Consider the following 56,927-nt stretch of genomic DNA (forward strand, 5'->3'; position numbering starts at 1 on the left):
TGGTCAGTCATAAACTCTATATACTTTGCCGAGGTCATTTTCACACCTTCAGGGACCCTAAAGGAACCTACCAGCTCTCTCCCCATGATTCTGGCCCAAAACATGACTTTGCCACCTCCTTGCTGACGTCGCAGCCTTGTTGGGACATGGTGGCCATCCACCAACCGTCCACTACTCCATCAGTGTGGACCATCCAGGGTTGTACGGCACTCATCAGTAAACAAGACTGTTTGAAAATGAATCTTGTATGTCTGGGCCCACTGCAACCATTTCTGCTTGTGAGCACTGGTTAGGGGTGGCCGAATAGTAGGTTTATGCACAATTGCAAGCCTCTGGAGGATCCTACACCATGAAGTTTGTGGGACTCCAGAGGGGCCACCAGCTTCAAATACCTGTTTGCTACTTTGTAATGGCATGTTAGCAGCTGCTCTCTTAATCTGATGAATTTGTCTGGCAGAAACCTTACTCATTATGCCTTTATCTGCACGAACCCGTCTGTGCTCTGAATCAGCCACAAATCTCTTCACAATAAGAGGATCACGCTTAATTTTTCATTAAATATCTAATGTTTTCATACCTTGTCCAAGGCAGAGACAAGACAGCAGAGAGAACCTTTTACTTTCCCATATTGCTTGAAACTTGTGGCCTACTTAATAATGTGGAACATCCTTCTTAAGTAGTTTTCCTTTAATTGGGCTCATCTGGCAAACAAATTATCACAGGTGTCTGAGATTGATTTCAGTGACCCTAAGAGCCCCGAGACACAATACCATCCATGAGTTTAATTGAAAAACAAAAAATTTAATTTTTATGACACTTAAATCCAATTTGCATTATATATATATATATATATATATATATATATATATATATATATATATATATATATATATATATATATATATATATATATATATATATAACTTTGAAATCCTAAGGGCAAATGGGAATTATGAGGAGGCCACAAGGAAAGCAGCTACAGCCAAATACCTACAAAGACTGAGGCCAATCCTGAGAAGTCAGCAGAATGAGAAGAACAACTGGGCTAACAACACCTACGCTCTACCAGTCATCAGATACCTTACTGGCATAATAAGCAGGCCAGAGGAGGAGATAGAAGCCACTGACATCAAGACAAGGAAACTCTTCACAATTTCCAGATGGTTTCATCCCAAATCCAGCACTCTGAGACTGTGCATTAAGTGAAAGGAGGGGGGCTGAGGGCTAGTGAGTGTCAGCACCACTATCCAGGATGAAACAACCAAGATCCAGAAGTACACCAGGATAATGGCCCCAAGTGATGAAGTGCTTAGTGAATGGAAAAATCCTACCAATGGCTGGAAAGGGCTGGACTGAAACACAGAGGCACTATTCATAGAAGTACAGGACCAAGCTCTGGTTACGAGGTCAGAGCCTGGGATCTATCACACCAGGCAGGACCACAGATGCAGGCTTAGACTATCCAGTACATAACATCCTGAGACGATCCAATACTTAACAGCAGGATGCAAGATTCTAACAGGCAAAGAATACATGGTATGCCATAACCAAGTGGCTGGCATAGTATACAGAAACAACAATGCTGAGTACAGGCTGGAGGTTCCAAGGTCAAAGTGGGTTAAACACCCGAAGGTGGTGGAAAAGATCCTGTGGGACTTCCAGATACAGATGGACAAAACCAACTAGACTTAGCAGTGATGGATAAACAGCAGAAGAGGACCATAGTGATAGATGTAGCAATCCTGAGTGATAGCAACATCAGGAACAAGGAACATGAAAAGCTCGAGAAATACTTGAGAGAAGAGCTAGAAAAGATGTGGAAGTTGAACGTAATGGTGGTTTCCCATAGTAATCAGAGAACTAGAGGCTGTGGCCCCCAAACTGCAAGAATGGCTCCAGCAGATCCCAGGAACAACATCTGAGATCTCAATCCAAATAAGTGCATTACTGGGAACAGGTAAGATACTACACAGGACTCTCAAGCTCCCAGGCCTCTGGTAGAGAACCCAAGTTTGAAGGAACAAAAGACCTCCCAGAGGAGGGTGAGTGGGGATTTTTTTTTGACATATTGAGAGGTTCAAAATTGTAATGAAGTACACAAGGTTTCCAGAGAAACAGGACATTTCAGGAAAAAGTGTCTGTATATATATAGACACACACACAGTATACACACACACACACACAGTAAGGATTGGGAACATTAAATCTGAGTACGGGACCCAGGAACCCCACCGGAATGCTGCCTTCTCCATCATCCCTCTGCCTTTGCCCCTCCCATACCACTGTGTTGCCAAATCTAATAACACCCAAATCATAAAGTTTGCAGATGATACCACAGAGATCAAGTGATCAAACTCATAAAGGACAATTAGGAATCTGCTTACTGTAAGGATATTCTTGCCATGCCTTCCCTGTGCTGTCAGGCTTTGTGAACAGAGATGGAGTCAAATGGAGTAAAACGAATTCAGTTTAATAGAGGCAATCCAAAACTTAGTCCTAAACAGGCAGAGTTAAATCCAACACAGACACAGGGCAAACAAATCCAATGGGAACAGTCAAGAGAGTAATCCAAAGACAATCAAAGTATCCAGTAATCCAGAATAACAATAACAACAATAAACCAGGGCTCCGAAATGTAAGGCAGGCGAACAAGACAAAAATACACAGACACAAGAGAGCTTATATAAGGAAACACTTTAGGGAGAATGAGTGTTCCAGCAGAAGGTGTGACAGGTGCCACAATAACAGTCTGACTGTAAATGTCAATAAGACAAAAGAGCTTATAGTGGACTTCAGTAAGCACAATGTGAATCATTCTTCTGTCAACACCAGTGCCTCTCCTGTGGAAATGGAAATTATCAATAGCTTCACATTTCTGGATGTTCAACTGACATACTCCCTATTCTTGTTTCAATACATCAGCAGCATTCCCAGAAAAACACAATATTTGTACATTTAAGGAAGCTAAAGACCTTTGAGATGGACACTTCCACATAGGTGAACTTTCACCGTTGCACAGTAGAAAGGGTAATGTCTGGATACATCAAAGTACGGCAACACGGCCACACACAAGCTCAGAGTCTGATAGAGAACCTTCACAACGGCATCCAAGATCATCTGCAGCAATCTTCCCTCACTGCAACTTACATACACCACAAGGAGCAAGACATTGTCTATCACTATGGACACCTCGCATCCAGCCCATGCTCTGCACCTCTTCCATCTGGTTGATGGTATGGAAGCATCTCAATTCATACCACCCACCTTAGGGACAGTTTCCCCAGGCCAACGGTACACGTTGACTGATGGCTGTCTGTCTCTCACACTACCCCATACTGTTATTGATCCTTTTCTTCATTACAAAGTCATCCATCATGTTACAGATCATTCAATACACTCCACGCATTATCACTGTTGCTTAGTATTCATTTAAAGCTGATCCACTAAGTTATCATGTACCTACATACATATTAGAAACAGCAGTTGTATAATTAATATGTTTACTGTTCCCTCATATTTATATTTATACCTAAATGTGTCTTTCTAAGATATACATATTGTAAAGTGCAATAACCCTCTCCACCTCCCCATTTTTAAATTCTATTTGTTTCTATGTTGTCAGCACCTTATTTGCCTGTGAGTATGCTATTGTGCTGCAAGCATTTGATTATAAGTTAACTTTGTATCAAATGCATATGACAATAAAAACTGGATTTGACTTGGCTCACTATGCCACACTATATTTCACCACTTTGTAAATCACAACAAAAAGGGTAATGAGAAGCTTTTTGTACTATAGATATCAATAATCAGCAATCAAAATGTTTAAATCCAATTTCAGCATATAAAACAAGTTTCTCCCACAAACAATTATTTCCAAACTGTTCAACAGAGAAGTAAACAAGCTAAGAATAATACAAAACTGGCCCCTAACATAACCTCAATATTCCTATGATAATAAAAATGCATATTGCTACAAAAGTGTATTCTTGAATGTTCTGATGGCAGATTACTGAAAAAAAAAGAGATTCCATTAGCCATACTGCCAGGGGAAAAATCATTTAAAAATCTATAGTTTAATTAAACGAGGTTTGAAATGACACACTATAAATGAACAGTTACATAATGATACAGGATAACTGTCCTAACATTTTTATGTTAATTTAATAGCAAAGTATTGCACAAAGTTGTCCAAATCTTAACGGTATTGACAGTGTTAATAAGATCAGACAGTATAGACGCATTAGCTGTGCACTGAAAAAGTGCACAAACATTTTAGTGCCAAGTAAAAATCTACATATAAAATATAGATATTTAATTTGTCTACATTTCCAGTACCTAAATGACAAGTCTTGTTGAATTATCAGGCATGCACGTTTGATCCTATATTAGCAGAGAAGACCGAGCTGTGCTGCGCATCACTATAGAAGATTCACTTTCAAAATGAAACAATTAACCTCTTCACAGCATTAAAATACAGTAAGTGCATGTACAATTTAATACATACTAAAGGGTTTACAGTAAGATGATCGGCCAATTGATAGAGAATGAAGGGTGACCCCACAGCTCAAATGCAGTCAAGGTTGTATATACGTCAGCGATTGAAAAACACTTACATTTTGAAGTCAGTTCTTTAAGGCTGACAACTATATAAAACAATAATGTAGGTCCTGTACCTATGTGGATGTTAAGCTGGTAGGTCATCTTCCCCACAGTGTAAAAGCATTTGACTTACCGTTTTACTGTATTAACTTCAAAAGCAGCAGTCTTGCTACAGAATGCCAGTATGCGCAATCTAGTCAAACACATTCGTTTGTAGTTCTGCTATAATGTCTAACAGCATACATATTCAACCTCTTATGTAACATAAGATGGTATGATTACTCTGAATTCCACATTTTTTACTTTGTGTGTGAGAGACACCCACAGTTCACTTTGTCCATATTAGATTAAGATTGCGGGGGATAATACCTTTTTCCGCAAACCTAGCCAATCAAGTAAACGGCATCCACATCATATGTAGAGCATATAACATTGTTTTGAAATTGTTTTAGATGAAACTACAGATCCCTAATGCCATATTTCCCTTTTGAAAATACAATTCTGCTGTAGCTTTCTGTCACATATTTATAGTAAGAAAGAAAAGCATATAACATACATGTTATATTTTAACTCATAAATTCAACTACAAGGTTATATGGACCCAGTATCACAAATGTTGTGGAAAATATATTTTCAAATTAAGGAATATGTGGTCCATTGTAACCACTGTGCTAAAAAGCAATACAAATTGTTCACAAATAAGACATTTAAATTACATTAAAATGTGCTAAAGCATTAAAGTCTAAAACCTAACTTTAAAAAAGTCTAAAACATAACTTTATAAATATTATATATAAAATATTCACATCTTACCATGGTTTTTCAAACCAAGTATATAAAATATACAAATGTTTCTATGTCTTATTAGTTCATTTTCTCATCATTTTAGAAAATGGAAATCTCATGAAGAGTAAAGCCTGAGAGTAGTTTCATTCTAAAATGCAACATATTTGCATATCAGTGGCTTACAGTTTGAGATCAAAATGCCTAATGCATGTAAAAGTTTTACAGGAAGCACATTTTCTGCTAAACACCACAAATATGTAAAACTGGCACTTATGGCATATTATTATTAAAATATCCACTTATGTCAGTCAGACTCTTGTGACACCCATTTGGCCAACAAAACGGCTCCCACGGATTTTACAAAATTCCTGATTTCCCTAATATTGTGATCCTAAGGTGTATGTCACTCAATTCCATCTTTAGCGGATGTTCCCATAGACATGGAACGCAGTTGCATTTTGATAAATTAGGTCCACATTGGTCCCCATTCTGGATTTGATGATATCCACAGCACACTGATTCAGGAACACGTACTGGTCCTGTGAATGGATAATAGCACAATTTGAAAAGTAGCTTACTGTTTATGATCAGCATTCAGCAAAATCTGGAAAAAGAGATGTGTGTAAGCATATCTATTAATCCTATATTGCATATACATTTGTTCATTTGATCTATTGTGCCTCATACCTCTGTCTGCACCATAAGTGGTCGGTGCATGCGCATGTTATGGACAATCCCATAAATGTCTACTATGCTTTCCCTCTCAATCTGGAAGATCAGGTGATCAAGGGCAATAAAAGTCCCAGTCCTGCCCACACCAGCACTATTGAAGATTTAGAAAAGAGTAAATATGATTAAAAACTTAAAAGGTTTTTTAGTTTGTGGTAGGCACTTAAATGAGTATTCTTACTGATTCTGAAAGGACCTTTAAAGAAGCTAGCTAGAACCACACAGTCCTAAAACAATATTTCAATATTTAAAATTATGTTAATTACATGACTACTCCAGACAGCTGCAGTATATACCAATCGCTTAGCATCTCCTTCAAGAAATGTTTTGGTAAAGGTTTAAAACTCACCTGCAGTGCACAATTGTGGGGGAATTGCAGGAGTAGTGGTCCATGTGCTCCCTCACCAGATGTCTGAAGTTAATGAGCACTTCTGTGGTCTCAGGCACGCCATGATCAGGCCAGGCCGTGAAGTGGAAGTGACGCACTTCACGGGACTCAGCTGTCTTCACCTAAGACAGTGCTCAGGTTTAAGACTGACATGCTACTAATAATGAGTAGCACAAGATTAGAAGCATAAGACCACAAGAGAGTGGAACAGAAGAGTCTGGTTTAAATGCTGTCTACATGACAGAAACAAAGAAAAACATGTTACTGATAGAGAAAAATAGCCTTACATTTTTAATGGTAAAGTCTCTTATTGTCCAGTCCTCCAGGGCAATTTCTGATGTGGTTGTCACAATAATGTTATTGTACAGCTTGGTCTCAGATGGCCAGTATTTCTCACATTTAACCTAAAAAATTATTATTAATTATGAAATGTAATCAAAGTTAGAGTCAAACTGTAAGATTTATGGTTAGCCCACTAAAATACTTTTATGCTCAGCCTGCTAACAATACTTTTAAAAAGTATTTTTAAAAGCATTTTTTAAAGCATATTTTTAAAAGCATATTTTAAAAGTATTTATAAAAGCAGCCTGCTACTGGGAAGATCATAAACAAGCAATCTAGGATCAACAGCTTTTCATCACCTTTGTGATAAACAGCACTCGTTAAACACTAAACCAAACTCACACGTCCTTGCTCATTGCACCTTGTCAGCATCACCATGGTTTGGACATGCTTTTCCCAGATCATCCTCCAGAACTCATTCACAGTGACGGGAAGCGGCCCCTGAGCGGCTATGTACTCCTTCTTTGAGTTGTATCCCTGAACAAACGTTCAAATCATATATCCACATATACAGTGATACACATGCAGGAGTATAATTTAATAAATCAGAAGGGCAATGGGACTCTTTTTGTTCATGCTGCTATCACCCTACTTAGACCATCTGGCAAATCCTGAGCATCATTTGAAAACAAAACACTGGCAGTTGAATTCTGAAATTCAGATTATTTCAGAATTACAAAAAGAAAAGAAGAATATATCAAAAAATAAATAATAATAATACCATTGATCACATATGACAAGTGCATCACATATACCACAGTCATGGATCTGTAGAATATGGCTTCTGAGATAATGTCTATTGATGTTAGTGAAATTGACAACTAGCCTAGCTAAGATTAGTGAGCCAGCAAACTAGCTACTTTAAAATGTGTAGGAGTGCCAATTGAATTGCTTTGGGTTGAAAAACTCTGAATCATAATCTTTGGGATTTGAAAGAAGTTCTTCTAATTTGCAAATGAAAATGTAAGACTTAAAAAAGTGGAAATATAGTTGAATAAGATAAGTATTCATTTTCAATTAGATTCAGGTAATTCTTAGATAGTGATACTTATATTGCTTAGGTATTAAACTTACCAACCTTCTACTGCCCTTATTAGTAACATAAGTAAGCATTGGTATAGAAAATAAAGTTAACTATCGGTTAATCCACCATTTGTGTGGCAAACTATAAAGAGATAACAAATATACTATAGACACATACTGACTTCATGCTTGTTGAAAATTTCATGTTTCTGATATTCAATGATCATAAAAAATAAATATCAACTCACTGGAATGTAGTTTGCATTGATGTAGTCATCAAATGTGCTGCCATGTATCGACAACTTGACTCTAGAGATATCATCTAGGAGTAAAATAGAGTCAAACAGATGCCTTTTGTGAGACATACCATATAAAACTTGTAAGTAATAATCAAATCTACTTTAGGATTAAGATCCATACAAAGTTTTTTGTTTTTCTTGGGCTCTAATACAACTGCCTGCTACATTTAATAAATTTACATTTAGCTAATGGTTTTATTCAAAGCGATTTACAATTCTGACTGAACACAGCTCGAGCAACTGAGGGTTAAGGGCCTTGCTCAGGGGCCCAACAGTGGCAACCTGGCTGTGGTGGGATTTGCACTGTCAACCTTCAGATTACCTTAACTACTGAGCAACTACTACTACTACTACTACTACTACTAATGATAATAATAATAATAATAATAATAGTCCTGACCGTGTGGGATTGTAAGGAGTAAGTATGCTTACAGGGTAGAACATTATTGTAGCGATTCTTCACCTTGTTCTCCAAAGCAAGGGCACTAATCTTGGCCTGAGCAGTTCCAACAACTTTGATATTCTATAGATGAAAATAAGTGACACTTTAAAGTGACATGTTCAGAAAAACATCTTTCACATTACTTGATGCTGATGTTTACTTATTGACTATTCACACATATTGCAAACATTGTATTCCAAGGATTCTAAGTGTTATATCCAATGTCTTAATTAGCATAGCTGTATAGAGAGGTCTTTCTTCAAGGCATTTTGTATTGTAATAAAACATTTTCAAGCATGTCATCCTCCTTTTCTCTCTCTCTCTCTCTCTCTCTCTCTCTCTCTCTCTCTCTCTCTCTCTCTTTTGAGGAATAAGGACATTTCTGAGTCAAAAGAAAACTGTGGAATCTCAAATTATAATTGTTACTTTTTGAAACACACAAGGTAGGAGAAAATATCTTAGATCAGCTCCAAGAGATTTACTGCAGTCAGTTTAGTATGAGTTGTCATTTGTTAAAAGTGTAGGAAATAAGCTCACATTCCAAGACATTGCACAGACAACAGAACATCTAATCGGGGTACCGTGTTGCATGTGGAAAGAATGTACACAAAGAAACATCTGGCTATTCTAACACAAAAGAAGCATCCCCCTTGTCCCCAAAGGGCCCCAAATTTTGTAGCTGTTATCATGTCACTAGTTTTGTTTTAAATAATAACTGACAAAAAAGATGTTAGCCTCTTTGTTTTCTTACACAAAATAAATGTAATTATGCAGTAGTTAGAATGTCTTCCACACCTCATACTCTTCAGCAAATCCACAATTGGAATCCGCTTGCTGTTTCTTGAAGTAAGCCTCATAGTCCTCTACTCTCACAGGAATGCTACTTCATGCCAGATAATAAAGAGCAGTGACTCAATTGACTGACATAAGAGTTGGTATAACAGCTGTATGCAGTATTGTGGATTAAGCCAAGATATTGATGTATTTGCAGTGATATCTATTGTACATAAGATTTTGTTAGGGAAGTGTTACTTACACTTTATTCCTATGGAAAAAAAGAGAGAATAAAGATAGTTGTTAATTTGCAATAAAGATTATTATAGCAATGCATACTTGTTTATATTACCTATATATATATTTTTAATGTGCTATTCATATCAAACTATAACACTGAAGGGTTACCTTAAAGTGTTCACAGGAATTTCTGTTTCATTCTTTTTTGTTCTTCTGAGATATAAAGACAAAAATGCATTAGTGCATGAAGTAATGCTCAAAGGACAATGATGCCCTCTTGCTGACAAGTTGTCAGCTGCAGTGATGCTTGGAAGGTAAGAAACCTGCTGAATAAAGACCTATAAACCTTCTTAATAGAATTAAAAGTTCTTAAAAACTTTGTAAGGAGGCCAAACAATGATAATTTTATGATTGTATCCTGTTGTGTTAAAACAGGTTTAGAGGTATGTATGAATCAAATAAATGTATTGTGCCATAGTACAGCTGGGGCATGACATTATGTTGCACATAATCTCAACCATTTATACTCCCATTTCCATCATTTAGCAGACATTCTTATCCAGAGCGATTTGCAAAAGTGGTTTTTCATCTACTCATAGAATGTGTACAATGGGTAAGGCTGAACTATAATACTGCTGAAATAGAGGCATCAATGCTGATACCTACAAGAAGTGAAAAATATACAAAATAAGCGCTATCAGATAACGATAAGTACAGTGTCAAACCACATACCAAACAATAGGTGCTACCTCATCTCTCTTTGTAATTACCTCCCCATCTCCCATTTTCCCTCCCCATGTCACATGACTGCTCACCTCTTCTGAATGATGAAGACCAGGATGATGGTGATGATGATCATCAGAATAATGATGGACAGAACCCCCAAAACAATGGCAACAGTGTTGCTTGGTTCTGTACACAATTCAAATCAAAGATGAGTTATAATCCAAACACTTAGAAGTCTCCTAAAAGAATACCTATTTTTGCCCAAGCACTGCATTTTAAAGAAGATGGTAATGGGGTAGCAGGTCTGACAGGGTAATTAAGGGTGAAACACCCTGACAGCCTGCAACCCTGGTGGACACTCTGGACCTCCTAGTTGGACCCAAATGCAGATGAGATGGAGCAGGGAAAGTGAGTGGAAAAAAAACTGAAAAGGAAACCAGGTCGCAGGGACAGGGTTTGAATTTAAGGAGTCCCCTACTAAGAACACACGGCCCTACTCACTAAATTACAGCGAAAGTGAGGGGGACTTGGGAGTGGAGAGAAGAGAACGTGTGGGGAATGCTTAGTGGAGACGTAGGGGAGGAAGCGAGTGCTCCCAAACAGATAGAATAGAATTAGGGGTGAGCAGCCCCCCTGCCACTTCTAACTACAAAAAGGAATGGAGCAAAGTCCCAATAAAATTGTGTGGTCCAGGTATTAAGCCCAGTCAGGGCCCCATCTCTAGCCACCACTCTGTAACAGCTGTATACTGCTGTTGCACTTAAATCGCTTGTAGATAAGTTTTTGATAAGGAAGTTGACAGAAAAAGAGAGAATAAAGATAATTGTTAATTTACAATAAAGATTACTATGGCAATGGATACTTGTTTATATTATCTATATATATATTTTTAATGTGGGACAGGACAAACAACTGAAAGCGAGGGGAAACTTACCCAGAAGAAACAACTTATGACAAACACAAGGGTAGACTGTCCCTCATAGAACAGGAGAGAAAATACAACTGAAACTCTTGTGGGAAAATTTCCACTAGAGAAATACGGATTACTGCTGAGGTAGGGAACATGTAGCACACACGAAGACTTTGCAAAGATTGAGCTTTGTGAATCTGTTATATTGGATGGGACCACCTGAGGGAGATCAGGCTCATGAACAGTGATTGGATCCCAGCTCATGGCCTCCCTCTGGTGGCAGCCCTCTGGGCATTGTGGGTCACACGTTATAGGAAACCCTCCCACACCTCCATGTCCCCCGAATGGCCCAAGAAGAGCCAGCTTCCTGGTCACATTTGAAGGATGTGATGAACTGCTTGTGCAGGATGTGCTGTGGTGGGATCCAGGAACGTTCCTCAGGCCCATAGCCCTCCCAGTCCACGAGTTACTGGACCTGACAACTGACCCACTGTGAGACCAGAATCCACCAGATGGTGTAAGCTGGAAAGCTTGCAATTATGTATGCAAGTATGGGCTTCTCAGGCCAAGCTCCTGGGACACACAAGTAGGATCTGAGGCATAAGACCCTTGAAGGTAGGGTTTATCCAGAGGGAGCACCAGAGTTGGAGACAAGAAGAATTTGGGTTGATGATTCAGACCACCTTAAAAGGGTCTGATGTATGGTGGGCCAGTTTCTTACTGTCCAACCTGTTGGGAAGGTCCTTGGCTTAAAGCAGCACCTTCTGACCTGGGTAGAAGGAAGGACAGGGCCACCCCTTTTTGACTTTGCATGTTACCACAAATATCAGCACATCTTATGAACTATTGTGTGTGTGTGTGTGTGTGTGTGTGTGTGTGTGTGTGTGTGTGTGTGTGTGTGTGTATGGCCCTTGGGCACTCTGAAAAATGGACTTGTTTACAGAACCATACAGGAACATAAAGACGCCCCAGGGGACCTCCTCCAAGATCCGGCTCGGTTCGGAGGCGAAGTCAAAGCAACTGAAGAACAAAGCCTACTGAGCTTGCCTTGGGTTCAGCTGCTTGGGTTCCTGGATGTATACCAGGTTTTTCTGGTCCATTCAGACTAAGAACAGGTGCTTGGCCCTCTCCACTAAGTGCCTCCACTCTACAAGAAACAATTTAATGGCCAGAAGATCCCAGTCTCCCACATCATAATTCCCGTCAGCAGGAGAGAGCAGCTGGGAATAGTAGGTGCAGGGGTGGAGCTTGGGATCAGGACCTGATGACTGAGAAAGCTCCTATGTCTGTCTCAGAGGCATCAACCTCCACGAGGAACAGGACCTCAAGGTCAGGAAGATGGAGGACTGGTGCCGCAACTAGCTTGGCTTTGAGGGTGTCAAATACCCAGAAACCAAACAGTTGTTAAGTGTAAAGCAGACTTTTCAAGCTTAACATATATGCGGTTCTCCAAGAGCAGTTGGAGAATCCGCCTGATATGAACCACATGATCCTCTAAACTCTTACTATATATGAGGATGTTATCTAGATGAATGAAAGTGTACTGGTGAATGGCCTCCCAGGAGAGAAAAAAACAGTGGTAGCGTTCATCAACTCAAAGGATATCACTAGATATTCATATACAGTGATGTGAAAAAGTGTTTGCCCCCTTCCTGATATATTTTTTTTTGCATGCTTGTCGCACTTAAATGTTTCACATCATCAAACTAATTTAAATATTAGACAAAGATAACAGTTTATAAATGTAGGTTTTTATTATTAAGGGGAAAAAAATCCAAACCTACTTGGACCTTTGTGAAAAAGTGATTGCCCTCCACCCCCCATTAAAACATAAATTAACTGTGGTTTATCACATCTTTGGAAAGCTGAGTTCAATCTCTCTAGCCACACCCAGGTCTGATTACTGTCACACCTGTTCTCAATCAAGAAATCACTTAAATAGGACCTGCCTGTCACGGAGGGTTGGCCTCTCTGCAGGGGGACCACACCCACTTGCCGTGAGAGCCACAGGAAACACCTACCTCATTCCTAATCACCAGTCTACTAACCCAGTGCACCTGTTCTTTGTCTCTCCCATCACCTATTTCAGCCTGCAGGTCGGTAGGGATGAGGCTGTGCATTAACGGACTATTGTGTGAGGAGTTGCCAAGCATTTGTATTTTTGTCTTTCAATTTTGTTGCCAGACATTTGGGCCTTTCCCATGGAGAATAAAGAGCACTTTCTGGCAACCTCACCTCTTGCTCACTCCCACCGTTACACTGCCTGACAAAGTGAAGTAGATCAAAAGATCCTCAAAAGCTAGACATCATGCTGCAATCCAAAGAAATTCAGGAACAAATAAGATACAAAGTAACTGAGATCTATCAGTCTGGAAAAGGTTATTAAGCTATCTCTAAAGCTTTGGGACTCCAGCGAACCCCAGTGAGAACCATTATCCACAAATGGCGAAAACATGGAGCAGTGGTGAACCTTCCCAGGAGTGGCCGGCCAAACAAAATTACCTCAAGAGCACAGCGACGACTCATCCAAGGGGTCACAAAAGACCCCACAACAACATCCAAAGAACTGCAGGCCTCACTTGCCTCAGTTAAGGTCAGTGTTCTTGAAAGAGACTGGGCAAAAATGGCCTGCATGGCAGAGTTTAAAGACAAAAACCACTGCTGAGTAAAAGGAACATAAAGGCTCATCTCAGTTTTGCCAGAAAACATCTTGATGATCCCCAAGACTTTTGGAAAAATACTCTGGACTGACAAGACAAAAGTTGAACTTTTTGGAAGGTGAATGTTGCATTAGATCTGGCATAAAAGTAACACAGCATTTCAGAAAAGGAACGTCATGCCAACAGTAAAATATGGTGGTGGTAATGTGTTGGTCTGGGGCTGTTTTGCTGCTTCAGGACCTGGAAGACTTGCTGTTGTAAATGGAAACATGAATTCTGCTGTCTACCAAAAAATACTGAAGGAGAATGTCTGGTCATGCTGAAGTGCACTTGGGTTCTGCAGTAGGACAATCATCCAAAACACACCAGTAAGTCTACCTCTGAATGTCTTAAGAAAAACAAAATTAAGACTTTGGAGTGGCCTAGTCAAAGTCCGGACCTGAATCCAAATGAGATGCCGTGGTATGACCTTAAAAAGACGGTTCATGATTGAAAACCCGCCAATGTGGCCGAATTACAATTCTGCAAAGATGAGTGGGCCAAAATTCCTCCACAGCGCTGTAAAAGACTCATTGCCAGTTGTCACAAAGGCTTCATTGCAGTTGTTGCTGCTAAGGGTGGCCCAACTAGTTATTAGGTTTAGGAGGCAATCATTTTTTCACACAGGGCCATGTAGGTTTGGATTTTTTTCCCCTTAATAATAAAAACCTTCATTTAAAAACTGCATTTGTGTTTACTTGTGCTATCATTGTCTATTTGTTTGTTTGATGATCTGAAACATTTAAGTGTGACAAACATGCAAAAAAAAGGGGGGCAAACACTTTTTCACATCACTGTATATTAATATCTAGTGATATCCTTTGAGTTGATGAATGCTACCACTTTTTCACACCACTGTAGGTCCATGGTTGTAATGAAGGCTGTCTTCCACTCCTCACCTGGTCGTACTCAGAAGAGGTTGTACGTGCTACACAGGTCCAGGTTTGTAAAAATGGATGCCTGCTACAGCACTTTAAAAGCTGAACTAGAGTAGCTAAAGGTCCTTCACTGTGACCTTATTCAGGCCCCAGCAATCTACACGGGGCCTAAGGCCACCATACTTCTTCCCAATGAAGAAGGACCCCATACCAGAAGGGAATGTAGATGGTCTGATGAACCCCTGCACCAGAACCTCCCAGATGTACTTATCCATGGCCACCTTCTCTGGCCCTGACAGAGAAAAATGTGGCCGCTGAGGAGAGTGGCCCCCAGAAGGAGGTGAATGGTGTAATCAAAAGACCAGTGTGGGGGAAGGACCTCTGTCTGTCAGCTATTGACAACACTGAAAATGTCTCAAAGATCTTAACAAACTAGTAGAGAGTGTATTCAATGATATTCTTAAATACTCTCCACTATTTTGAGGAGCTGATGTCTGTCTGGATACTAAGGATTGTAAAATTATTTACTTGGATTCAACAGTGTGACAAAAGGCGAAATAGAGAAAAATGAATCTGAGATGTCCACAAGTCCTCCAGTGATCTTCAAGTAGGTGAACAGAACAAGTGCTGAACTGCAAAGAGAAAAACATATAGCAAGTAATGGAAAAAAATTAATAATACTTACAAGTAATAATATAATTTCTTTTCACTATCATATACAATTTAGCAAACTATACATTTACAAAGGTGATTCTTCTTTTTTTCTAACCCCCTGAATTACTTTTATTTTGAAATCTTCTGAGTAATCTGCTGACATACCTGTACTTCCTTTGAGCATCCAAAGGTCCATTTATATAATTTGTACCATTGACTGAACCCGTCTTGTTATTTCCTATTTCAATCTCAATGCTGGTATTTACACTGCTTCTGGTATTTTCATTTGTCTTCAGAACTGTGAGATAAGTCATTGTCATGTCTTTCATCCAATCATCATAGTTTTTTGCCAGGAAACCGATGGAGTTATTGGCTGAAATTATACACAAGACATAAGAAAACTTATAAGAAAAATTCAGTTGATCATTTATTCATTCTTCAAAAACAACAAAAAAATGTAAGAAGTCCTACCACTATCAGTTGACAGCAAAACACCGTAGGCTTCAATTGGTCCGTGAGCATCATTCAGAAAATTGGCACTGAATTGAATTGTTACTTTTTTTTTCTGGGCTCCTTCAGGAGATTCATTTATTATTCTTATATTGAATGCAGTAGGAATTGGTGGCTCTTGAAAGGCATAGAAACGTGAATTTAATTAATTTGTACCGTGTTAGATAATACTTTGGGCTTGGGTTCATATTTTTAAAAATCATATTAACTGCATGTTATTGCAAATATGATTTTTATGTAGCATGGAACAAAAATTGGTTATATCACATACCAGTAAAACCTGTTTTGCATGTAAAATTCAATATCCCACTTTGACCACATCCTAGGGTTACAATGCTCAGACTGTAACTTGTGGAGTACTGAAGGCCATGCCAACTTGCGTTGCAAACAGTTCCACATGATTGAACGGAGTGACGGTTTTCTCCACTGAGGGTGATATTAAAGCCCTGGTTGCTGCCCAAGGGATCCTTCCATGTAAGGTTCAGGAAAGTCGTGCGATTTGGTCCTTCACAGTTGTAGTCAAGAACAGGACTTGCATCTTGAATAATCAGATACAATAGTTACTATTGAATGTGTAAGACTATCACACAGTAAAACCACCGGGATGTGGAAGAGAGGATGTGTACTAAGAGGTCCTTTCCTGTGATGCATGCAAAATGTATTTTCTACATATGTAATGTGTTATGGTGCCCTCCTGGTTCACCTTCCAGTTAGAAACAGCCTACGAGTGCTATTGTTTATATTATTGCATGTTATCTGCTCTTAACATAAAAGATCTCACTTACTATTAAATATGACCAAAAACCCAGTTTCCTAATCCAATAAATCATTAATAAAGAATTAGTACAGAATGAAGTCAGGAAGTCTCAGTGTTGGCTGAATCTTATCAATTGAGCTCCTTGTTTTAATTTCACTCTTGTTATAACATTTGCCTTTCAGAATTCTAAAATACTTGAAGATTTTGTAGGTCAGAGCTGTATCATAGAATCTGCTAAAAATAATTAAAGAAAAAATACGAACAGTGAACAAGAAACTGTTCTCATATTTTAATTCTTTGAAACTTACTTGTACACATGGAAAGGTAAACTGGGTTGCCTACTGTTGAGTTATCAGCAGCAACAGCGGAGACATTAAATGAGTAATTTGATCCAGGAATGAGCCCAGTAATATTAGAGAAAGTTGCTGTAACATTAGCTTCATTGAAACTTGTACTGTTCTTATTCCAGAACACTCTGAAGAAAGCTCTCTTTCCTATTGGTTCGATCCAGGTCAGATACACAAATGATGATGTGATTTTGACAGCAGTGAGATTTCTGATGATGTCTGGATCTGAGGGAAGAGGTAAAATTTTGGGGGGCAAATGTGTTAAAGAATTACCTTAGAATAATAATGGGTAGTAAATTATACTCAAACAGTAAACACAGAACAGGAAAAATTAGAAAACAAAATTAGAGAATAAAACAGAAAGCAAAAATAAAATTGATAAATCCCCTCCTCACATAAAAGTAGTACATGAGGTAACCTTCATTTTAAAAACCTACTATCCTTTTGGAAAAAATGTTTTATCTGGAATTAATCGCTAAAACTCTGAAACTGCACTAGATACCATCAATAATGCCATGAGGATAAAAGAATGAAAAGAAAGAGAAGTGTTAAAAATATGTTGTTGCATTCAGAGCTATAGTGTATTAGTTCCAATATATTGTAAAGTAATATCTGTCATATTGGGAACAAAAAATGATTTAAAAGTTCTAATTGTTTCTATTTCTGAGCGCAAAAGATACAAACATGGTAATTGTAAAAAAAAAAAAAAAAAAAAAAAGCCAAAAGCAGTCAAACAAACAAAAACAGTGCAATAACAAAAAAAGATATTGTAACATCAGTACAATTTCTAGCAGCGCATTTTTCTGTGAACTCAAAGGAAGACCTTCAAGGTAATGAACAAGTTAAATAAATTCTAAAACTTACTTGTATAAGATGAAAGTTCAACTGATTGACCCTCTGTTGAGTTATCTGCAGCAATAGCAGTTACCAAGAAAGTGTATCTTTCTCCGGAAATGAGACCAGTGATATTAAAGAATCTTGAATTAGTTGTATTATGAGAAATGGTGCTGTTATTATCAGTGGTACATAGTACTCTAAATAAAGATCTTTGCCCATTTGGTTCAGACCAGTTCAGAAACACTGATGATATTGTGATTTCAGTAGCACTGATGTTTCTGATGACATCTGGCTCTGTGAGTGCAAGAAAGGGGCAAATGAATTAGATTTCCTTAGAACAATGAAGTTCTAAAAAATAATTCAAAAATAAAAAGAAATTATCTAATAAAATGATCTAATTAACATGTACTGATTACTGAAAAAAGAGTTTGTATTTGTGAGTCAGGCAAATGAGTTTAAAACTCATCATTTTAGATTAATAACATGATGTAAAATGATGTAAAAAAATAATAAAAAGTAATAAAATGTCATATATATATGTTATCTAGAGCGGTTTAAGAAAGAATAATTCTCGTCTAAAGGAAAATTAAAGCATCTTCAAAAAATGAAACCTGGGGGAAAATTATTTATAAACTGGATACGGTTTCTGCAATAAAAGAACAAGACTGGCCTTTGGTTGAACTATCTATAGCAAAAGCAGAAACTTAAAATGTACATGACAAGGATTCAGAGCAGTGAGGACTTTGGTCATCACTTTCAATATTAAATTGAAACTGCTCCATTGCACTTTAGAGGCCTTTGTACAATTGGTTCAGTCCAGTTTATACACAAATAAGTTGTATTATTGTAACAATTTTTATCAAACTCAGATTTCTTAAAACATTTGCCATTGTGCATGCACTGTGCATACAAGGTTTGTCAAATTAGTGTATATAATCTCAAATGTAAAAATTACTTGTATAGGTTAAAATACCTACAGAGAAATCTTGCAGATTGCAAGATACCTATATTTGACTCCAGAAGTCAAGCCAGTGATGTTAAAAAAGTATATTTGGTAGTCTCATTTAAAGTAGAAATATTGCTAGTCCACTGTACTTTAAAGAAAGACTTATTCCCAATTGGTTCAGTCCAGTTTATAAACAACGAGGTTGTTTGGATTTCACACAAAGTCAGATTCCTTATAACATCTGGTTCTGTTTCATGCAAGTGAGGGGCAAAATTATCAGAAAATGGTACATATTTAGTAGGAAATGGAACTGAAAAGTGCTAAATTTTCAGATATTTACACAAAGGGTTTTAAGAATTCATTCTAAATTCAAATTATGATAAATATTCCCAATTCTTCAAACATTCTTGTATAAGACAAAATCTCTAGAGATTGCAATTCCCTTTAGTTATCTGCAGGATCTGCAGACAAACAGAAATTATATATGGCTCAAGCAATCAGAATAGCAATGATTTTTTGAAAAGGCTCTTTATTCATCACATTCAAAGGTAAATTATAATGGGTCCATTGTAATCTAAAGAAAGATCTTTGTCCAATTGGTTCAGTCCAGTTCATAAACAATGATTTTTTTTTGTGATTTCCTTCAATATCAGATTATTCATGAAATCTGGTTTAGTGCATGCAAGGAGAGCAGAAGGGAAATGTATTTATATTCCCAAGGTCCAATGTTCCTCAGTTCAATATTTTGTTAAAACTCATTAACCCTCCAAACTCTAAAGCTAATCCTAAACCCTAGGCTTCTTAGAAAGAGAATGATACCACAGTGCTGGGAAAGAGAAAACCCTTTTGCTGAGTTCTGACAATAGCCCCTATCATATTCTGCAAATGCAAAATTGAGCCAAAAAATAATAATTCAGGTTCCCATTATGTAGTATATTGAGATGGGGAATATGGGTCAATGAAGGATCCTGGCAGAGCATATATCTAGAACTGGAACAAAGGACCATTTGTCATGTTCCCATTATGTGCCATGCAAATATTGGATAAATAGGACCACTGGAGCAGAGGACCCTGTGAACATAGATATGGACCTGCATACAAGTTATAAGCAAAGCTGTCAGGAAGTCACAATAGATTATTTGAAAGAAACAGACATAAGCAAACTTCCAAAGTAGTCTCCCAACAGAAAGTGAAGTAAAAATAAAGGATAATGTAAAATTTATGTAAAAAGTCTTCCATTTTATAACTTACTTGTATAGGTTGAAATACCAACAGATTGACCTTCTGTTACGTTATCTGCAGCAATTGCAGATACCTGCAATTTGTATTCGACTCCAGAAATCAACTCAGTGATGTTAAAAAAAGAATTGTTGGTAGTTGCATTTAAAGTACAATTATTGCTGGTCCACTGTACTTTAAAGAAAGACTTATTCCCGATAGGTTCAGTCCAAATTATATACAATGAGGTTGTTTGGATTTCAATCAAAGTCAGATTCCTTATAACATCTGGTTCTGTGCATGCAAGTGAGGGGCAAAATTATCAGAAAATGACAAATTTAACATGAATGGAACTGATAAGTGTTAAATTTTCAGAAAGGTTCAGTAAGACAAAGGGTTTTCAGAATACATTCTGAAATTCAAACTATGATAAACACTTCCAATTCTTCAAACATTCTTGTATAAACTAAAACCTCTACAGACTGCCCTTCTCTTAAGTTATTTGCAGGATCCGCAGAGACAAAGAAATTGTATTTGGCTCAAGCAATCAGAATATGAATGATTTTTTAAAAAGGATCTTTCATCATCTTCATCATATTTAAAGTTACATTATTATGGCTCCATTGTACTTTAAAGAAAGACGTTTGTCCATTTGGTTCAGTCCAGTTCATAAACAATGAATTTGTTGTGATTTCCTTCAAAATCAGGTTATTCATAAAATCTGGTTCTGTGCAAGCAAGGAGAGCATATCTATTTTCCCAGAGTCCAGCATACAACAGTGCAGGGGAACAGAAAACCCTTTTGCAGAGTTCATATTTTGCAAATGTAAAACTGAGCCAAAAAAATAAATCAGGATTCCTTTATGCATTATATTGCGATATGGAATACGGATCACTGGGAATGAAGGACCCTGGCAGAGCATATATCTAGAACTGGGGAGCAAAGGACCCTTTCTCATGTTCCCATTATGTGCCATACAAAAATTGGATAAATAGTACCACTGGAACACAGGACCCTGCGAACATAGATATGGACCTGCATACAAGTTATAAGCAAAGCTGTTAGGAAGTCACAACAGATTATTTGAAAGAAACAGACATAAGCAAATTTCTAAAGTGGTCTCCTAACGGAAAGTAAAGTCAAAATTAAGGATAATGTAAAATGAATGTAAAATGTTGCCCATATTATAACTTACTTGTATAGGTTGAAATACCAACAGATTGACCTTCTGTTACATTATCTGCAGCAATTGCAGATACCTGCAATTTGTATTCGACTCCAGAAATCAACTCAGTGATGTTAAAAAAAGAATTGTTGGTAGTTGCATTTAAAGTACAATTATTGCTGGTCCACTGTACTTTAAAGAAAGGCTTATTCCTGATAGGTTCAGTCCACTTTATATACAATGAGGTTGTTTGGATTTCAATCAAAGTCAGATTCCTTATAACATCTGGTTCTGTGCATGCAAGTGAGGGGCAAAATGATCAGAAAATGACAAATTTAACATGAATGGAACTGATAAGTGTTAAATTTTCAGAAAGGTTCAGTAAGACAAAGGGTTTTCAGAATACATTCTGAAATTCAAACTATGATAAACACTTCCAATTCTTCAAACATTCTTGTATAAACTAAAACCTCTACAGACTGCCCTTCTCTTAAGTTATTTGCAGGAACCGCAGAGACAAAGAAATTGTATTTGGCTCAAGCAATCAGAATATGAATGATTTTTTAAAAAGGATCTTTCATCATCTTCATCATATTTAAAGTTACATTATTATGGCTCCATTGTACTTTAAAGAAAGACGTTTGTCCATTTGGTTCAGTCCAGTTCATAAACAATGAATTTGTTGTGATTTCCTTCAAAATCAGGTTATTCATAAAATCTGGTTCTGTGCAAGCAAGGAGAGCATATCTATTTTCCCAGAGTCCAGCATACAACAGTGCAGGGGAACAGAAAACCCTTTTGCAGAGTTCATATTTTGCAAATGTAAAACAGCCAAAAAAATAAATCAGGATTCCTTTATGCATTATATTGCGATATGGAATACGGATCACTGGGAATGAAGGACCCTGGCAGAGCATATATCTAGAACTGGGGAGCAAAGGACCCTTTCTCATGTTCCCATTATGTGCCATACAAAAATTGGATAAATAGTACCACTGGAACACAGGACCCTGCGAACATAGATATGGACCTGCATACGAGTTATGAGCAAAGCTGTTAGGAAGTCACAACAGATTATTTGTAAGAAACAGACATAAGCAAATTTCTAAAGTGGTCTCCTAACGGAAAGTAAAGTCAAAATTAAGGATAATGTAAAATTTATGTAAAAAGTCTTCCATTTTATAACTTACTTGTATAGGTTGAAATACCAACAGATTGACCTTCTGTTACGTTATCTGCAGCAATTGCAGATACCTGCAATTTGTATTCGACTCCAGAAATCAACTCAGTGATGTTAAAAAAAGAATTGTTGGTAGTTGCATTTAAAGTACAATTATTGCTGGTCCACTGTACTTTAAAGAAAGACTTATTCCCGATAGGTTCAGTCCAATTTATATACAATGAGGTTGTTTGGATTTCAATCAAAGTCAGATTCCTTATAACATCTGGTTCTGTGCATGCAAGTGAGGGGCAAAATGATCAGAAAATGACAAATTTAACATGAATGGAACTGATAAGTGTTAAATTTTCAGAAAGGTTCAGTAAGACAAAGGGTTTTCAGAATACATTCTGAAATTCAAACTATGATAAACACTTCCAATTCTTCAAACATTCTTGTATAAACTAAAACCTCTACAGACTGCCCTTCTCTTAAGTTATTTGCAGGAACCGCAGAGACAAAGAAATTGTATTTGGCTCAAGCAATCAGAATATGAATGATTTTTTAAAAAGGATCTTTCATCATCTTCATCATATTTAAAGTTACATTATTATGGCTCCATTGTACTTTAAAGAAAGACGTTTGTCCATTTGGTTCAGTCCAGTTCATAAACAATGAATTTGTTGTGATTTCCTTCAAAATCAGGTTATTCATAAAATCTGGTTCTGTGCAAGCAAGGAGAGCATATCTATTTTCCCAGAGTCCAGCATACAACAGTGCAGGGGAACAGAAAACCCTTTTGCAGAGTTCATATTTTGCAAATGTAAAACAGCCAAAAAAATAAATCAGGATTCCTTTATGCATTATATTGCGATATGGAATACGGATCACTGGGAATGAAGGACCCTGGCAGAGCATATATCTAGAACTGGGGAGCAAAGGACCCTTTCTCATGTTCCCATTATGTGCCATACAAAAATTGGATAAATAGTACCACTGGAACACAGGACCCTGCGAACATAGATATGGACCTGCATACGAGTTATGAGCAAAGCTGTTAGGAAGTCACAACAGATTATTTGTAAGAAACAGACATAAGCAAATTTCTAAAGTGGTCTCCTAACGGAAAGTAAAGTCAAAATTAAGGATAATGTAAAATTTATGTAAAAAGTCTTCCATTTTATAACTTACTTGTATAGGTTGAAATACCAACAGATTGACCTTCTGTTACGTTATCTGCAGCAATTGCAGATACCTGCAATTTGTATTCGACTCCAGAAATCAACTCAGTGATGTTAAAAAAAGAATTGTTGGTAGTTGCATTTAAAGTACAATTATTGCTGGTCCACTGTACTTTAAAGAAAGACTTATTCCCGATAGGTTCAGTCCAAATTATATACAATGAGGTTGTTTGGATTTCAATCAAAGTCAGATTCCTTATAACATCTGGTTCTGTGCATGCAAGTGAGGGGCAAAATTATCAGAAAATGACAAATTTAACATGAATGGAACTGATAAGTGTTAAATTTTCAGAAAGGTTCAGTAAGACAAAGGGTTTTTAGAATACATTCTGAAATTCAAACTATGATAAACACTTCCAATTCTTCAAACATTCTTGTATAAACTAAAACCTCTACAGACTGCCCTTCTCTTAAGTTATTTGCAGGAACCGCAGAGACAAAGAAATTGTATTTGGCTCAAGCAATCAGAATATGAATGATTTTTTAAAAAGGATCTTTCATCATCTTCATCATATTTAAAGTTACATTATTATGGCTCCATTGTACTTTAAAGAAAGACGTTTGTCCATTTGGTTCAGTCCAGTTCATAAACAATGAATTTGTTGTGATTTCCTTCAAAATCAGGTTATTCATAAAATCTGGTTCTGTGCAAGCAAGGAGAGCATATCTATTTTCCCAGAGTCCAGCATACAACAGTGCAGGGGAACAGAAAACCCTTTTGCAGAGTTCATATTTTGCAAATGTAAAACTGAGCCAAAAAAATAAATCAGGATTCCTTTATGCATTATATTGCGATATGGAATACGGATCACTGGGAATGAAGGACCCTGGCAGAGCATATATCTAGAACTGGGGAGCAAAGGACCCTTTCTCATGTTCCCATTATGTGCCATACAAAAATTGGATAAATAGTACCACTGGAACACAGGACCCTGCGAACATAGATATGGACCTGCATACAAGTTATAAGCAAAGCTGTTAGGAAGTCACAACAGATTATTTGAAAGAAACAGACATAAGCAAATTTCTAAAGTGGTCTCCTAACGGAAAGTAAAGTCAAAATTAAGGATAATGTAAAATGAATGTAAAATGTTGCCCATATTATAACTTACTTGTATAGGTTGAAATACCAACAGATTGACCTTCTGTTACATTATCTGCAGCAATTGCAGATACCTGCAATTTGTATTCGACTCCAGAAATCAACTCAGTGATGTTAAAAAAAGAATTGTTGGTAGTTGCATTTAAAGTACAATTATTGCTGGTCCACTGTACTTTAAAGAAAGGCTTATTCCTGATAGGTTCAGTCCACTTTATATACAATGAGGTTGTTTGGATTTCAATCAAAGTCAGATTCCTTATAACATCTGGTTCTGTGCATGCAAGTGAGGGGCAAAATGATCAGAAAATGACAAATTTAACATGAATGGAACTGATAAGTGTTAAATTTTCAGAAAGGTTCAGTAAGACAAAGGGTTTTCAGAATACATTCTGAAATTCAAACTATGATAAACACTTCCAATTCTTCAAACATTCTTGTATAAACTAAAACCTCTACAGACTGCCCTTCTCTTAAGTTATTTGCAGGAACCGCAGAGACAAAGAAATTGTATTTGGCTCAAGCAATCAGAATATGAATGATTTTTTTAAAAAGGATCTTTCATCATCTTCATCATATTTAAAGTTACATTATTATGGCTCCATTGTACTTTAAAGAAAGACGTTTGTCCATTTGGTTCAGTCCAGGTCATAAACAATGAATTTGTTGTGATTTCCTTCAAAATCAGGTTATTCATAAAATCTGGTTCTGTGCAAGCAAGGAGAGCATATCTATTTTCCCAGAGTCCAGCATACAACAGTGCAGGGGAACAGAAAACCCTTTTGCAGAGTTCATATTTTGCAAATGTAAAACAGCCAAAAAAATAAATCAGGATTCCTTTATGCATTATATTGCGATATGGAATACGGATCACTGGGAATGAAGGACCCTGGCAGAGCATATATCTAGAACTGGGGAGCAAAGGACCCTTTCTCATGTTCCCATTATGTGCCATACAAAAATTGGATAAATAGTACCACTGGAACACAGGACCCTGCGAACATAGATATGGACCTGCATACAAGTTATAAGCAAAGCTGTTAGGAAGTCACAACAGATTATTTGAAAGAAACAGACATAAGCAAATTTCTAAAGTGGTCTCCTAACGGAAAGTAAAGTCAAAATTAAGGATAATGTAAAATGAATGTAAAATGTTGCCCATATTATGACTTACTTGTATAGGTTGAAATACCAACAGATTGACCTTCTGTTACATTATCTGCAGCAATTGCAGATACCTGCAATTTGTATTCGACTCCAGAAATCAACTCAGTGATGTTAAAAAAAGAATTGTTGGTAGTTGCATTTAAAGTACAATTATTGCTGGTCCACTGTACTTTAAAGAAAGACTTATTCCCGATAGGTTCAGTCCACTTTATATACAATGAGGTTGTTTGGATTTCAATCAAAGTCAGATTCCTTATAACATCTGGTTCTGTGCATGCAAGTGAGGGGCAAAATGATCAGAAAATGACAAATTTAACATGAATGGAACTGATAAGTGTTAAATTTTCAGAAAGGTTCAGTAAGACAAAGGGTTTTCAGAATACATTCTGAAATTCAAACTATGATAAACACTTCCAATTCTTCAAACATTCTTGTATAAACTAAAACCTCTACAGACTGCCCTTCTCTTAAGTTATTTGCAGGAACCGCAGAGACAAAGAAATTGTATTTGGCTCAAGCAATCAGAATATGAATGATTTTTTAAAAAGGATCTTTCATCATCTTCATCATATTTAAAGTTACATTATTATGGCTCCATTGTACTTTAAAGAAAGACGTTTGTCCATTTGGTTCAGTCCAGTTCATAAACAATGAATTTGTTGTGATTTCCTTCAAAATCAGGTTATTCATAAAATCTGGTTCTGTGCAAGCAAGGAGAGCATATCTATTTTCCCAGAGTCCAGCATACAACAGTGCAGGGGAACAGAAAACCCTTTTGCAGAGTTCATATTTTGCAAATGTAAAACTGAGCCAAAAAAATAAATCAGGATTCCTTTATGCATTATATTGCGATATGGAATACGGATCACTGGGAATGAAGGACCCTGGCAGAGCATATATCTAGAACTGGGGAGCAAAGGACCCTTTCTCATGTTCCCATTATGTGCCATACAAAAATTGGATAAATAGTACCACTGGAACACAGGACCCTGCGAACATAGATATGGACCTGCATACAAGTTATAAGCAAAGCTGTTAGGAAGTCACAACAGATTATTTGAAAGAAACAGACATAAGCAAATTTCTAAAGTGGTCTCCTAACGGAAAGTAAAGTCAAAATTAAGGATAATGTAAAATGAATGTAAAATGTTGCCCATATTATAACTTACTTGTATAGGTTGAAATACCAACAGATTGACCTTCTGTTACATTATCTGCAGCAATTGCAGATACCTGCAATTTGTATTCGACTCCAGAAATCAACTCAGTGATGTTAAAAAAAGAATTGTTGGTAGTTGCATTTAAAGTACAATTATTGCTGGTCCACTGTACTTTAAAGAAAGGCTTATTCCTGATAGGTTCAGTCCACTTTATATACAATGAGGTTGTTTGGATTTCAATCAAAGTCAGATTCCTTATAACATCTGGTTCTGTGCATGCAAGTGAGGGGCAAAATGATCAGAAAATGACAAATTTAACATGAATGGAACTGATAAGTGTTAAATTTTCAGAAAGGTTCAGTAAGACAAAGGGTTTTCAGAATACATTCTGAAATTCAAACTATGATAAACACTTCCAATTCTTCAAACATTCTTGTATAAACTAAAACCTCTACAGACTGCCCTTCTCTTAAGTTATTTGCAGGAACCGCAGAGACAAAGAAATTGTATTTGGCTCAAGCAATCAGAATATGAATGATTTTTTAAAAAGGATCTTTCATCATCTTCATCATATTTAAAGTTACATTATTATGGCTCCATTGTACTTTAAAGAAAGACGTTTGTCCATTTGGTTCAGTCCAGGTCATAAACAATGAATTTGTTGTGATTTCCTTCAAAATCAGGTTATTCATAAAATCTGGTTCTGTGCAAGCAAGGAGAGCATATCTATTTTCCCAGAGTCCAGCATACAACAGTGCAGGGGAACAGAAAACCCTTTTGCAGAGTTCATATTTTGCAAATGTAAAACAGCCAAAAAAATAAATCAGGATTCCTTTATGCATTATATTGCGATATGGAATACGGATCACTGGGAATGAAGGACCCTGGCAGAGCATATATCTAGAACTGGGGAGCAAAGGACCCTTTCTCATGTTCCCATTATGTGCCATACAAAAATTGGATAAATAGGACCACTGGAACACAGGACCCTGCGAACATAGATATGGACCTGCATACAAGTTATAAGCAAAGCTGTTAGGAAGTCACAACAGATTATTTGAAAGAAACAGACATAAGCAAATTTCTAAAGTGGTCTCCTAACGGAAAGTAAAGTCAAAATTAAGGATAATGTAAAATGAATGTAAAATGTTGCCCATATTATAACTTACTTGTATAGGTTGAAATACCAACAGATTGACCTTCTGTTACGTTATCTGCAGCAATTGCAGATACCTGCAATTTGTATTCAACTCCAGAAATCAACTCAGTGATGTTAAAAAAGAATTGTTGGTAGTTGCATTTAAAGTACAATTATTGCTGGTCCACTGTACTTTAAAGAAAGGCTTATTCCCGATAGGTTCAGTCCACTTTATATACAATGAGGTTGTTTGGATTTCAATCAAAGTCAGATTCCTTATAACATCTGGTTCTGTGCATGCAAGTGAGGGGCAAAATGATCAGAAAATGACAAATTTAACATGAATGGAACTGATAAGTGTTAAATTTTCAGAAAGGTTCAGTAAGACAAAGGGTTTTCAGAATACATTCTGAAATTCAAACTATGATAAACACTTCCAATTCTTCAAACATTCTTGTATAAACTAAAACCTCTACAGACTGCCCTTCTCTTAAGTTATTTGCAGGAACCGCAGAGACAAAGAAATTGTATTTGGCTCAAGCAATCAGAATATGAATGATTTTTTAAAAAGGATCTTTCATCATCTTCATCATATTTAAAGTTACATTATTATGGCTCCATTGTACTTTAAAGAAAGACGTTTGTCCATTTGGTTCAGTCCAGTTCATAAACAATGAATTTGTTGTGATTTCCTTCAAAATCAGGTTATTCATAAAATCTGGTTCTGTGCAAGCAAGGAGAGCATATCTATTTTCCCAGAGTCCAGCATACAACAGTGCAGGGGAACAGAAAACCCCTTTGCTGAGATCTCAAAATAGCTCCTGTCATATTAAGCAAACACAAAACTGAGGCAAAAAATAGCACGTTCCCATTATGTACTATATATATATATATATATATATATATATATATATATATATATATATATATATATATATATATGGGGAATATGGAACGTTTAATGTCAAATTAGCGTAAATAATCTCAAATTTAAATTACTTGTATAGTTTGAAATATACAAAATTATATTCTGAAATTTAAACTATGATAAAAATTCCCAATTCTTCAACCTTTCCTGTATAAGCCAAAACATCTATAGATTGCCCTTTTCTTAAGTTATCTGCAGTAACTGCAGACACACAGAAATTTGATTTAGCTCAAGAAATAAGAATAGTAATCTTTTTTTTAAAAAGGGTCTTGCATCATCACATTTAATTTGTGTCAGGTTTCTTAGAACAGCTGGCTCTGTGTATGCAAGTGAAGATCAACGTTGGTAGAATTTTTTTTAAAAATTGATATGAAAGAACTAGCAAGTGGAAAGTTTCCAAATAATTAAAAAATGGCAAAGGATCCTTAGAATTTCTTCTAAAATTGAAATTCAAACAAATTGTTCAACTTATTGAAACTTGTTATGCACAGTAACTGCAGATAACTTTTAAATCCATTTGACCCCAGGAAGGAGACTAGTGATGTTTAAAAAAATGACTTTTGTAAACTGAAATTTAAATGATTTCATGTTGAACTATAAAGAAAGACCTATTCCTCCTTTTTCAGTGCAGTTTCTAAATTAAGAGTTCCAATAATGGGTTGTCATTTCAATCAACAAGAATTTCCATTTAAGAAACATCTTGTGATAAACTTGCAAATACATCCACTTAATTATAGCCTGTTCAGAAGTTCCTCTAGGATTCACATTCTGATACAAAAAGTCATATTTTGAAATTCAATTGTATGGTATGAAAGTTGAACATATTTATATAACAAGCAGATAGATCCACATAGGGAAGAATTTTCTCAGCACATCAAATGATGATAAATGGTTTCTGTAACAGCCCCCTCCTCCTACATCTCGTCTTCATTATGAAGAACACCATGTGGCTTCGTGTTGTTTTTTTTTGACGTGTCACTGTGTGTGTATTTACTTTCTCCAATATATTGCAATGTCGTCCTTGCTAACCTGTTCTTCGCTTCATCTGTCCCTTCTTCCATGCCCACGTAATGTGAGGATTTATATCGCCAGTGTTTGTTCAGACCTTTGTAAGTTATTACAGTAATGTAGTGATCGTCTGTAGTGACTAATGTATTTGGCTTTTGCTTGTAAATTGTCCTTCCTTTTGTTTGCTGTGCTTCATGCTTTGCTTTGTTTAGTTTTGTTCTGTGTATCAATAAACGCCTAAAGTTTTGGAGACTCGGGTTTGCATTCTGCCATTTTCACCACTCACCAAACGTCACAGAATAACTGACCATTTCAAGAATGCTGGGAGTCTCTCTGCATGGACTGATTACGGGAGCCAGGTATTTGCTGAAGATGGCCAAGCACACTGAGTAGGTGCATGAGGAGAAGAAGTGTGCTGCTCATTGTTTGGCCGATATTATCCCCAGATGCTCAGGAGGAACTCCACAGGTTGGGGAGACAGCCAGCTGGTCTGTCTGACTACGGACTTGTCTGCGCTCTTGAACAAGTTTGAAGTGGGTTTGAAGTGGCCCTCAGACTCTTCCATGTGTTGGTGGACTGGGGGGAGGATACAGTAACAGCCCCTTATCCCTCGTCCGCATGGCGAAGATTGCCATGTGGCTTTGTGTTTTTGTTTTATTTGTTTGTTGTGCGTATGTTTACTTTCCCCCACATGCTGCTATGCCATATCCTGGTCCTTGCTTCACCTGTCCCTTATTCCATGCCCAAGTAGTGTGAGGATTTAAATCCCCAGTGGTTGTTCCAACGTTTGTCAGTTATTGGAGTGATATAGCATGTGTTCCTCTTTTATTTGTAAGTTGTTTTTCATTGTGCCTGTTGTGCTTTGCTTTGTTTAGTTTCATTCTGTGTATCAATAAACGTCTAACGTTTTGGAGACTCAGGTTTGCATTCTGCCCTTTTTGTTCTTCACCAAACATGAGTTACATTTTTTTAAACTTGATTGCATAAGGTTGAAATACCAACAGATTGGTTTCACATGACATCCACACATTCTCTTCAAGTTCATTGTATAGTAAAATTATCCATACTTTTCTCATTCCAATGTGATACTGGTCAGTGCTCAAAGTGGGCCGGTACTCACAAGTATGCAGTACTGACACTTTTATATTTTACTCTTTGGTGTACCATGACTTTTTTTTTTTTTTGCATACAGGCACTTCTTACAAGCTCACAACCTTTGGGTACTACTGAATAACCAACTATCATTTTCTCCTTGTATTGCTAATTTGACATGTTCATGCAGGTTCTCTTTAACATCATGTAAATCTGACCATTTCTCTCCATGGAAGTCATTCAGGTGCTTGTTCAGCCCCTTGTCATCTCAAGATTGGATTCTACAACTCGCTCCTGGCAGACTTTCCCCTCTCTGCCATCAGACCCCAACAACTCATCCAGAACACAGATGCATGGCTTGTTATCAACCTTCCTAAATTCGCCCATGGCACCCCTTGCTGCGTTCGTTCCACTAGCTACCTGTAGCAACTCACATCAGATTTACAACACTGATGCATTGATTGTCTAAAAACTCATAACTGGAACAGTTCCCACATACTTGAGGGCACTTTCAAACTCTGTTTTACACTGCTGCCTTCAAGCCTCTAGTACTGCTTGTGTCAAGCAACTATCCCTCAAGACACAAAGAAGACATGCAAAAAGACTCTTCTCTGTCCTAGCACCAGATGGTGAAATGACCTGTCCGTACAGCGGAGACATTTCAAACGATTGTCTTTAAACGAATATTAAGGACTCACCTTTCCACATTGTGACTAAACACTTAAATATACACTTATGTATTTAAAAAAAAATAAACTCATTTTACACTCAGGAGATGGCTTTAGCTTGCTATTATTCTGAACACTAACCTATCTGTTGTCACATGAGGACGTGCATTCAATAAAGATTCTGCAAGTCACTCTAGGCCTCTACCAAATACTATAAATGTAAACGATACTGTTACTGTCATAATAGAGTGGCTCCGAAAACAGATGTGTTAGCCAAAAACTGTATTCAAGTCGTAATAATGTTTAAAATAATGATTCACACAGTTAAAATGGTGTTCTGATTATAATCACTTGAGTAAAGGTGAGTAGCTAATGACAATTCACGTAGTGGTTGCTTTACCTGCCATGATTAGATATGATAAGGGCAACAGCTCTGGAACTGCAGAATTGTAGCCAGATGTGCTTCATACCATGTGGCCCTCCATAACCACTTTGGTACAATTAAGTGTTAGTTCATTGTTAGTTTTGTACAGCTGTTAGATACTCACTAACTGTTAGTTTTGGTACAATTAATTGTTAGTTCATTGTTAGTTTTGTACAGCTGTTAGATACTCACTAACTGTTAGTTTTGGTACAATTAGTTGTAAGTGAATCAGAGTCATTGAACATGTTATATTGTTACAGTATATTTTACCTGGATGCTATTGAAATCTATTATTGACATGTTATTATTAATTATTAATAATACAGACCAGTAACACAGTTAATGATGAGAGTAAATTTAAAGTACCAAAATGAAAAAGAAAGTTTAAAAAAAGAATTCCTGAACACAGCCAACAACTTCTAATTTCTCACTAACAGAAAAGGTTTTAACTAATTATTGTAGCTTACTAATGAAGAACTTGCAATTATAACTTAACTTAAATTAACAGTTTTTCTGTCTACATTTACATAAATGTCTGCTTTAAAATTTGAAGGCGCTGTAGCTGCTTTCCAAGGTCTTTCCTATATTAATGTGTTGATTTTTCATCATCTGGGTTGGTTTTCCAAAAATGTTGTAAAACAAAAATCATCTTAAATGGTAGAGCATGCTTTACGCTGAACAGTCTCTCATTAAGATGATAACACTATAATGATTTTTGGAAATGGGGCACAGTTGTGCCTCCTGCTGGATGTTTTAAATACTGTACTTAAAGTTGAACATGAATTTCACACTATGTAAAGAATATAAACATTCATAAATACTGAAACAGCCATGACACTACATATTGGTAAGCGTGTGTGCAAAATATATTGCCGTATCTATATTTTGTACACGGCCATAGTCACTACCTGCCTCTGGCCTGCATACATATATAATGGCTGCTTAATCACACGTTTAAGAACACAGAAACTATTGGTAACTTTCGACCCATCCTCTAGCTTTTTATGACACCACATTCAATTCAGGCTAACACAATACTATCTAAAGCCAATACATATACTAAACCTTATAACTTAAAATATAGTTAATGGACATAAACCATTAAGTCTTAGAGCATATATTAATCAGTCTAATCATGATCTAATAATTTTTCAACCCATATATTATTTGCTAGAAAAACATTATAGATATCTGCATGTAAAAAAAAAAGACTCATTCAACAGCAGTGGTTTTGTATGTATCAATACTGCATCTCCTGGAATTCAAAGTTATCAGTCTATCAGCCTTCTTAAAATATACAGAGAAGGGTGGGAATATGACTGAAGAAAGCAATTATCTGAAGCGCCATTGCTTCTTTATCTACCATTGGGCTGGCAAATGTAGCAAAGGACTATTTATAAAAATGGCTTAAGCTGCTTTTTAAGCCCCCCATAAGACATTCATAATACTTCTATAGGTACTGTTAAAAATAAATACAAATCTGAAGAACAGGACTTACTTGTGAATATTGAGATGGAAGCAGGTGCTCCTGCAGTAACTCCATCTCCAGCTACTGCAGTAACACTGAATGTGTATTTCACTCCAGGAGTCAGACCAGTGACTGTGTAAGACGTATTTGAAGTGTTAGTGCTGTTAGATACTGAGCCGTTGGTCCACTGTACTCTATAGGAGGAGCTGTTGCCATTTGACAAATTCCAGTTTAGGGACACAGATGAGGTGGTTTTGATAGACACTTGGAGATTTCCAACAACATCTGGATCTGTAAGCAAATGCATGTTAAAGCATTAGATACTCTGTCATCGGTCCACTGTACTCTGGAACTACTCCCATTTGACAAATACGACATTAACGACACAGACGAAGTAGTTTTGTTAGAGACGCTGAGATTTGGGACATCTGCATCTGTTAACAGAAAGATGGAGATTCATTATGCACATTATGTGATGCACAACAGCATCATCAAATTGCCTTAATTTAGCAAAAGTCCACAGCTTACCACACAAAAAGATAAAATTTCAGAGATACATTTTACTGTGCTCACTATGACTATGGACCCTGTAATGGAGACACAGTCAATGTGTGTTCTGGCTACTGCACCAGTGAACGGGTTCTTTGGTCTAGACACATAGGTTCTGTGAAGTGCACAGGTGTGTTCCCCAAAGGAGAGGGAAGTGTGGAAGAGAACATCACTAAGGAGGCTATGGGTGTGTTCTGGCTAATTGGTAAATACATGTTCTAACTTCAAGAATGGATACATTTTTAAATCCTCATCTGGTAGCCATCAAGGGGGGTTGAGACAATGACTCAGAGAAATCTGCATTGTTCTGTAAAAATAATCACTGACCTTAGATTTACAATATAACTCTGTGTGCAGGAGACCAAATCCCGTATTCACATGCCCACAAAACACACACTCTAGTTGCTTTTAATAAAATAAATGAATCTTAATGCATACAACAATATCTCTGATTAAATTCACGGTGTCCTGGTTCCAGATCTGGAATAATTTTTCAAATAAGTGATTTTTGACAGCCTTATGAACATTGGATTTGACAAGGTTAACAGTTCATTACATCATTTTCAGCAAAGAACTCAAAGCAGCAATGGTCAGACCTCTACTAAAGAAGCCCCAGATCTATATCTATCAACTATGAAAAGTTAAAATAACTGAAAGCACATCCTCAATAGAAATCATACATTCATTTACCATCTTATTAGGTATACCACTATTGATCCTTTTTTGGTGAGTGATATGTTCTGAATTAGCTGATGGGACCTTATCTTGTTCTCTGCACAGTTGTCGTTCCCATTGGTCATTTTTACTAATTATCTATTTTTATTTGTTTTCTTTTTGTATTTCTGAAGGTATGTGATGTTTGGATATTGTGTGTATTCATAATACATATCGATTTATGCTCTATTCATATGTTCTTACAAAAACAGTATTGACAGGTGCATTTACAATCAAAATGTATATTATGGCATAAATGTATTATTTATGGTATATATATATATATATATATATATATATATATATATATATATATATATATATATATATATATATATATATATAATTTGGTCAAAAACCAGCCCACTCATGAAAATGACCAAGGTTGACACAGCATATACAGGGCACAGAACTCCTGTACAGTCAACTGGTTTCAGACAGAGTACAATAGTGAAGATAATAGTGAATCTCTGGTCGTAGATTACAATTTAGAGTTGACTGTGAAATGTTAAACAGGTAGAGTTACTGGGTTGGTGTAACAAATAAAGGTTACTCGGTGTATGCCAATATTTTCATTCTGATTTCTGAAAGAATGTATAACATCACAGACTGGAAACAGATGCATATATGATTAAATGAATTTGTTTTATTTACAAGAGGATAATCCAGAGCTGTAGTCTTCAAAGATGCGAAAGTCAGTAGCCAGCGAGAGTGCAGAGAAAACATAGTAGGTAGGCAAGGGTGTAAAGGAGAAATCAATCCAAAAACTGCCTCATGCGGTATCAGTCCAGTAAAGTGAATGAATCAGAGGGGGGTGAGGCAGACACCAAGACCAAAGTACAAAACCGGACAGTAACCAGCAGGGCAGGCGGAGAGACCATTCGGTATGCATGGACTAGACATGGCAATGCTTCTTGGAAGAGTTCAAAAGAAACAAAGATTTAAAGGGAGGGGTTAATGATGAGAGACAGGTGAATTTTATTAATAATCAGGGAGATGTAACAAATGAGACTGAGATGGAGATTGAGATTGATGGAGCTGGATGGAGTGACAGATAGGCTACTAGTGGGTGTATGCTAAGAAAGGTCAGGATCAGGATCAGGGAGCAAGACAGAATGTTGGTTTGGCACATAAGTCTGTAAAATACATGACCTTTACTGTAGTGTATCAGGATCTACTCATGTGCCCATCTACCATCATCATTAAAAACAGTCAACTTCCATAAATCTGCCGATGATACACAGCTATACATACTGCATCAGAATTCATTTTAAAATTAACTGGCCATGTTTGAATTCATATAGTGCACTATTTGGGGTGTCAGTCTATATAGTCCATAGAGAATCAGAGAGTGAAGAGATGCATTCAGACACAGCCTGTCTTCATTTGAAATCTGTTAATGACAAATGTCTTACTCAGATTGCCTACATAAAAATGCCCTAAACTGCTTAAATTGCTTAGCATTGGGCTGCCAAATGTACTAAAGGACTATTTATAAAAATGGGGTAATCTGCTTTTTAAGTTTATGCACTAAAGTTATGGGGCCCTCCTCCCACGAGACATTCATAATACTTTTTCTATAGGTACTTTTAAAAATAAATTATCTGAAGAACAGCACTTACTTGTGAATGTTGAGGTGGAAGCAGGTGTTCCTGCAGTAACTCCATCTCCAGCTACTGCAGTAACATTGAATGTGTAGTTCACTCCAGGAGTCAGACCAGTGACTGTGTAAAACGTATTTGAAGTGTTAGATACTCTGCCATCGGTCCACTGTACTCTATAGAAAGAGCTGTTCCCATTTGACGAATTCCAGGTTAGAGACACAGATGATGTTGTTTTGATAGAGACACTAAGATTTGCAACCACATCTGGATATGTTAACAGAAAGATGGAGAAGCATTATACACACATTATACACACATTTACATAACTAGAGAACATGCTGTGAAAATCAATCTGGAGTGACTGCTTTGACAGTAGATGGAGCTATTGTGATATGGGTCTGCAGCTAAGGGGGTGGGGGTACATCCAGTCTTTTTACAGTGAAATGACCTGTGTTCCACATGCTTCAGGGTCCTATAATTTCACATGTCCTCGGTTTGTGGGTTTTTACTTAGAGGTTTAACACAATGCTCAGTGTTCGTGGACAAATAGCTCTGGGTGTCTGGCATTTAGAATGCCTTGGATATTTTTCATTTGAAGTTTTTCCTCCACCTAACAGATGTCAGCTAACAAAATGTAAGTGTAAATGTAAATGATAAACTTAATGTTCCACAGCTGCTCAGGTATTTGTGTGTCAGGTATTTCCACATGGTGTCATGGTGACTGACACACATCTCACAGATTACCTGAACCTTGTTCTTCTGAACGATGCCTCACTGACACACTGCAAAATTAGTTTTTACTGCTCTTCTTATTCAAACGCCACCAAAATCTAGAAGTTCAGATGCACTCGTGCCAAGCTGCTCTCTTATATGTCAGTAGGAGAAAATCTGATATTCACAATGTTCCAAATGAGCCGCGTGGTAGAAGAACTACACTGTAGGACTTACTTGTAATCCTTGTACTGGTTATGACTGTAGATGGCACAGAAGCAGTAGATGCAGGTGTTGTTCCTAGAGTTGGCCCTTTGGCAGAAGCATTGGATGTGGATGAGATTATTGAAATTTGTCCATCTGAGGTGACCGAGGTAGTGCTGAAAGCAGGTGATGTTGCTCGGGTTCCTCCAGTTGTGCTCGCTGTGGTGATGGATGGCGTGGATACCGTTTGACTTTGTCCCTTTGTATCAGTGCTCAGTGTGGATGATGTTAATGGGTTTGTGATGGTTGTATTAGTTATGAAAGATGATAATGTTTGATTTGTATATGTATTAGTGGCTATACTGCTCAATGATGCTGTTTGATTTACATCTCTGTTAGTGGCTGTACTGCTCAATGATGCTGTTTGAGTTACATCTGTATTAGTGGCTGTACTGCTCAATGATGCTGTTTGAGTTACATCTGTATTAGTGGCTATACTGCTCAATGATGCTGTTTGAGTTACATCTGTATTAGTGGCTGTACTGCTCAATGATGCTGTTTGAGTTACATCTGTATTAGTGGCTGTATTGCTCAATGATGCTGTTTGAGTTACATCTGTATTAATGGCTGTACTGCTCAATGATGCTGTTTGAGTTACATCTGTATTAATGGCTGTACTGCTCAATGATGCTGTTTGAGTTACTTCTGTATTAATGGCTGTACTGCTCAATGATGCTGTTTGAGTTACATCTGTATTAGTGGCTATACTGCTCAATGATGCTGTTTGAGTTACATCTGTATTAGTGGCTGTACTGCTCAATGGGAGTGAGGTCCCATTAGTTGTTTGTGTTTCAGATACTGAGCTTAAGCTCTGAAAGAGAAATGGAGAAAAAAAATCAACTACAAGAACACAAAACAACAGTAACATAAATAACTTTTATAATTACAGACAAAAGTAATTCAAAGAGGAAAACATCTTAATTTCTTAATATCTTAATATTTTGTTAAATGGGTGAAATAAAGAACAATATTCTCATGTATTTTTGTTAATTTTTTTTAAATAAGTCATATGTCATGCAGGAAGACGTAAACAAAAAGTAATATACAAATTAACTGTGATTTACAAAGTCAAAGAGTGGTATTAATCCATGTTCAGGAAACCAATCCATAAACTTCTACCTCTCTTGAACAGCAGATGTTTCAGGTAATACATGCACTATAACATCATACACGCTTATACCAATGTCTAAACTAGTATACAGATAACCATTAGAAAAATAGTGAATTGAAACTAATGTCTTATTAATTATGAATTATCTATTTGCCAGGGGTCAGCCATGGAACTGGTGTTCTCTGATAATTTGGCACGCTAACTAAACATTAAAATGCCCATTTGTTTCCAAATTGTCTCCCTTTTGTCTGACGTACTTTAAAGATTATTTTTTGCAGTATCAATTTTTCACCTATCAAAAAATTAAAGTTGACCAGGTTTTTGTACCACCTGTAACTGGCCTTCACAATAACTTTTCCGGGACTTGTGGATAGCTGCATTTTGTCTTCCAAAAAATGTCCATAAAACTACTATGTTGTTAAAACCCTTTGAGGTCCAATTGTTGCCAGGTAGTCAAAGTCATGTTGAAATACCATAGTAATTAAATTATTCACTATGGGCATTGAACTATATATTTACAGCAACAAAGTATAACTCCAGAGGGGCAAAATATCCACCCTTCACAGACCAATCCCACATCAGTTACTGAGAACCACTGTTATTCATAAAACTACTGGAAGTTAAACAAATTAATACAACAGAATTTTAAAAATTTCAAACTTTCCAAAAGTTACTAAAGAGAACTTAAAAGCACAATTACAGAATCTATATAACAAAACATGTTTTACAATAAAAGCAAACTATGGAACAGAAAAAGAGGAAATGCCTCAAACAAGTGTAATATTCCCAGGAGACCTGGGTCAGGTGCCTACACTTGGATTTCTATAAAGCTGCCTTATGACAAAGATTATTTTAAAAATCACTGTAAAAACATTTATTGGCTTGACTCAAATGTGACACTGTAATTCCAGAACATTATCTGAACAGCGAAGCAGAGTTGTTCCTTAAACTGCGATCCTGTATTACACTGCATCACTAACACCCAAAGTCCTCACTCAGATCAAACTTTAATACCAATATATAACAGCTTCCTTATCAAGAACAAGAGAGACCCTCTTTGGCTTTAATCATTAATGGAAACTAGAGCAGAAAGGCATTTATAAACATACCAAGCGCATCATCCAACGAGGTATATCAACTCCTAGTTACTAAACTGGTAAATATTAAACAACCTCCAGCATGACATTCTGTTCCGTTGAACTGCTTTCCCAAACAGCCTTGGGCAAGCCTCATTCACTGCGTAAACATATCAATAGGAGAACACTGACCTGATTAGAGAATTCATATTGAATATTAATTTCAGCCCAAGTCTTTAAATTCTAGTCATTACACAGGCACAGCTCTTTTTGTTACAAGATTAGCCTTGGCACTCAGGGAGCAGGAAGTGTGCCACACTGATCCCAGAACTGCCACCTCCCAGGGTGATTGTTGTTAAGGGGGGTTGCATCCCTCCCTGCTCTTTGCCGACGCTGTTCCTAAGCAATGCCCCATTCGTTATGAAGGCCACGGAATGGGCAGCACAATGTTCATCCAAAAATAACATTTCCAAAAAGTTTACTGCATACTTGTGTAATAGCTATAACAATACTTACTCTTTTTTTCTGCTTTTTTTTTAGCTCTACAGACTCTTGTTGGGAAAAGCGAAACTATGGGGGGAAAAAATACCCATCACACACCTCATTTAAAACAACCAAGACTGCCAAGAGAGGTCATTGGTTTAGTGAGAAGAAAAAGCACATACAGCGCTGAAAAACATAACTGAAAAGTACACATATGGCAGAAGAATGGACGGAAAATCAGCTGCTGAAATGAGACTTTTCTTTTAGCTTGTGGCGAGGTGTATCCCATAATTAGTTATAAATTATGGGATACACCATAATAAGTTATAAATTAGTTATAAATAGTGGCACATATTTATGACCAGGAGGCATTCAGCTTGCAATAGATAACACAATAGTCACACATTATTCTTCACAAAGTTTACCCAAAAATGAAAGAGAATAGTAACTGACACAATGTTTTGCTTTGTTGAAGCCCCTCTGTGAGCTTTTACTTCAAGTGTTTTTGGATAACTGTTTAAGACTTTTCACATCACAAAGGAACAATATTTGCCTAACATGAGTCTAACATTTTTTTTGGTAAAATCGCTCAAGATGGAGAGCAATTGTTGGTTGGGAAGCAGCAACAGAACAGAGGAACACAGATTTTAATCCAGAAACAATCTATGACAAGGTTAAGGTGGTTACATACTAGTAATTGAAGGGTTGCCAGTTCAAGCACCACCACTGCCAAGTTGCCACTGCTGGGCCCCTGAGCAAAGCCCTTAACCCTCAATTGCTCAAATTGTATACAGTGATCATTGTAAGTTGCTTTGGATAAAAGTGTCAGCTAAATGGCATATAAATATAAATGGTATCCATAGAGTCTTGCCCAATATTTAATGTTTCTTCCGTAGAGATTGCTTCCACCTACTACTAAATGTCAACTTTGTGTACTTCACCACAATTTTTAATATCTCTTACCACAGTACACTGCAGGAAAAAAAAAGAAAAAGAAATTATATATATATATATATATATATATATATATGAAGAGGCACTCAAACCCAAGCAAGACCGAATGAAAAGCCATTTTATTCATTCTGTTTACCATTGTGTTCCTATGCAAATTCTGTTTCCACTTTTACTGTCAAATCTATCAATCATGGGTTTTCAGGACATTCATTAAGAAAATGATATATTGACTCTATACTGCTATGTACTATATACTGTCATAATATCTGCATTTTGTCATAATTGAATGCTATGAAACAGTAAAAAACATTTGTAAAGTCACATTGTTACATTTTAAACACAAAAATATGAAAAATATCTTAAATGAAATAACTAGTGAAGAGTATTTTTAGGTCTAGACCATTTCTCTTGTATGTTTTACATTGCTACATGGTTGGTTATAATTATGCTTCTTAATTATGTTTAATATCGTTTAACGTGGTTGGTTTAAAAAATTATTTGAAATTATTTAGTAAATGTGCCTTTAAAATATTGAGCAGGGTATTACTGTAAAGAATTGAAAACAGTAATAATACACATCATCTGTTTGGTGTAAAAAATAATATGGGGGGAAAATGTATATGTGACATTTTGACAATCACAGATCAGGTCGTGACCTGATCTGGAACTGAAATTTAATGAGAATAGTCTAAAAACAAAATATCATAAATGAGATTAAAGAATGTGATAATGTGCTGGTGAGTATAGTCCGTCTGTCAGGAAGTAGCCTGTCTACAAGCTCAAATACGAAGCACTGGAGGGACGCACAAATGGGACTTAAGTTCGTTAGGGTAAATGAGAGGCAGGTGAACGGAATGACTAATAATCGCGTGATTGCGATCAGATGAGTGAATGTGGATGACCATAAATAGATGTTTTATTATGTATTTATCATGGACAATGAAGAACCACACTTGATTCTCTTTTCACTTGAGTGCTTTCTCATTTTCATTGTGTCTACACAAGTGCATAGCACTAATGCCTCCTGAACTGCCAACAGCATTGTTGTTTGTACTTAATGTGGAACATTGTGATTTGAGTAATAAGAGCACACTCATGGGAGTCACTTGTGAAAAGAAGAAAACGGCTGAGCACTACACATCTTAGCATACTAAAACCATAGAAAACTGTGAGGTTGCTCAAAAAAGCCAGTTTCCGGTCTGATGCTGCTGGCACGTAATTAGCGCGATAAAACCTGTGGTGTGTTGATACATGCAAATAGACTAAGTCCCAGAATAGCTGCAGTCTGTTTCGTCTTTAGAAATACACTAATTTGCTTAGGCATATTGCTTCCAAAACACTGAATCATTAACAGTTCTTTTGACTTTGAGAGGCAAATAAATTAACCTAAATTTAAGCTTGCTTACTAAATCTAAGCTTACTGTAAACAACTTTATTGCTGGTTGCATTAGTCATGTAAGTCCTATTAGTCATATAAGTCAGTATTAGGTGACTGACAAAACAAGTTACATAAGTGTGTTTCCAATGCCAGCACCCCGTGGAGGCCCCTAGGCAGTCAAAATCTTGGGGCCCCCCTCACAAATTATCTCCTAATAAAACTTCGTTAGAACTCTGAAAAGCTAACTAACTAATGCAGATATTGGGGTATATATACTCGTCTAGAAGCTTCTACTGATGAATATCTTATTAAGACTTAGAATCAGTGGGAACTCATGAGACACTCACAGAAAGGTTCATTTCTCAAGGTTTCTTGTGTGTGTGCTCTAGTTGATCTAAATAAATTCCATAAACTAACATTGACCTAACTGAACTAGGTATTGCACACCTTGGTCACTAGATGCAGTGTGGCATTGTGTCTGATACAGCTCCATTCACATTGTAAAAAAAACTATATGTTTTATGTACTTTAAGTTGTTAATGGGTACATTTCATTAATACAGTATTTTCTCTATAGAGTCTATATTAGAAAGTTTTAATTTCTTTGAGTTGATTAATTTTGTTCTATATTTTGTAAACAGTTTAAGAAAGCTTGATTTGGAATTTTTTTCAAGATCAAATTTATTTTATTGTGATCCGTTGTCATGGGACCCATAGGCCAGTTCATACTTTGCTTTTAAAGGGAATACAAGCTTTTAAATGGAATTTTTGCAAAGCAGTGTACCTTCCTTTGTGACTGAATGCCTGCATCATGGGTTACAGAGTACCGACAACCTGCAAACTGTCATACTCAGGAATTAAAGTAAGGAGGAAATTAAAAGACTACTGTGCCTTCACCTTTAGGAAATAGATCAGAGCCCCATAAAACTTACACTAAATCATCATATTCACATTGTCACTCTTCTTGGTGTAACAGAGGATATTTTCTACTCATAAATGTTCGCATTCTGTATATATATAGTCTAATTCACAAATACATAAATAAATATCTCACAAAATAAATACAGTTAAAACCTTGTCTATAGTCTCAAATTAACTCAGTAGGACATAACAATGTGATTCTGAATTCTTATGGCACCAACCCATAGATAAATTTAGGCCACTATCAAAGGAATGGTAGCAAGCCTTTCTTCTGTGCACACCTTCTTGCCATTCTTTTTTAAACCTCAGCTAGAATATGTCCTGATCACAATTATACCATTTTGTCACACTGCCAGCCTGTTCACTTCCAAAGAGCCCACTGTGACGACATTCTAGAGTGCATGTAAACTGTCTATTTACAACTGGCATGAATTTATTGCAATCATAAGACCCAAACACTTGCATGTTGCATGTTATAGCCAGAATTAAAGCATATGTTACATTTATGGCATTTGGGAGATTCTTTTATACAGAGAGATTTACAAACGTACTTTGTCATTTACTCATAGAATGTATCCTGGACAGTACAGTAGGTATTCTCCCTCGTTCTTAAATATGTGCTTTTAAGATGGGGTATTTTCCAAACAGAAACCAGTTATGCACTTCCACAATTTTTTTTCATTCTATTGCAAATAGAAGTGTTTCTTTAGCCCAGTCCTGGTATCTCTCTGATTTGCACAGTTTTATGTTTTCCTTGTTTCCTTGCTTTAATGTGACTCAATACACGAAAGCCACAATACTTGCAATAAAGCACTTCCCTTATCTTTCTTTTCCTGCCCCTTCAGACTTCTGTCTACAAACCGATAGAGTTCTGTTTATAAATCACACTCCAAAAGTCTCCCTTCAGTGGTTTAACCATCTCAATTCCAGATCTCACATTTTACTGATCAGAAAAATATGGACTCCACTAAAATCACCTTTGGCTGAATTTTACCATTCAAAATCAGACACATATATATATTTAGTTTACTCTGAGCACTTCAGTCCACAGTGCAAGAACCTCACTGGCTAGACCAATATGCCCAGATTCTTGAGAAACTGCCAGATACATTCCCACTATAATCACAAAGCAACTTTGGTTATCACAATTTCAGTTCAAATTTGCCTCTTTAAGAACAAGTGATTTTATCTCAAAGCATTTCTTGTTGTCCACAGGGAACACAAAACAATATGTTTTTATACGTAGCCTTTTCTCCTCAGAGAGAGAGAGAGAGAGAGAGAGAGAGAGAGAGAGAGAGAGAGAGAGAGAGAGAGAGAGAGAGAGAAAGAGAGAGAATTAGAAAAGCACTCCAGTATATGCATAAAAGTTAGTAAATTAATATATTCATTGAGGAATGTATTCAGAATGTATTGCTGAAATGTAGGAACATTTCTGAGGAACATATAGAAAAAAAAAAGATTGTATGGTAGCTATATCGTACAGGTGATGTGAGTGGAAACTTAGTATATACTCGTTTAGGGTCACCATTGTGTTAAAATGTTTCAGTTCCATCTGAATGTAACCACTATATTAAAATGTTTCAGTTCCCTTATCTGAGGCGGATTTTGCAGCCTTATGCAATAGACTAAAATTATATTAATTATATTTATATTAAAGTCTCGGGGGCACTGCTCTCTTTCCTCCTTCAGCCTACTTCATTTGGTTTTATTTGTTGTCCTGAGCAAAACTCATATGTTCTCTATCTACAGTTTTCAAAACTGCCACATTTACATAAACCACAACATTTGTGTGACTTCTCGTGATAACTTTTTAGGCTATTTTTCACTACGTCATGTGATACATGAAATTATACTGGAGACTACAGGCTGCAGACTACTGATAAAAGCCATTGAGTTAAAATTACTCAGTCCCATACGCTTGGAAAATGCAATCTATAGCGTTAGCTTTATCCTAAAGGCAAATCCATAAATATGTTGACAGTTTAGGACTTTAAACAGAAAACACAAAGCTGAAAAGATTTAGCCTATCATGTAATTTACCTGATGTAACAGGTGTATTAGTCGAAACGTTAACTGGTGCTATTGTTTACCAGTCCGAAAACGCCAGCCTTCACCCGTGCAAGAGACACTTACCTGGCATAACACACACAGGCTCAGGACAGTCACTGGGATATCGCGCCTTGACGGAAGACTTCTCATGATGAATGGTAGATTTCTACTGTCAGACGAGTATTACATGTTCCGTTAAATTTCCCAGCAGCACTCTTTGGAATTATGAAATTATCTTGATCGAGTTTCCTCTTGACGTGAGAATTGTTTGTCTTTCTCTTGAGAATATCTACGTTTTTAAGAAAATGTTTTAAAAGTTTAGTTGACCGCTCGCACAACTGAAACGTTTCCGTGGTATGAAATGATGCGCCAATGCAGTGTGAAATGAAGGAAGGGTTTTGTTTTTTTGGTTTTTTTGAGTTTCCAATCCTGGGTGGAGCGGACATCTACCACCACCGCCTCTCAGCAATAGGCGTCCAGCAGTTCCGCGTCCTGCACCCTCTGAACACGCCGCTTATCCGTCATAAAAAAAGAAACTTTAGAAGCTTTACTTTTTCTAATCACAAATACATAAATAAATATCTCACAAAATAAATACAGGTAAAACCTTGTCTATAGTCTCAAATTAACTCAGTAGGACATAACAATGTGATTCTGAATTCTTATGGCACCAACCCATAGATAAATTTAGGCCACTATCAAATGAATGGTAGCAAGCAGATGGTCTGTGGCCATTTTAAAATGACAAACCACACATCCGAGACGGGAAAAAAAAAAAAAAAAAACCTTCTGAAAGTGGAAGTAAGCTGCTATGCACGGCAAACGTTCGCTCTGAACTCAGTCTTGCCATCCATTAAAGGTTCACATGTGCTCAGTAATATAGAAATATAGAACAGGTAGTATGCTAAAGGTGCACATACTTATTTTATAGCTTTTCTTCCTTTACATTACTATCTTGAGGAACTTGATCTACAACAGAAATACAGCTGAACTAATAAAGTATCAAGTAAAGTATTGTAAAATATACTGTTATACATGTACACTGAACTGAATTCAGTTAGTTCTTGTGGTCTCACAGCCATTGTCAGATTGTATCTATATGTAGTTCTGCGCAGCCAAAAGCACATGAAAAAAAGCTCTAACTTTTCTTTCTACAGTTTAATAGAGCAAAGCACTTCCTGCTATGCCACTGTTGGTCAGGGTGACCTAGTCTGAAGATTGCTTATATAACCCCACATACTGTACATAACTGCAGCACAAGCTCCAAAAAGTCCCATCAACACAGCAGATATGATCTCTTGGACACTGTAATTGTTATTCAGATTAACTAATTTTACTGACAGAGTACGACTCCACTAATTGAATCGTGAGTAAAAGGAGCTTCAGTTCACATCAGACCAGAGATGAAGGAAGGAGACCCTGTTAGTGCTTCTATACTTAATCCTCACAATTATACAGTGGTGTATAAAAATACATAAATTGATGCATTTGGACACAATGTCAGTGATGTTATCTGGGGTCCCATGGTGTTTTAGGGACTTTCAAATCAGACACCCTCTCCCAGGTGACCCAGATGGGAATGATCCAAATAACCAGCATGTGCCCAAGTAGCACATACCCACAGATCACTTCTTTTGATCTACAGCCATCTAAAGCTCTTTCCTGCTGCCTCTGTGCTGGCTCCGATGGCCTTCCTCTAATAGAGGAAGAGGAGACTAGAGGTAAAACCCAGTGCCTGAGCTGCAGTGCCTCTGCAGACCATGTCTATGAGCGTGGAAGGATGTCATTAACAGACTGTATTAGAAACATTACGCGGAGCTTGGTATATTCTCACAGACTGTACTAATCAGAAAGTGATCACCAAATCCAGTGTAATGCTTGTGACTCATGTTATATGCACAATATTTAGCTGATATGAAAATCCTTATGTAGCTTAAAAATAACACATACATAGAACTAAGCAGGACAAAGACCCAGAGAAAAGAAAAATAGCTGTTTATTATGTATTTTTGCACACGGAATTCAAATATGCTTTCAGGATTTCTCTATTAACCATAGTTTTTTTGTTACATTATATTTGCATCTATATGTAGTAGTCTTTTTCAACAGATACATTCTTACATTTAATTAGGTAATAATTTAAATGACTACTTTTACTTCTACTTGAGTAATTATTATTTTGATGTAACAGTACTTTTACTTGAGTACAGCTTTCGGCTACTCTACCCACTTCTGTTTGGGACTGATTGTATCTTAGTATTTCCCAGATAAAAATAGTAGCAGTTAGTCATCTTTCCCTTCTTCAGCACCAAGGTTCTGAACTTCTCTGGCTTGAAGCAGATCTGTGTCCCTATGATGAGCTTCTTGAAGCCCTGGAGAATTCACCCGTGTCCTGCCACTGAGCTTGTTACTGTTACATCAGATCATCCATAGAGGCTTCTACTGGGGCCTGTAAGACTCCAGACTTTGCCAGAGGGCCTCTGCATTCCACCTCAGATGATTTTACCAGTATGTTCATAGCCAAGGCGAAGAGGATCACTGAAATGTTATATCCAGTGATGATTCCTTTTTCCAGCTAATGCCATCATGAAGTGATTGCCCCCCAGGTGACTCTGATAGAAGCTGTGATAATAGACCAAAATGAGGCCCCTGACCTTACTTGAGACATAGTGCCATTCCAGTGCTGTCTCTATCTCCTTGAACAGGATTCAGTAACCATCATGCTAGTAGACGTCAAAGAAAGGATCTCAAATATGAAGAGCTGGACAGCTGCAGGCCCTGACATGGTCCGCGCCTACTGGATGAAGAAGCTTACTGCAGTCCCTGAGTGCCTGGCAGCACAAGTGAAGAAGTTGCTACTGGATGGATAATTCCAGTGGAATCAACCCTGAATGGTTACTTGAAGGCTGGGCAGTCCTGATCTTGAATGAACCCCAGAAAAAGGTAGTTCCATCCAATTACTGGCCAATAACCTGCCTCTGCATAACTTGGAAGCTCCTGTCAGGCAACATTGTGGCTAAATAGACACAAGACTCAGTATATGAGCAGAGCTCAGAAAGGCATTGACAAGAACAGCATAAGAGCCAAACACCAGCTACTGGTTGATAAAACAGTCTCTCAAGACTGTAAGACCAGACAGACCAACCTGTGCACCGCCTGGATTTACTACAAGAAAGCTTATGTTTCAAACCCCACACATAGATCCTGAAATGCTTGAGGCTGTATCAAATAAACAGGACTCTAAGAGTCTTCATTAAGAATGGAGTGGGGCTGTGGAAGACGGCCATAGAGGCTAACGTAAAGCCAATAGCATGAGTCACCGTGAAGTGTGGGATTTACCAAGGAGATGCCCTGTCCCCACTGATGTTCTGCACCGGCCTGAACCCCCTCAGTGAGATCATCACAAAGAGTGGCTACAGATACTGGCTACAGTGTGGAACAACAATCAGCAACCTCTTCTACATGGATGACATCAACTCACTAATCCATCTCACCAGGATATACAGCAATGAAATTCATCACAATGCATGGAGGGTTTCATCCCAAATCCAGCACTCTGAGACTGTACACTAAGCAGAAGGAGGGGACCGTGGACTAGTGAGCATCAGGGCCATATACAGGATGAAACAACCAAGATCCAGTAGTACACAAGGAATACGGCCCCATGTGATGAACTTCTTAGTTACACCTCAGACAACAGAAACCCGAAGAGAATGGGAATGAGCAGGAGCAGGAACCATCATGGGAGAATAAACCCCGGCCCAGTTTGCACCACTTACAAATAGTGGAAGGGGCTGATATGGATAAACCCTGCCAATGGCTGGAAAAGGCTAGATTCAAAGGCAGCACGGAGGCATTAATCATGACAGCACAGGAACAAGTTCTGAATGCAGGATCGATAGAGGCTGGAATATACCATACCAGGCAGGACCCCAGATGCAGGCTGTGCAAAGAAGGCCCTGAGACAATCCAGCACATAACAGCAGGATGCAAGATGCTAGCAGGCAGTGCATACATGGAATGCCATAACCAAGTGGCTGGCATAGTGTACAGAAAGATCTGGGCCAAGTACAAGCTGGAAGCTCCAAGGTCAAAGTGGGATACTCCCCAAAAGATGGTGCAGTATGACCATGCTAAGATCCTGCAGGACTTCCAAATGCAGATGGATAAAATGGTAATGGCTAAACAACTGGACATAGCAGTGGTGGATAAACAGCAGAAGTGGGCCATAGTGATAGATGTAGCAATCCCAAGCAATAGCAACACCAGGAACAAGGAACATGAAAAGCTTGAGAAATACCAAGGGCTGAGAGAAGAGCTGGAAAAGATGTGGAAGGTGAAGGCAATGGGTTCTAGTAGTAATCAGAGTACTGGGGGCTATGAACCCCAAAGTGGGAGAATGACTCCAGCAGATCCCAGGATCAACATTCCACATCTCCATCCAGAAGAGTGCAGTGCTTGTACAGCTAAGATATTATGCAGAACCCTCAATCTCCCAGGCCTCTGGTAGAAGACCCAAGATTCAAGGAAAGAGACAGCCTTGTGGAGGACAAGTGGGGAATTGTTTTTTGTTTTTTTGTTTTTTTACACAGCTACTGGATCTCTGTCTGAAACATCCTGTCTCTGGAAACTTTATAAGACATGTGCAATATTGGATAAGATGCCTGCTCATTGGGGAACTCTACCATGTATAATGTTAAATAAACTTTATATAAGTCAAAATTCAAATTTTAGAGATTTATGTGTTTCCTGCTAAAGATGTTAGTTCACAGGAAAGAAGGAAAAGAAATGTGTAAACCCGGGCATGTCACTTTTCAAGATAAAGCTGAATTTGTGAAAGTTGTCTTGCTGTAGGTGTTTTTTTAAGCTGTTTGCCAACTTTTAGCCTGTTGTACCATGGCCCATTTACACAGATAGCTAAAGTGAAGGGTGAGGATGCATCTTGTCAAAAGCATGGGCTTCTTAACAGACGGGTGCTGGGGGGCAGTCAGGGGAGCTGCTGCTTTTACTGGTGCGCTATTCAGATTTCACTTGACAGCACTGATGTTCATTAACAGCTTATTTCTTACAGTGGCAGTGAGTACTAGACACCCTGAGTAGCACCTGTCCCTTTGTTCCCTATACATTTGTTACTGATACCCACAGGTTTGCCTTCAGTCTCCATAATGGTGTGGTGACTGGTTGCAGTGATGTTCTAAGAATGTATTATTATTATTATTATTAGTAGTAGTAGTAGTAGTAGTATCGTTATTATTATTTTTTTACCTTATGGAATCCAGGGCTACAGGCACATGTTGTACAAAAGGTATCGTTGTACAAATCTGTAACCTTAGAAAGGTGTTTTGAATGAAGATGGCTGGTAGGCTTTCAGACTGCATGATCTACAGATTCCTAAGCCTGGCGCTCATTCCTGTGGGAGCACTTTGTATATTTCCTTATTCTGTGCTTTTGAATACCACCTAATAGGACTTCCTTTATTATGTATTTGCATAGAATGACATTTGTATTTCAGTCTATGGGAGATGTTTGGCCTTTGTTCACCTCAATAACATTTTTCATTACTTGGGTTTTTGAATGAATTCAAACTGTGGGAAAAAAAAACAAAAACAAACCACCAAAAGACTTTTATGAAAGGAATGTGTTTATTTGAGTGGTTAGAGTATAACATTTTCCCCAGTGTGACTTTTTATTTTGTAATAGTTTTTGCAGTAGTTTTTCTCAATCTTTAACTTTAGAACTCTAAGTGCAACAGCACAACTTGTAGTTTTTCCTCCAGACATATAAAACATAATCAGTAACAAACATTGCACCTAGAAATTTGTTTCCAAGGATGTCATTATTTAAAAGAGGCTGTTATCATATACAGGATTAGGTCTTTGCCAAAATCCTGTGATCTGAATAATGGCCTTTTTTTTCAAGGAATACATATACTGTACATCTTTTCTGCAAAAGTACCATTTGAAGTATAATATTCACCTAACAGATTTAGGCCTTAATACTGGGAGAACTCCTATCTGCTTTCTTTTTTAAAGCACAACATGCACTCTATGTCCACCCAGTGTCTACCATAATTACTCATCCCATGGGCAACTGAACTTTGTTTGGCTTTATGGAAAAAAAGCCATAATTACACTAACAGAATGGCCATCATTAGTGGAAAGCCCTTGGCAGCCATCTCTGCGCTCTGTCATTTTACTGTTTACAGTCTCCAAGTCATCCTAATTGCAATCACAAACTCTAAGAGTGGACACACAACGCAAACAAGAGCATTTATGTCACCACACCACTTTGCTGGGAATGTTTGTAGCTGCGCTATATTGACTTAATCTCCCCTCATCCATCTACGGAGCCGTCGGCACGGCTGGCTGGAAGCGCTGGTATGCGGTGTTCCCCAGGTCATTGTCACTAGCCTGGCTGCCCGGGGTGTGTGGGTGGGGCAGCACAGAGACCTCTCAGAGCTCATTAGCCTCCATTAAAGCGCTGGAGTGGGCATCTTATAAACACAGAGACTTCAAGCTCAAAACACATATGCTTATTATATACATACAACCACTCCCATCTTTCTGTATGTATAGACCCATAGTTTTAGCATTCTGTATAATACTCTTTATGACACTTTAATATCATTATAATACCTTCTGATGTGATTTGGCACTTTGAATGTGTGTATAGAACTTGTACAAACAAAACATCTTTATTAAAATGTTTTGTGCATGCCCTGTGTGTTCTGGTCAAGGACTAGCTTTCTTGCAGCTATTCTTAAAATCAATTACAGAAAGTAAAAAACAGACAAATGACACCCAAATGGTATTATAACCCTTCCCTGTATAATTCGGAGATATTAAACAGCATAGTAACACTAGTGCTATTTCAGTGTCATCTTAAAAACATCTATTGCACATAGGTGCTGTTTCATATGTACACCTTTCACTAGGGAATGACAGTGAGCAAAACCCCCAAGCAAACCCCTACTTGGCTGATGGGGATTGGCAGTGTCTGCAGTGTGCCTGGCTGGCGCTTCGGCCCCACCTGCATGTATTCCTGAGGTAGTTATCAGGAATCAGCAGCTTTATCTGAAGTCCTTCTTTTACTCAGATACTGGTGACTTAGTTCTTCTTTCACCTATGTTTAAAGGCAGGCAGATGCACAGTTGGTTGCCGCCTCTTCTGATGGGAAAGAGACGTAATGCTTGTGTACTGTGGTGAACATGTACGTGCAAGGCTCTAATGTACTGGGCTATGGATAGTTCATTTATTAACTCGCCTCCACTCTGATAGAGTTCGTTTCCTTGCAAAATCACACATGGTGACCTTGTGAAAGAGGAAGTATGTGATATCTTGCTTGTGATAGTAGTTTCATTTTGCAGTGCAAAGTTATGTTCAGTCATATGTGCTAAATTCTTAAGATGCCTAAATTCTAATGTTAATGACCTAGATCATTTCTGACTGGTTGTAATTCGGACAGAGGCAATTTAGCAGACTTTAATTATTCTTTGGCTTTGATTTTCAAACATTGTATAGCCTAAATGTAGTGCACAACAAAAATATTTGGCCATAGTCTGTGGGATTAAAAAATGAAAAACAAGTACTCATTAAAATGAGAATATAAATGAGACCTAGTTGATTTCAGGGGAAACTGGTGACTAGGATAGATACTGGATTTCCATTGATGAAACCTGCATTTCCAGTTACTCTTGGTATTTGCATGTTATAATAGACTACCTTTGTGGTTACATACATTTGATTATGCTAGTACTTAAATTGTTCCCTATGATACTTTACCCATAGCAAATAGGAGCCAAAGGTCATTTAAAGCAAGTGCAAGGTCAATTTTCAAAAATCGCTATACACTACAGAGGCTCAAGAACATGTAGATATTCATACGTACATCTGTAGCTCGTAACCCAGTATGTAGGCAGTCTTGGTGCAAAACTGAAAACTGAAACAATGAGAAATAGAACAAGGAAGCACAAAGAGTTATTAAAATTAGGAAATATGAAATTAAATGTAAGATAAATGTAAAACATGCATGCAATCATTATAAAGGCACATAATAAAGAAAGAGGAATAAGAGTGTTTCTGCATTAGACTGGAAGTTCTGTAACATATCACCAGTTTTTCTATTATCACTGTTATCTGGTATTTTATTATTACTTTTAAACTTAGACTCATACTGGGTCCAGTTTAAACTAAACAACAATCTGTTAAAAAACCAGCAGCTTGAAATGTTAAGAACACATAATCTGCTATATTGCCATTTGAGCTGGGTCTGAGGTGGACAGCATTTAACACTCTCCTGCTTGTGTACAGAATATGCAAATAACGCACACTGTGCTGTGCCTCATTCAGGAATGACCTGACAAAATTACAGGTCATGTATGCCTTACAGAGAAGGACAAAAGTATCCTTAGTTCAGTAGTGAAATGTAACTTAGTAATAGGTTTCTGCCCACTGTGTGCATTACAGTGCTTGGTAAAAATCGCTGTACTGCTGCATATTTAATGCACAAACATGATACTTATTTTTACTATACATTGATGCTCCTCAGTTATACTGTGTATCATCAGTGTACAAGACATAAACATTTAGAGGACAAACTTCCATCTTCTAAATTCTGATAAAACATCATTTTATGTTTTTGGTAATTTTATGATTTTATCATTTTGGTCATTTTGGTTACCAATTCTGCTCAAATTACGTTTCCCAGACCTTGAAAGTTTCTCTGCGTAACCAAAAGCTACAGTTGCAGACCTCTCTCTAGGATTCCATAATGCAATTTGTTTAATATATGTTAATATATGTTATACCATTGCAGAGAATATTAGGAACATAAGTTTTTAAATCCAGGTTAAAAACTAAATACTTGCTTGGGTTAGAGAGTAGTATGAGTAAAAGAAAAGATAAACTATTAGCAACATTACACATCAGAGACATGCAGGACTCTGCAGGGGAAGGCCACTGTAACCCCTTAATTCCATAACACAAAGATAAAAATAATGGTAAAAATGAATCAGTAAATATCAATAAATAAAATTAATATTTAAAGTATAAAGTATAACATTTCACAGAATTGAAAACAATAGTTTTACATTATTATTGTTAGAATTATTATTGTTATTGTTGTTGCTGTTGTTATAACTAGTTGACAGGATTGTAAGGGGAGACTGTAATTTACACTCACAGTCTTGACAGTTTAGGATTCTGGATTCTTTTTACAAAGAAGTTCCTTTTTTTGTTAATCTTGTGGTTACTGTTCATTCCCCACCCCAACTGTGCTGAGTGCATTTAACTATAGTCAGAGTGTAGCAGAACTGACATTTAACTATAGTTAGAGTGTAGCAGAACTGACATTTAACTATAGTCAGAGTGTAGCAGAACTGACATTTAACTATAGTCAGAGTGTAACAGAACTGACATTTAACTATAGTCAGAGTGTAGCAGAACTGACATTTAACTATAGTCGGAGTGTAACAGAACTGACATTTAACTATAGTCAGAGTGTAACAGAACTGACATTTAACTATAGTCAGAGTGTAGCAGAACTGACATTTAACTATAGTCAGAGTGTAACAGAACTGACATTTAACTATAGTCAGAGTGTAGCAGAACTGACATTTAACTATAGTCAGAGTGTAGCAGAACTGACATAGCTGGGGTTGGAGGTGTGCTGTTAAAAAAAAAACAACCCTCATTATCTTAGCAATATTGTCAGCTATAGCTTTATTCAGGCTTCTGGGTTTTTTGCAGGACTCAAGGTTATTGCTTGTCAGATTAGTGTGTTGGTGTGTAGTGGCTATCACCTGACACTATGCACAGTTATGTGCCACCAAAGCCTGCTACGCAGCTACCAGCAGCCTCCTGCCATGTGATGGGGTTGCACCCTGTTCCAGTGCTCTAGATTCTAAATAATTATAAATAAAACTTTTAAACATTTAGCTTTGTATTCTTTTTCAAATTTATTTGAAGGTGACACATACCCTTTACTTAATCTCTGTACCCCTGAGTCATGCTTAAGATATGAATGAGAACATCCCTTACTTTCACAGATTAACTGCTGCTGCCATACCTGTTTTTAATGTGCTGATTTGTTAATCAGATAAGAATTGAAAGTGCTGAAATGCTTTTTGTCCTGAAGGTCTCATGTGAAGATATTTGGGGTAAAAAACAGAAAAGATGATGAAAGGATCATATCCACTGTAGTGGAAAATGGGCCCAGGTGGATTAACACGAGACTAGAGACTCCAAGGTACTCTGTATAGGAGATATAGAGGAGATAATCTTTACTTAGTGATATACTGGAATGACACATGCAAGTATCTTACATGTCATTAAATTGGCAATGACAACAGTTCATTAACCCAAGTACACTCTAAATTCCATTAAGGAAGAGCACATTTGAAATGTTGATCAAAGAGTCTTGTGAGTTGTTACACAGACATGTTTTTATTTATTGCCTTGTGATTACAAGTGGAAAAGTAAGTAGTTTTATTTAAGTACTTAAAATTGCTCAGAAACAAATTTGGCATTCATCTAACCCTTGCACAGGAGTTCTGACATTTTTAAAGTGCAATTTCTTAGTCTCTTAGATTTCACTTGCACTTTCTATGTGCATCTATCTCTTTTTATCTATTTTTGACCCTCAAAATATAATGTAACAACTTTTGGGTATATGGGTATTTTCACCTTACAAAACAATGGCTAATGCAAACTGGTTTAAGGGTTCATGAAGTTTACTATGTGTATATAATATATTCAAATAATTGTGCTCAGCGCTTCAGCAAACACATTCGTGTTTATTCCGTCGTACCAAAAGATTACTGCAATACATTTTATAGCCAGCAGAGGACGTGTATAATCAAATGAACCGAAGTGAACTGAACTAAACGGCTCATATGTTTCAGAAGTGAACTGAACTGAACGGCTAATGTGTTTCTAGACACTACGAGGCGCGATACTAACCCAGTAATGAGTTTCTAGTTTATATATTTTTTCTTTACAATAAACAAGTCTTTTTAATCCATAAAGATTTCAATATTAAAGATCTATCCTCTATCATGTTAGCATTTCTATTTCTAGATGAAAAGCTATGCCAACTGTAGTCTGAGCCAATGACAGACGTCTCATTTTTGACACTGCATATTCAATTTAGTTTGAACATGTTGCGCTTTACATACTTCCTCTTATACATCTGCTTAGCCATCTATGAGTACTCAGGTATGTCTGAAGAAAGTGCGTCTCATGTATCTCTGACTCCGTGTCACTCACTCTGAGTGTGACGAGTTTGGCCCAGC

The 56,927-nt window shown here is 37.2% G+C and overlaps 1 protein-coding gene across 5 annotated transcripts; it reads right to left on the reverse strand.

Annotated features, from left to right (window-relative positions):
• Positions 1-4,057: 4,057 nt before the first annotated feature.
• On the reverse strand, positions 4,058-46,318 carry LOC113580566 (protein tyrosine phosphatase receptor type J). Of its 5 annotated transcripts, none has more exons than XM_035520385.1 (21): positions 45,722-46,318; positions 37,640-38,477; positions 36,710-36,811; positions 33,855-34,115; positions 17,971-18,237; positions 17,068-17,331; positions 16,274-16,540; positions 15,964-16,119; positions 15,658-15,865; positions 15,367-15,470; positions 10,441-10,537; positions 9,794-9,838; positions 9,648-9,656; positions 9,407-9,494; positions 8,602-8,692; positions 8,119-8,192; positions 7,190-7,324; positions 6,793-6,909; positions 6,467-6,627; positions 6,076-6,211; positions 4,058-5,927 (listed from the first exon to the last, which is right to left on the reverse strand). In XM_035520385.1, exons 1-21 carry the CDS (start codon positions 45,785-45,787, stop codon positions 5,808-5,810), a joined length of 3,606 nt encoding a protein of 1,201 aa, XP_035376278.1. In that variant the 5' UTR covers positions 45,788-46,318; the 3' UTR covers positions 4,058-5,807. The 5 variants fall into 5 exon arrangements, with proteins under 5 accessions (XP_035376278.1, XP_035376271.1, XP_035376270.1 ...); XM_035520378.1 differs by having other exon boundaries at positions 9,407-9,491; positions 36,710-36,955; XM_035520377.1 differs by having other exon boundaries at positions 36,710-36,955.
• Between the last annotated feature and the right edge of the window lie 10,609 nt (positions 46,319-56,927).

Source organism: Electrophorus electricus, chromosome 2, assembly GCF_013358815.1.
Source record: "Electrophorus electricus isolate fEleEle1 chromosome 2, fEleEle1.pri, whole genome shotgun sequence".
NCBI classification, from domain to species: domain Eukaryota; kingdom Metazoa; phylum Chordata; class Actinopteri; order Gymnotiformes; family Gymnotidae; genus Electrophorus; species Electrophorus electricus.

Excerpts from the sequence above, each read along its gene's own strand:
- LOC113580566 (XM_035520377.1), bottom strand. The coding sequence starts at position 45,787 with ATGAGAAGTCTTCCGTCAAGGCGCGATATCCCAGTGACTGTCCTGAGC. Across the intron at positions 36,956-37,639 it reads AACCAGTACAAGGATTACAA|ATGTGGTTGCAAATCTTAGT; the intron begins GTAAGTCCTACA and ends TAACATATCCAG. Across the intron at positions 8,693-9,406 it reads GATTTGCTGAAGAGTATGAG|AATATCAAAGTTGTTGGAAC; the intron begins GTGTGGAAGACA and ends TTTCATCTATAG.